The 72,089-nt window shown below is 38.5% G+C and overlaps 1 protein-coding gene, 1 long non-coding RNA gene and 1 other non-coding gene across 4 annotated transcripts; 2 read left to right on the top strand and 1 right to left on the bottom strand.

Annotated features, from left to right (window-relative positions):
• Positions 1–33,721: 33,721 nt before the first annotated feature.
• LOC145092702 (uncharacterized) lies at positions 33,722–36,967 on the top strand. 2 transcript variants are annotated; one of them, XM_079030679.1, is made up of 6 exons: positions 33,722–34,446; positions 34,993–35,204; positions 35,340–35,634; positions 35,728–35,813; positions 36,254–36,345; positions 36,460–36,967. In XM_079030679.1, the coding sequence occupies exons 1-6, from the start codon at positions 34,141–34,143 to the stop codon at positions 36,687–36,689; spliced, it is 1,221 nt and encodes a 406-aa protein (XP_078886805.1). In that variant the 5' UTR covers positions 33,722–34,140; the 3' UTR covers positions 36,690–36,967. The 2 variants fall into 2 exon arrangements, with proteins under 2 accessions (XP_078886805.1, XP_078886804.1); XM_079030678.1 differs by having other exon boundaries at positions 34,990–35,204.
• LOC145092703 (uncharacterized) lies at positions 36,806–37,982 on the bottom strand. Its single transcript, XR_013702617.1, has 2 exons — positions 37,539–37,982; positions 36,806–37,374 (listed from the first exon to the last, which is right to left on the bottom strand). It is a non-coding gene; the product is annotated as an uncharacterized LOC145092703 (long non-coding RNA).
• A 5,407-nt stretch (positions 37,983–43,389) lies between these two features.
• TRNAV-AAC (transfer RNA valine (anticodon AAC)) lies at positions 43,390–43,463 on the top strand. The gene has a single exon. It is a non-coding gene; the product is annotated as a tRNA-Val (tRNA).
• Positions 43,464–72,089: the final 28,626 nt, after the last annotated feature.

The raw sequence follows: 72,089 nt of genomic DNA, 5'->3' as shown, positions 1-72,089 counted from the left end.
TAATGAGGTTTTCAAAATACAATGATCTAATTGTTTGTGTCTCTTTTTGTGTGTGTGACTTTGTCGTTTGTCTCCATGGTTATGTATGTATGTTGCATAAAACAGAAAGTACATTGTTATATCTCTTTTTGCCACATATTTTCTATCTCTCTTTCCAACAGTCAATTTTCACAAAAATAAATATTGTTCAAACTCTCGGTACATGATTGCATGGACTTAAAACTCGTGTTTATTAACATTCCTTAATATTTTGTTATGACAGAAGTATACAATCAACAAAGTAATTGAAATAAAACGAACTAAATTCAGATATATTTAATATACAAGAATCAATTTTCAGAAAACATACTTGTTTGATGATTACACGGAAATAAAATCACGAAATTATAGAGATTCAGGCCTGCCTTGCAGTGTCTTAAAACAGAAATTTCCCTAGTAGTGATCTGTCAAGAGGATACAACAATCAACCAAAATCTTCTCTTGATTCTGACGAAATTCACTATGTACCCTTCATTTTATGTAGAATACGAATTTATATGAGGAATATTTGTATGGTTTTTCTGAACCTGAAATTTGTTCTTTGATGATCTATTTATAGGTATAGATTGACTTTTTTCCCTTCAAAAACTGCTAACCGAAAATAACTGTCAAAACAGTTAAAACGAATTTAACAGATTTTTTTAATAGATAATAAAAGTCAAAATCAGAATTAATATAAAATAATGTAACTAGTCAATGACACCCCAATCTTTTGACTATTTTAACTAAGCCCAATCACCAAATCCAACACAATCCCTCTAGTCCAAGTATTTGATCTAATTACTAAACAACTAGTAGGAGGCTTTTTAACAGAGTATAAGGTTCCTCTTTCTTCCAATATGGGACAAGTCCCATAGAGAGAGGTTTCCATTTAACAAAGTTCCAACAGATTTTTCTTTTCTCATCCAATAGTTTTAATAAAAACAAGATATATGCAATGAAAAAAATCCCAAATGCAGCCTATTACATTACTCCGAAAGACCGAAACCATGTGTAAGCATCACATTAATAATAATAATAATAATAATAATAATAATAATATTTTGTAACAGATATTGTTTGAAACTAGGAATTATTCAAACAAGGTTGTTGAATCCATACATTTTGACTTGACAAAACCACTACAATAAAAGAAACTTTCTATCAGAACCACCTTATCTTCCTAATAAATGTTTAAAATGATTTTTTAATCCTGGGATTTCATATTCTATTATGAACAGAATACATAATTAAAGCCATGTGTTTATTCATTATTGTTATGATCAAGTTATTTACCATTTTGATTTCAATTAATAAATTCTCATATTTGTTAGTATTAAAATATTTATTTTGGCATTTAAACAATTAAAAAAACTAAAATCTCTCTCTCTCTCTCTCTCTCTCTCTCTCTCTCTCTCTCTCTCTCTCTCTCTCTCTCTCTCTCTCTCTCTCTCTCTCTCTCAAAACACCCACCCACCCCTGTACTCTCCATCACACCCACTCTTTTGACTTTGCCATTCTTCTTCTTCATCCTTATGCATCTGCAACTAAGATTGAAGAAAAACTTTGCTGCAATTTGATCCCGTTTCGATTTCCCCCAAGTCCATATAGACTCATCGATGGTCCTCCATTCAGATACTTGTGGGTGACCCGATTTTGCTTCCTTCCCTCTGACCTTTCTCCTTCTATCTTCCAAATCCAAATGGGGTTTTGACTATCACTACCTTTATTGCCCCCCAAAAAAAATACATCGACTATTAGGGCTCCTGTATCATCTTCCCCATTCGTCTGTTAGACGTCGTAGGTAAGGAACTAACTAAACAATCGATCCTCTTGATTGATTGAACAAGAGAACAATAATAACGAGGTAGAGAATCAGACTTACAGGGGTCGTAAGGGGTGACGAGGCTGGTTGGAGATGTGATTGACGGAAGCAGCAACTAAAGACGACGGTGGTTCACAGCAATGACGACGTGGTGGCAAGGGCTGCTCCAACTACTTTTGTTGCTTCGTTTCCGACGAGCTCAACGAGAGGGAGGGAAGGAAGAGGATGGTGGTGGAAACCAACGAAATAAGGTGGTGGGGACTGTTGGTCGGTAATCCAAGGAAGAAGGGGTGGAGTTGGGTGGTTCCCGGTGACACAACCCCAAGAACGACAGGGAGGCTGTGGTGGTGGTGTTTATGGGTGCTTGGGTGATGTTTGATTAATCTAAGTAGTGGGGTGGAAATACTTTTTTTCTTTTTCTTTATTTTTTAATTATAATAATTATAAAAAATACAAAAAAAAATAATAAAAGGATATAATCGTCATTTTAAGTTTTTTTGGACCAAAAACACAGAAAAACCTTAATTTTGGACCTTCCATGCAAGTCAGAAATTTTTTGGACCCTATCCAAAGATTTTTGAAAACCACAAGGACCAAATTTACAGTTTTGTCGAAAATATAAAAAAGCTAGTTCTTGACGGATTCCGTTTGAGTTCCGTTAAAGAAGCAAGGACTTTTCTCCACATCACAACCGAACACGTCCCACGGAACACGTGCTGGCCACCTCCTTCTGATCCTCTGCGCCCCCACATGTGTCCAATTAATATATCATAAAAGATCAGATAGAAGGATAACCCAAAATGTTCTGTTTTATTTTTCATGACTAATTTACCCTTTTATTTTACTCTTTATATCTTATTTCACATACTAACAAAACTTAGCATCAATATTATATCTTATGATTCTAATCATATGGTCGAATTATATTATCTTAATCCATTTTAATTTAATCAACTTCACAAATTATTAATAATAATTTAGAAGGATAAACATAAAAACATTATTTCTTTTGTCTTAAATAAACCAAAATGATTTATTAACATTGTTAGAAAATTTAAATAAAATTGAAAGAACACGAATGTAATTGATATTAGTGTGAGAGTATAAATAATAACTTGTAGCTTTTTATTTCAGTATCTCTCTAACCGTAGTTGACATGGAGCTTGTCATCGAGCTAATTACTTAAGATTAAAGTATAGTAAAGTTATTTTTTATTTTATTTATTTATTTATTTATTTATTTATTTATTGAATTTATTCGTCTCAAACATTTAGCGTCAGTGGAATTTGTTTGATTTTTAGTTGGATATTTCATAAAATTCCAAACTTTTATTTCAGATAGAATAAAGTAAATAATATTTTTATTTTGAATTTATTTTTTTTCAAATTATCTGGATTAATTGAAATCAACAATTCACGTTTTCTCATTTTATTTTATTGGAAAATATAAGTATTTAAAATTGATACACAATTAATCAAACAAACTATTTGATTAAAATGAAAATCACTCAAAACCTTTGTGTTACAATTGTGAATTTTTAATCCTGAAACTCGATTAATATATGTAAATATAGATCTAATGACCGACTTGTATTAGATTGTAATTAGGAAACTAAGAACCGACTTATAAAATAGTTTCCTAAACTAGATTGTCTAAATTAGATTGCTTGATCCTCAAACTTAGGATTCCAACAATCACTCCCGAATCTCTAAGTCATTCTAGAGACGTCTTCAATCATGATCAAGCTTCGCATTTCTTTGAACTTGGTTCGAGCTAATTGTTTGGTAAAAATGTCTACCCTTTGTTCTTCACCGGGAATGTACTCCACCTCCATTTGTTCGTTCTCAACACAATCACCGGGAATGTACTCCACCTCCATTCCGTGAAAAGCAGGATTTTTCGTTAGTTCAATAGTCGACTTGTTATTAACTCTAAGAATCACCTTCTATTGTGCTTTGTTCATGATTTCTCCTAGCAAATCTTGAAGCCATATTGCTTGACATGCAGTCGTCGTGACCGCCATTAACTCCGCCTCACAAGATGATAGAGCAACGGTATCTTGCTTTTGCGAACACCATGTTATCGGAGATGACTTGTAGTAGAAAATATGACCGATTGTGCTTTTCCTGTCGTCTGGGTCAACATTGTGACTACTATCACTATAACCAATGAGTCGGTTTTGTCCCATCCTCTCGTACTTGATTTTGTATCCAGTTTGTCCCCTGTAAGTACCATAGGATATGCTTGATTGTGCCACCATGTGATTCTCTTAGACTTTGCATGTATCGGGTCTTGTTGAAAGAGATATCTAAGGTATCCTACCACCCTTTCAATATTTTGTCGGGTCAATTTCGGGTTCATCTTCAGCCTTTGACAATTTATTTCACGGTTCCATTGGAATGTGGGTCGGATTGCAATCATGTAAACCGACTTCTTTTAGAATTCATTGAGCATATGCTTCTTGATTTATAGTAATCCCCGATTCCTCTTACTTAACTTCAATGCCAAAGTAATAAGTCGATATTCGAAGACCCGACATCTCAAAGTTCTTGGACATCTCTAGTATGAACCTCTTGATCATGCTTAAATTTGTACCTATGACAAATAAATCATCAACATAAATTGCTAAAATTAGCAAGTTAGACCCTTCACTTTTCCGGTACACCGATGGTTCTTTCATGCATTTTTGAAATTTCATACTCTACAAAATCATGTCAAGCATTGTGTCCCATGCTCAAGGTGCTTGTCTTAGGCCATACAGTGCTTTTGTAAGTCGATATACTTTATGCTCGTTGCATTTCTTTATATAACCTACCGATTGCGATACGTAAACGGTTTCCTTCAATTCTCTATGTAAGAACGATGTTTTAACATCTAAGTGTTGAAGCTCCCACCCATGAGTAGTAGCTAAGGCTATAAGAAATCGGATGGTTTCGATTCGAGCTACTAGAGCAAATACTTCTTGAAAATCAATATATGGTTGTTGCACGTAACCTTTAGCAGCTAGTATTTCCTTGTATTTATTAATGGTGTCGTCTGCATTTTTCTTCAATTTGAACACCCACTTTAGTCCAATTGGCTTCACTGAGTTCACCCCCATAGGTTTGTTCACGATACTCCAAGTATTATTCTTGTTTATTGAATTAATTTATGCATTCATGGCTTTAATCCACTCTGTTCTTCGCTTCTTCAACCGATACCGGCTCGTCATTGGTTGTTAGAAGAAGTTCTTCGAGATTATCAAGATCAAGATCATAATCTTGAAAATTGTCTTGGAGGTACTCTTGTTCTCGAGGACCTTTGGTTTACAGCTCCTTGTTGAACGTTATTATTGACCGGACTTGGTTGTTCATTATGTTGTACTTCCACTCCATCTCCAATCTCATGATTCGATTCAATCGGTTCCATTGGGCCATTGTTTACCTCGTTTCCTTGATTGTTGTTGGTCTCACCTTCTGGGTAGTCCTATGGTATTATGAATAAGCCTGGTTCTTCATTGTTGGTTCCTGCTTCTTTAATCCAATCCCACCCTTTGGTTAGATCAAAAAAAATCTCGACTCACAATTATTTTTTGTGTCATCGGGTTAAATAACCGATAACCTTTCGTAACCGGTTCGGAACCAACATGCACTAATGGTCTTGATCTTGCATTCAACTTCTTTAGATTAACCGGTTCAACATGTGTATGTGCTAGACACCCAAATATACGAACATTTTCTAAATTCGGTTTTCTTTTATACAACTTTTCGTATAATGGTGTATCACCAAGGACTCTTGTGCAAACATGATTGATTAGATTTGTAGAGTGATTTACCGCTTCTCCCCATAAGTAGTTTGGAAAACGCATTACCTTCATTATATTTTTTGTTATGTCCATAAGTGTTCGGTTTCTTTGTTCCACAATTTTGTTTTGTTGCGGAGAGTATGGGGCGGTAAGGTGGCGTTTGACTCCATTTTGATCACAAAAAGAATTAAACTCGAGAGAAGTAAACTCACCTCCTCGATCACTTCTAAACACCTTCAAAGGCTTTCCAATTTCATTCTCCACTAAAGCTTTGAATTTTTTGAAGCGTGTAAATGCCTCACTCTTTTCTTTCATGAGATAAATTTGTTAGATTAGTGTCTAAGTCCATAACTATATTTGATATGTACTTGACCAGTTATAGCATGGTCCTTTTGGGTTGCCTTCACCAAAGCAACTTGACTGGATGAATTATGGAGGAAGAGGTTATTACGGTTTATTAATATATTATATGAATAATATATTAAAAGAGAAATCATATTTGTTTAATTAACATTGGTTAATAATTAATTAGGAATTAATTTTGTGATCAAAAGATATTAATTAAATCTAGGGGACTGATATTGTAAATTTGTAATTATTGGATAGTTGCAAAGTAGGCTGAGGAAACCTTAATGATAAGGTGGACAAATTCCTATGGATAAGGCCTTAAGAATTCATCCAATGTAGGGATTCCAGAAGATTCTTATGGGCTACTCAGAGCCTAAGCAACCAGATAAGTGTTTGACTGAAACCCTAACTCCTCACCTATATAAAGGGACCCTTGGCCACCTAAAATTGGCTACAGAATAACTCTAAGAGTTCTAGGAGTCGTTTTTAGCATTCCCTCTCTCTATATATATTATTCTCCAACTTGCTTTGGTGGTTGTGATCTATTAGAGGCACAACATTTGAGGTGCTAAGATTCTCAAAAGCTCAAGATCTTTAAATCAACAATCAAGGTAATCATTTAAACTTGTTTTATTTGTTATTTTCAGATTTTATATGCTAGATCTAGGGTTTATAGCTTTGGATGATTGACATGTACAATTAGAGAAACCTAGATCCAAAGCTTTAGGGTTTGCATGTACACCATAGGATTGATGTAATGCTCAAAACCCATCAAAATCCACATAAATCATGAAAAATCATCAATTAGTGTGAAGACATATCGATTTTGACCCATGGTTGCCGGCGGGATCGGACCGCATAAATCACCGCTAACGACTTCCAATGGTCATTTTGCTTTGTATGTCATTATTGTCGGGAATGACTTTCTTGTTTGCTTGCCTACCAAGCAAGATTCACAAAACTGATTCTCATGATCAAATTGGGGGTAACCCTTTAAGTAGACCCTTCTTGGACATTTTTTTCATTGACTCGAAATTGATGTGTCCAGGTCTTGCATGTCATCGCCACATATCTTCACTTAGTCTCAAATGAAGGCAAATAGGTACTCCAATTTGTAATTTTATTTTATAAAGGCGGTTTGGAGTTCTTTTTACTTTCATTAATAAGCAATTATCGGCATCGTGCAAAATCAAATAGTTGTCTTTCATTCGAATATCACACCCGGCTTTGGTTGCTTGTCCGAGACTAATAACATTGTTCTTGAGATCCAATATGTAGTAAATCTATGTCATCATCCTTTGTTGACCCCTCTTGCCTTGGAAAATTATATCACCTTTTCCCTTTATTTTTACACATGAATTATCTCCGAAATTGACCCTCCCGGTTATGCCTTCATCAAGTTCAGAGAAAAATGACCGGTTTCCTTTCATATGATTGCTCGCCCCGTTATCCAAATACCACGCATTGTTATCTTGTGAATTGTATCGAGACACTATCACCTTTCTTTATTTAAAAATATGGTGTCGTGTAAAATACGGTCTCTTCGGTATCGTCATATTTGGCAAAATTACTTTCTTGTAATTTTTTAGTCGGTCCAGACATTGAGACGTGAAGTGGCCTGGTTTATCGCACCGGGTAACAAATAATTTTGGACCCGTCTTTTTTGGTTTACGGTTCGGATTTGAATTGGAATTGGGCTTCCCACCTTGGGCTTGTTTGGAATTATTGGATTTTTCAAATTACGCTTGTTTTGACTTGGAACCACTTGGGCCTGACCCGTTTGATGACCCGCTCCACCCAGTTCCCTGGTTAAACCCACTCGAACCACCATTCCCCTTCTGGTTCCCTTTTCCTTTTCCCTCTCGCTGATATCCTGATGATCCACCACCACCAGACGACGTCGATTTCATGAGCATCACTCTTGCCTGAGCCCCTCCGTCGTCGTCCTCCTCCTTAATCCTTTCCTTGTACGCCTTGAGTCGTCCTACTACATCTCTAAAGCCAATGAATTTTAGATCCAAGACCTGTTCTAATGATGCTACAATATGGATGAATTTCGATCAGGGTAAGGTTTTTAGAAATTTCTTAACCAACTTGGATTCATTAATGGTTTCTCTGAGGGCTGCTGATTTCGAGGCGATACCGGACAACTTTCCAGCATAGGAGTCAATTGATTCAAACTCTAGCATCTTCAGCCGATCGAATTTGGCGTTTAGAGTTTGCAGCCGGGCCTCTATCAAACGATTAGCACCAACGTATCTCGCCTTAATCGCTTCCTAGAGTGCCTTGGCATATTCCACATCTCTGATTTGCATGATTAGATTCTCCAGGATTGCTTGATACAACAATCCTATTGGAATGTAATCTTTCTCTTCATTCTTTTCTGTTCCCGGATCAAAAACTGTCCAGGCCTTATGGATTCTGATAACTATCTTCATTCGTAGAGCCAAAATGGTATAGTTGGTTGATGATAGCATAGGACAGACAACTGTGGTGGATCTAACTTCCTTCACATTCACCGGAGCAGGTACTCCTCCTCCTTTTCCATCCGACATGTTGACCTGGCTCGTCAACAGGTAACAAAAATGATCTCACAACCTTTGGTTCCTTTGCTTTGATACCAATTCAAGATAAAATTGAGACACAATTAATCAAACAAACTCTTTGATTAAAAGGAAAATCACTCAAAACCTTTGTGTCACAATTGTGAATTCTTAATCCTGAAATTCGATTAAGATATTATATATAGATCTAATGACCGACTTGTATTAGATTGTAATTAGGAATCTAAGAACCAAAGTGTAAAATAGTTTCCTAAAACCATATTGCCTAAATTGGATTGCTTGATCCTCAAACTTAGGATTCCAACAATCATTATTTAAACTATATGCAAACCAATATATTACATTTTTTAAGGATAAACGAAGCATTGCATGTGTTTCTTCTCCAGCAATCATGATAGATCTGACAGTACATCAATTAAATAATCAAATATGAGTACTAATGCTAACAGATAATCAGAAAAACAAAAAAGACGATTAAAATATAATATTATGTGAATAATAAACAGAGAAAATTACAAAAATAATCAATTTCCTTTATTATTTTGTAGAAAATAGCCAAAAGAAATTCAATATTAAAAAAAATAATCATCAAAATCGTAGATGGATTAAGCTCATATGTGATTTCGCCCATTGATATGCAAATGTACAAGTCGGTAAAGCATGGACACGCATTATGAGTTGTACGTTCGCAGATGGTTTTTTTAGTTTTTTTGATATTTTCTGGTATAAATACCCTCACGCCTCACTAAAATCACAGATAAACTTTGTTCATCTACAATTTCCTCAGAAGTTCATCTGGATTCAACTTCAATTGCTGCATTCCGGTTTGAATTTTCTTTATACTCCTAGGTTTTTCTTAAAATGATTCGTTTTAAAGACTAAAAGTTTTTTGTACATTTTGTATTTTATTTTTGTTTTTGTTAAATTTGTTCATATTTTTCCACTATTCACAAATTTAAAAATTCCAAAAATATGTTTATTTTATTTCTTTTTCAAAAAACATCAAAAAACCAAAAATACGTTTATTGCTTTTGAGCGTATTTTAATTTTATTTTATTTCTTAGTTATTTTGTGCTAAGTTTATTTTATTTTTATTTTTATCTCAAAATTTTCATTTGTCTTAAAATTCGAATTCAAAAGAAGAAGATACTCAAAGACACTGTGTCGAAATTTTCTATACTTAAAGTGAATTTGAAATGAATTGACGAAATTACACTTCATACTACTTTCACAAGTAAATGAAGGCATGAAACCATACAAATTGTCAGTTAGGCAGTTTCTCTCTAAGAACTGTCGTATTCACAGATTTAAAGGCATGAAACTATACAAACTGTAAGTTAGGCAGTATCTAGGGATGAGCAGTTTGTCCCAAATCCCGATCTCGTACCGGTACCATACCGGAACCAGTACCGAACCATACCGAATTTGAAAATATGGGACGATACTCGGTACTCCAAATACATGAAATTCAGGATTCGGTACCACCGGTACCGATACTAGTACCAAAAACCGGTACCATTCTCGGTACCGGTATCGATGATGTTAATTCGGTTCGGTACTCGGGATTGGCTTTCGGGAAATCGGGAATTGTATGGGTCGGTACCGGTTCTGCCCCATGCTCATCCCTAGCAGTATCTTTCTATGAACTGTCATATCTAAGGAATTGAAAATCTGAAACTGTACAGATTGTCAAATTGGTCTTGTAAATTATCTTTACCTAAGAACTGTCATGGCACCAGGGCGATTCACCTAACCGGAAAATAGATATCGATGAACATCCCACCCAGGGTCTTGACATTCTTTGTGTCATGCAAAACTACGGAGACTCAAATGTATTCTCGGATACGTTCTTCACAGGTAAGGAATTAACGGTTATTGGCACTAGAGCAATGCACCTCACAACACATGATTATCAATGAACGTCCTGCCAAAGGGCTTGACCTTGTGTCATGCTAAATTGTGGAAATATATCTTCGGATATTTTTGTCATAATATGGTTTTGTGAGTTATTCCTAATTAACTCTCACTGGCACTAGAATGGTACACTTAGCTGAGATTCAGAAACCATTGAACGTCTCGCTAAGGGCCAAGTTAACTTGTTAACTTGAAAACCCGTATTAATATCTTTGATCGAGGATATGCATGGGCTAACATAGCCATGAGTAGTTTTCCGATACTCAGCAAATTACAATGCGTTCCTCCATGTTCACACAGATACTGCGAATAATCTCCATCTGAGCCAAGGTTGGGTCCTTGAACAACTGTGGTGAAAAGAGTCTTTATGACTCTGTGATCCACAAGGACTTTTTTTTTAGTCATGGTTACTTTTAAGATGCATCTATGATCGAAGAACAATATTCATTCGAAGGAACAAGAAGTGAAGATTATCTTTCAATACACAATATTTTAACCCCAGGAGCAAGGTGAAGATGTTTTTGAAGTTATGTGACGGATTACATTTAAGCCTCCTCAATCAATTTACTGCTATCTATGAAATTGTTGTAGTGATCTAGAAGAATCGGCCTCTCTGTTATTATCTCTGAAGTTTCTCAAAGCTGAAAGAGTTTATTTACAAGAACCTATACAAGAAGCCACTATTCCCAATGTGTGTTCAAAGACAATTGTTAAAAGGAAGTCTAACTATTCAAGATAAAGTCATCCATGCAGAAATTCATATGTTCATCTTGAAGTTGTGAAGAAATCGAAGATAAAAGCTGAAGGTCAAGAACAAAGAGAATATTGAAAAGAAAAAAAAACTATAAACCAAGGGGAGATTGTTAGGGCATGATTTATGTGTTATACTTTACTTTTGATGACTTTTAGTGTTCTCGATCTAGGACCGAAAACACCATGTTCTCGGTGGTGTTTGGACCGAAATCACATGGTGAATTCGGTAGGCTTAATAAGGATTTCGGTTGGGTTTTGGGTTGGGCCTTCGTAATTAGGTATGTATGTATGTATGTATGTATGTATGTATGTATGTATGTATGTATATATATATATATATATATATATATATATTGTTGTTGTTTCAGCAATGAAAAGGGTTGGTCATTCTAAGAAGCTGAGATCGAGTTTTAGAGAGAAAGAGAGAACCGAGAACAATTCAGAATCTTATGTACTAGAATATTATCAATATAGTGTGCATTGAAAATTGATAAATGTGTTCTTAATTCATAATAACTGTCTTTTGGGTTAATCATTAGATTGGGATTCCGCGCCAATTCTAGTGATTTCGATTGATACTATATATTGGGTTTTATAATTCTAATGGTTCAATGATTTTTGTATTTATAATGGATGAATGACTTTTCCTGCTTTGTTTTTTGAGCTCACAGGCAGCAAATAAGTGTTTCTTTTTGAATTTCAGAAGAGGTAGCCCGCATACAAGATCACCAATTAAAAGCTTGTTGATATCCTTGAAATTCAGATGAGAAACCCTTTTGTGCCATAACCAACTATCATCCGAAGAAGCTTTCGTAAGCAAGCAGATAGAATGTTTTCCTTGGATCGAATTCAAATTCAGAGGATACATATCACATTTCCTTCTAGACTTCAGAAGAACAACTTTAGATTTCATTTCAATGATTTTTGAACCTTCTACATCAAAATACACTTTCCGACTTGTACATACAACAAATTAAGAAACACTTACTAGATTATGTTGTAAGCCCTCAACATAAGCTACCTTCCAAATTGTGAATTTGCCATTTGTGATCATGTCATATCCTTTTATCTCTCCGGTGGCCTTGTTTCCATACTTCACTTTTTCGCCATCCTTTAAAGTATGAAACTCTCGCAACCCTTCTTTCCTTCATGTCATGTGACGAGAACAACCACAATCGATGTACCATTCTGAATCACACTGTTTGTCACGCATAATCTGCGATAGTTAGAGAGTTTTAGGAACCCTGACCAACTTGGGTCCTTGTGAGGATTTCTTTTAAACAGGGAAATTTTTTGTTTTTTTAACCCAAAAGGATTTTCTTTTCAAAGCACAGTTCATCCATTTTTCCATTTTAAAAACTTCAACTTTGTTATCACAAAGATTAACTTCATCAACATTAACTTTTTGTTGAATGTATTCTTTGAATTTCAGATCCATTCTTTTTCCTCCTTTTACAATTTTGCTTCGTACTCTTTGGGAGTAATTTCTGGTTCCAAAGTAATTTTGTTTTTACCCTTAAAATCTGTTGATTTGGCAATTGGTTTCGAAATCCATGACTTTTGTGAACAACTTTGATTGGAAGAACAACTTGACTTTTTGTGTCGGAATATGAGATGAATCATTATTTTGATTAGAAAATCTTGATGTATTGACAGAATTCTGATTAGAATTCATTTTCTTCCAAAAACGCTTTCTTTCACTCAAATTCTTTTTATATCTAGCATTCAATTGTCTTTTCTTTGAAATTAATTCCTCAGCAGACTTATGAATGTTAGCTTTTGGTTTTTCCTTTCTGATTGGTGTATCATTCTTTTCGGATGAAGTTTTGCTATAAACATCTTTTATACCACTTGGTCATGCCTTATCATAACAAAAGTCCACACGATTCGATGGTTCTGAAACATATTTCCCTTTTGTTTACAAAGAGGTCATTTCTGAAAGACCTTTTGTTTCATCTGTGTTGTCTATAGGCTTTGACCATAAGAATTCATCACTCATTCACATTATCATCAGCAACCAAGGACGTTAATTCGGAAATATCATTTTTGTTTAGTCCTTTCTTAACAAAAGCTTGATTCGGAACATTTTGAACTTTAGGAAAAACAATTGTTTTTTCTTTCAAAACTTTTGAAATTTTATTTTCAACAATTCGAACAAATTCAATTAAGTTTTCAAAAATTAAATTTTTCTTTGGTTCATAAAAATTTGCACAAAATCAAAACAATCAATTTCATCCTCTACAAATATTTCACTCATTGCTTTCATCGAATTCATAAATATTCTCAAAATCTAGAGTATTTTTCGAATTCAATTTCTTGCATAATAATTCATATTTCTTCATGGCACTTAATTTGATTTGTTGTTTATCTTTTTCAATTAAAACTTCTTTCAACATGTTATTATGTTCTTTGGACGGGATATATTCTTCTATTTTCTCAAGTCTAACCCTATTAGAATCTGAAACATCATCTGAAGAAACAATTGATTCAAATTTATAGCATTCAACATCAATTTCATCTTCTTTCAATTCAAGAATAGGTAAAATCATTTTATGCAAACCCTTAACAATTTCACAATCCAAATGAAGCTGGGTAATATAAAAATATAAACGTTTTGCAATCAAACAAAAAATGTTTCTCTGTTTCAAAAGTGCTAAATTGTCTCTCTTAAGGAAAATAATATCATCCCGTGATCTAGTAAGCTCAACTTCCAATACTTCTATTTTTATTCTTCTTTCTTCATTCTTAAAAGTTACCCTATTAAGTTTATCATTTAGATTAGAATTACTTATATGAGTTCTTTTTAAGCTATCAGTAAAATCAGAAATTGTATAACATAAATCATCTAATTCAGAATCATAATGGGATGAAGGAATATTAAGATATTTAAGAATTGAATATACATTATCAATCACCTTCTCGCACTCGCTGACCTGCTTCATAACAGTCCTTGCAGCAAAACAACTCTCTTATGCTTTTCCACCATCAGTTGCATATCCTCTCGATTCTGAACTGCAACCCTCACTACTAGAAAAACAGCCTTTTACCACGCTCATTGCACGTCGTAAAAGGCTCAGACGACGCGCAAATGCGCGTCAAGGAAGGCCCTGTCATAAAGAGAGACGACGCTCAATTACGACGCGCAATTACGACGCGCAATGCGTATCAAGGAAGACCCTGTCATAAAGGAAGACGACACACATTCGCGTGTCGTAACCTTACGACGCACGTGTTAATGACACGCAATGCGTATCAAGAAAGCCCCTGTCAAGAAAGGCCATGTCATAAATGAAGATGACACACATTTTTGCGTATCGTAAATTTAAATATTTAAAAAAAAATATATTTATATATTTATTAATTTTTAAATTAAATTTGCATTTAATGTGTCATAATAGAAATAAAATACCATATACAAAAAAATACAATCCATTGAATAAACTTTAATGTCATACAATTCTAATTCTTACAATATATAAATTTGCATTCATCTAATCTACTCTATGTTTCATACTAACAATTGAAATGAAGAATACAACACTTGCATTTTCAGCATCTTATCTCTTTTGGCTTGAGCTTTCTTTTCCACTTCTAACTCAAGAGCTATTCGCTTTCATCAACCCTATAAACACAACACAAAATCACTTGTCATTTTCATTCGCTTTCCAATTTCCATTGTGTGTTTTCCTATTTCCTTAGTTTGTGTACAATGGAGTAAGCAAGTGTGTATTGAAGCACCTTCCATGTAATAGTACCCCCTTGACCAATACTAGTATCAGAACATAAAGCACCTTTCTGCACAAAAAACAACAATAAGTCAACAAAGAGTCAACATGTTAGTTGCAGCCTTGTTTCTTCTTCTTCTTCTGAACTCATCTCTTGCAACCATTGCTCTAAGCCTACTCTGAATAGATACAACAACTCCTTGTCAAAACATGTACAACCGGTTTCAATCAAGACACTTAATCAATCAAAAACTTCAACAATTAATTTATTTCCTTATTAAAGTTAGTTCTTTTACAACTATATGTTTGAAGATATAAAGAAAAAAATGTCAAAGGAGAATAAGGAAATACTGAATGGTAGAACCTCATTACTGTTATGCACACAATTATTCAAACCAGACTGCCTAATTCTAACAACTTCTCCAACTGTTCTGTTTTCAATCCTGTCAAGCACAATTTTTTCACAAGTAAGGCAGAAGCATGGAAATAAATAAAAGTGGGCTTCTTGAATTATCCTTCACTATAATAAATAGATAAAAATTGTATAATGAAAGAAATACACACACACACACGAAGGACCCCTAATCACCTGTAGCTTGCTAGGTTGGTCAATCTCACGGTAAACAAAGAAGACTCATACATCAGATGCTCGCAACATTCTCGGTTCATCTTCGCTGCCTAGCTTCAAATATATATCTTGACCAAGTCTATTGGTGAATGTCATAAATGGATGCACACTGAATGCGAGCATAAAAAACAAGTATGTGTAACAAAAAAAAAAGTTAAATACCTCTTTCTTGAACCCTCATTTGTGCCTGCACCCTTTGCATTCTTTGAAGTTATTCCAGACTTTGTTGTTGCTTAAGGAGAAGTGATCTAATCAGTATGTTCACTTGATCAGTCTTTATAAGCTGATTTTCTGAAAAAAGAAATCTTTATAAGTTATTTGAAATTTTTGTCATGTAATTCACATATAGTAAAGATAATTTTGTTAAAGATGACCTCTCGGTGTTGTGTCATGATCAGTGATGATACATTGCTACTTCTTTCATTCAATCCAAACCATTATTAGGGAAACCAGAGATCAAAATCCAGCATTCAACTACACAAAAACTGCTCAAAATGAAGCACGTATGCACAGAAAATGAGAACAAAATTAAATTAAATTAAATTAAATTAAAAAAAGTGAAATACCAATGAAATTGTATGTCACTAATACCTTGTGTGTCTGTAAAATAGGATCATTCACATTTAACCAGCTGTCTCTCCATAAACTGAAATACAATGAACACTTTATTCTCAATGTTAAAAAACTTAAAGATCCTTCATGTTGTGTATGCATGTGTTTGTGTGTGTGTGTGTGAGAGAGAGAGAGAGAGAAAGAAAGAGAAAGAGAAGACCAAAATACCTTGGATAAAGAACATAACCATGCCCATTCCTCTTTCACATACCTTGTAATCATCTTTCTTTTCTTTTTCTACATTTGTTTGTTTGTTTGTACTTTGTACATAAATTTGACTTCAAGGTGGTCAATAAGATGTGTGGGTGGGGTTTCCACACAGCAGTGCAGTAGGAACTCAAAACATACCCTCGGGAAATAAAAACATCTACAGCAAAAACATCCTTCCTTCCTTCTGTGTGCAGATTTAGATTGACCACCACATACTTTGTTTTGATATTGTTAGCAGCAGCTAGTATCGTCTACTCAGATTGTCCCTGGTGTAGAAAGGATGTCTTAATGTTGCACGTGTTGTTACCCTCTCTAATGGATCATATCTTAATAGCCCTTGAAACAGATGAATCAAATCCCTTGCTAAATGCTATACATGCTGCATTATCAAATTCTGCATCATCTACATCACACACACAACTAACTTAGAATCCCATTATTCACCAAAAAACAGATGAGAAAGGATCTATATGAATTATTATATAATGATAACCTCTTTTTGTCGACTTGATGCTCTTTCATCTTCAAGATCTTTTATTTGTGCTTGAAGTTTCCTGAGATTTCATGCCATCAAATATACCATTACCCAATTAAATCCAAAAGAAAAAAAGGATCCTTGATTTTATTCATCAAATCATGAATAAAATCATGGCTAAGAAAGAAAAGTACAGATGCTTGGCTTTTGACAGGTGTCAGTGAGGCAATTGAAGGACCCGATGGAACGGACAAGTGTTACCTAGGTCATCGAAGAACTTGGCTGGGAAATAATGAGTGGGCCAAAATTAGATCTGTGGACACACGCAAATTGAATCAGCCAAGGGATTGGCCCATGAATGTTAAAGAGAAATCAGGCCCATGTGAAGTTAAATCTACGAAAACAAAAGTAACCCAGTCAGCATCAATATCGCCCAATCGTATCAGTGCCTCACCCTTACCGCCGTGCAATTCTTCATCTTCCTCATTCTATCGAGAAAGCTTGTCTACAGATACTTCATTAAAGATGAGCAAGGAAAATATTCACACTAGCATTGACATTATTGGACATGTCGACTCCAGCAAGTCTACAACCACCTACAAGTTGGGAGGTATCAAGAAGGGAGCCTTCAACTTAATCAATAAGGATGGCTACAGTTGCATCACAACAAAGGAACTTGGAACAATTATGAAATTGCTTGGGCAAAATAGAACTGAAGTTGAACTTCAGGATATGATCAACGAATTAGAAGTAGAAGGTAATGGAACCATCGATTTCCCAGAATTTCTAAACCTGTTAACAAGGAAGATGAACACTCAAAGGGGTGCAATATTCACAGAGATAAAGAATAATGTTAACAAGATAGCTAAATGGACCACTCCAACAATTGTGACTAGTGCTAACATGATGAGAATGGGTTATACAACCAGGGTTCATCCTTGTGATCATTTTGATTTGGTGATATTAGCAATTGTTGGAAACAAGCAGAAGGGAATTGATGGTCAGATTGGAACAAAATTTGATGATCATTTTACCCCGCATGAAAAGTTTCTCCTGTTACCATTGAATCTTAAAATAGCAAAACTCAAAGAAAAGCTCACAACCAGCCGAGAAATACAAGCATCACTGGTGGAGATAGAAGATAGAAATGCTTCATTTAATGAGTTACCAGAATGGATTGGTGCCTTTGAGGTAAGTTTTGTTTTGAATAAACTCATTGGTGTAAGCTACAAGTTCGAAGATACCAGATCAGGGGATGAATTAACAGAAAAATATAGAGAATTCGTGTTGCATTTTGAGATCCCGGGAACACCATTCAAGATTTATGGCAAGGCAAAGGGCAAGACAAAGAGGTCACCAAGGAGCGTTTGGATGCTATACACAATTTCTATCCACCTTGAGGACAAGGTGGTTCTTTTGGGGTGGCGTATTGTTATGCATCAACTTTTGCAATATATGATAGATAAGGGCAATATGGGAAATTCAACAAATAAAAGGACATTAGGGACAGTTTAGGTATTTTATATTATTTAGTTTGTAATGTCAGATAGTATAAGTAGAGGGTAGTTTTCCATATTTGTTCTCTATTTTTGTAATCTTCCATACCATCACAAATTGGATTGTAATTTTTTCAATTTATAAAGATGCCAGAGGCTAGGATTGAGGCAAGGCAGAACTACAATGGTTATGGTTGTGTGTTGGTGCAGAGATTGGGAGTTTTAAAAGTGGGAATTGTGTCCATCCTATTAAATAAAACACCTAAGAAAGTGTTTGACATGACTTGTAATCATACCTTGTAATCAGGCACTTTCACATACTCCGGAGACACGAGAAGTATGTTTTGTGTACCTGAATGATACAAGAATCAATCAGATTAGTCAATATATATAATGATATATTACAAACAATTAGATGTAATTTGTTCATAAATTGTACTCACCTTCTCCCATTTTCCCATGAATCTTATCTGCAAGTCATGCAATCAAACAAAGAAAGAAAAAGAATTAGTCTGTACAAGTTTAGCTGTTTAGGGGTAATAACTTATAAATATCAGATTATGTCAAATAAAGTTTTTATAAACTCGAGATGTGGGATTTGGAAATGATTATCGGATTATTTCAAATAAAGTTTTATTGTATAGGTTTAGCTGTTTAGGGGTTATAACTTATAAATATCCAAGAAATGAATATTTGATTCTAATTATTCACCAAATCATTTTCAAATGCCATCTCCTGATTAAATAAAATAAAAAGCATAAATAGATAGTAAATAATAATATAAGCAATATGATGTTGGTAAATTTAAAGAAGAAAAGGGGAGCAAAGGCAAGAGGTGTATTACATGAAGCTTGGTGTGAAAAGCTTCATAATAACAGAGTCTTCAAATACAGGGCCATTTTGGATAGCATACATGAATCTTTGCATATTCTTCACCACCACACAATAGCTATGATAAGTACTTCCTACTTTGACCTTGATTCAAATGAAAGTTATTAAAGATCAAGATCAATCTTTATCTTGGTAAGAATGATAAAATAGTGAGTCTTATATAATTACTCAAGCGTTATAATACATATGTACAGGGTCAACTGAGATGTAACTAAATTAGCTAAAATACCTTCCCAAATAGAATGATATTGCCAGCATTAGAGCCAAAAAAAACTCCTCATATGCATCGAGCATGTAGAAAGGAAGAGATCCATCAAGTTCCACCACAAATGGTGGTTTTTCATCAGAATATACACCAGGAACGATCTCAGCATTCAAATAAGAGCTTATGTTCGTCTTCAATCCCAATGTTGCACTGAGAGTTGGATCCTTTTCCACTTTAATTTTAACATTTAAAGTCCAACCGTCGGCCTCCTTCATCACTGGCTCAACTTTCAGTTCACTATTGTCCTTAGATGTTTCAACTTCACTTGCCACCACCGGTGGCTCCTCCACAACACCCAAATCTGTTTCATTTTTAGGAAATTCTAGCACTTCCTCCCTTATTCTATTACGTCGTGTTTATGCAAACTATTTGATGATGGAGTATTCACAGCCACCACACTTGGAAATCTGAAAAGACCAAAACTTGTAGTAAGATGAAATTGAATACAGATCGAGCTCAGATTGGTACGTATCTCTTCAAAATATGCTTCCCCGTTACGCTAATCCCACCGCTATTCCACCAATAGCTCCGGCAACAGCCGACTGTTGTCGTGGTGGTCGTCGTTTATGATGCGATTTGAAGATAACGGTTGGTAAGACATGTCGTAGTTAGGGCTACAATTAGGGTTTCGATCTTTCAAGAATCTGATTCCAAGAGAGAGAGATGTTTGATGATACTGAAGATGAAGATGAGGGATCTAGGGCTTTTTCTTGCTAAGTAGAAGAGGCGGGGGATTAACTTTTTGGGATTCAATAGGCGGGCGTAATTTTCGTCGATTTCATTTCCCGCCTAAAACGCGTGTTTCACTTAAAAAATATAAAGTGACACATTTACATGACGCACATTTTATGAAAGGCGCCCTCCGCATTTCTTTTTTTTTTCTTTTCTGAAACTAATTTTAGGGCGCGCACAAATGCGTGCCCTCTATCCTTTAGATTTTGCAAAACTGACATTATCTTTTAGGGCACTTACAAATGCGCATTGTCTATTAGCGAGTGTCATTGTTTGCGCGTCATTAAAGGTCTATTTTCTTGTAGTGCCTGAACCATCAAACACTTTCCCGCATAGCCTTCTTTCTCTTACTTCACCACAAAACACCCGTTATAGGTAGGTTTCCTTAACTCATCATCCTCCAAATTTGTGGACCATACTTCAACTCTACCCTCATCGGTTTCCTCTTACACAATCAACGCAGGTTTCGCATTTGATGTATTTTTCTTTTAGAGCTCGTCTATTTTCTAAATGTAATAAACTTCTCCTTCTTTTCATTCTGCTTATGAAGAAATCATTCCTTTGCGAAATTATTTTGCCATGACAATAATTACATTCATAACCATAATCACCCAATAACTTCTTTTCTTTCTTTTCCTCATCATTCTGAGAGTTCTTGAAACTCTCCTCTCTTGGCTTTTCGGAAATTGAGTTTCCCTGCTTGTATTTGTTTCTAAAGTGAGAGAAATTCTTCTTATAGAATTTATTTGGGTTAGATACCATTAACACTCTGTCTTCTTTTGTGAGCTCATCATTCGAAATGTCAGATTCAGAATCATCAGCAACAAACTTCTTACCTTTAGCAACCAATGTCAAAGATCCAACACTAGAAACAAGCTCTGTTTCCTTAGTAACCCCATCTTCGTGAGACTTCAGAATACCTAATAGTTTTGCCAACGAATAGCTTTTTAATTGTTCGTGTGCTTTAACAGTGCAAAACTATAGCCTTCAGATTGTATTTAAGCATTTTCCTTAATAGGTGATTGAAGTGATTGGCTGTCTTTTCCAAGTTCTCATCTGGCTTTTGCACAAAAGATCCAAATTCCCACAAAAGTGTCATTTACACCGAATGTTGCAAGTCATCATCACTTGGATAGAATTCCTTAACTCTATCCAAATACCTTTTTCTGTATCACATGCACTAACAAGACGGAACATGTTAGGAGGAAGAGCAAATCAAATAATTCTCATTGCTTTTAGAGTGCACATCAACTTGATCTTCTTATCATTTGCTGGATTGTCTGTAATGATTTCATCATAATCCTTCTTTGTTTTGACTTCTTTCTTCGTTAATGAATACTTATATGTTTCAGTTGTCATTGCATGCCATATTGTAGAACCGTGTTCTTCAATTCCCAGTATGTAATTTTCAAAGTGAAGCGCCCATACCTCATAATCTTCTATAAAAAGGATAGGAATCCTTGATGTTGAACCGATGCTACTTGGAAGATTGAATGAAAGAGAGTGAAGATCGTCGTTAGCCATAATAATAAGATTTAAAGAAATCAAAAATATAGAATCAGATGTGTAAACTATAGTCGAGTTCAAGAGTAAACTAGAGATCTAGATCTAGAATCAACAATCAATTGAGAAGATTGTGACAACAATAATAGATCTAAGAAAATTGTAAAAACCTAATGCAAAACCCTTTACCCGACAGAAGAATATCGAATTAATTAAACTATCTCCTACTCTAATACTAATTGTAAAGACAATGAAGATCGATAGATTCTATATTTGTAATATGAATTAAAGATGAAAAATAATGAAGATCAAAAGTGTGCAGAATGATTATTATTCACAACAATAGAATAGTTATCAAGGAGGAACTATTCTGTACTTGCCTCTAAAAAGTGTAACCCTAAAAGATTACATGCACGCTATATATAGACAAAATTACATAGCGGTTTCGAACATGGATAGGCTTGTTTCGGAACAATTGACACAACATATTATTAACCCTAACATATTGAAATAGGCCGAAGGGGATTGCAAGTACCCATATATACTTGATAATATTCGGTTGAAATAGACCGAAGGGGTTTGTAAGCACCCGGATATGCTTGACAGTATCCGGTTGAAATAGACCGAAGGAGTTTGCAAGCACCCGGATATACTCGATAATATCCGGTTGAAATAGACCAAAGGGGATTGCAAGCACCCATATATGCTTGGATGTATGTTTGTAATGTATGTGGTATTTTGGGGAACTCACTAAGCTTTGTGCTTACGACTTTCAATTTATGTTTCAGGTACTTCTAGTTTGAAGGGGAAGAGCCCGAGATGATTGCAGTGCACACACCACATTGCTCTGCATTTTATATTACTCTAATACAAATGGATGTTATTGATACACTTTAATTCGCTATGGCTTTGATGATGTTGTCTTGGATAATGGTTTTATTAATTTAAAAATCGAAATTTTTAGTATTAAATTTTAGGACGTTATAGGTATTCACCTATTCACTATGTGGATCCTGAATATTACAAGTACGTTGGTGATGATGATGTTGGTACATATCTTAATGATGTAGGTGGTTGTTATGTTGACATGCCCCAACAAAAAGTTAAAGTTATGAATAGTGGTGGAGTAGATAATAGTAAAAAGAAAAAAGTTATGATTCAGGAATATGAAAATCTATGTGGTTATGGGGATTTTGTTGATCCTGCTGATGTAGATTTAGATATAACTGACTTAGAAATCAATTATGATGGAGATGAGTTGGGTGATAAACATAAAGTTAAGTTTTCTGATAACCTTTTTTATAGTATAACTCCTCTACCATCATGTCCAGTTGATGTTAATGAAAATATATCACACAGATGGTAAACCTCAATCAAAAGATTGAATGTCTCTATATGTTTAATAACAAAGACATTCTAAAACGGGCGATTGGGAAACAATTTCTTCAAGAAAGTTTTCAGACGAAGACAAGTAGATCGACCAAATCAAGGTATGAGATTGTGTGTGTATTGGGAAAATTGTTCTTGGTTACTAAGAGCAAAATGAATTAAAAATTTTGGCGGACTTTTCCAAGTGAATAAATTTGTTGATGTACACACATGTTCTTCAACAATGTTGCAACCTAATCATCAACAAGCAAATAAACATGTTTTGGGTGAATATCTTACTGATGTTTTGGTTGAAGATTATGTTAGAGTAAATCATGGACAAGATATTATTAACTATATGAAAGCTCAATTGAAAATTAGTATCTCATACCATCAGGTTTGGCATGCAAAGCAATATGCACTGTTGTTGTTAAGGGGTACCAAAGAGGATTCTTTTACCAAACTTCCAGCTTATTTCCACAATTTGGTCAAACATAATCACGACACGTGACACATATTTAAACAGATTATGATGATTGGTTTGAGTTCTTGTATGTCTCACTTGGTTGCTCGGTTAGTATTACTATTTTTACTATTATTATTTTTATTTTGATGTACTTAACTATAATCAGTATATTTGAATAGATATACAATATATTGTAGGTACGCACTTTTGTCAATTATTATAAGCCGACCCTTGTAGTAGATGGATCCTACCTAAAGGGCGAGTTCAAAGGTACCATGTTACTTGCAGTTAATAAGGATGGATAAAACCAAATATTACCGGTTGCATATGGTATATGCAAAAATGAGTGTACAGATACTTGGACATGGATTTTTCAAAAACTACGTGATTGCGTAGGCAATATGGAGTATCTAACGTTTATATTGGATAGGTCTCCATCTATAGTGACATCTGTTGCCAACATTTTTCCTCACGCTCATCATGGAATATGTGGTGTCCATTTGTATTTCAACATAGTAGCTAAATAGAGGAAGAGTAAGACAGTTAAAGGAATTTTTTTGGGAGGCTTCTAGAGCCTATATAACTTATGGCTTTAATGTTGTCATGGACCTTACGAAAAAGACAAAAGAACCAGTATGAGAATACTTACAATGTATAAATCCGGAAACTTGGTCTAGGGCACATTTTTGAGGCAACCGTTACAATCTTATGTTGTCCAACAGCGCGGAGTCTATAAATGCATTATATAGACATGTATGTAAGGTGCTAATGCTGATGTTGATCGACTTTTTTGTGAAACAATGCAATAGTGGCGGTTTCAAAGACGTAACTTTGCAGGTAGTAATTTGTAATATTAATGTTTGTGTGAAATGTTATTGATCTTAACTGTGTAATTTTCTCTGTTTTTTTAGCGGAAACAACACACTCACCCCTTGGACCGATGATATTGTAAAACAAAATAAAAATACTTTTAGTAATTTGGATGTTCGCATGATCTAAAGTAAGAAATGTGAGGTCAAAAGGGGGAGACAAAATGTCATTGTTGATTTCCAACAAATGACATGTATATGTAGGCATTGGCAACTTGACGGAATACCTTGTGGTCATGTCATAAGAGTGCTAACAGTCAACAATTACCAATACTGCTTGATGTATGCATTGAAAGCTTACCATACCAAAACATATGAGGAATCAGTGAACCCTTTGCCAAAGCCATCCGAATGGGAGATCCCTAATGGTTTGATGACTATTAGGTTGCCTATAATGGATAAATGTCAACCAGGCATGCCAAGAAACACAGAACGCATTCCATCCCAAGGCAGAGGTCTAATAAGAAAATAGTGTTCTGCATGCAGTCAAGCAAAACACACAAGAAACAATTGTTCTGGAAGGGCGTCCGACAGTGGAGCAAGTCGTATAAGAATTCCTACCACGGAGACGACATTTAATATCGGGGCTTGTGTAAGTTGTTCACAGAGCTATAATGCCAATTATGATTTAAAACTACCTTAAATTGAAGAGTTGTTAATTTATTATGTATTGTAATGTTTTTATTAATTTTCTAAGATGTCGTTATTATGCTTTTATGTTGTAATATAGTTTAAACATCATAAGAGCAAATGAAGTTTTTATACATGATTTTTAAAAATACTTGGAATTTAACGGTAAACAAACATATTAATCTAAAAAAATTACATATAGCAAACCCAAAATATGATAATCTTACAACGTTTTTTTAACTAATTATTAACCTCAGTGAACTGCAATAGGTACTTCTCTTTCTCGATTGTTATATACTCATCTAATTCTCATTTTATCTTCGAAACGGTCCTTTTGCACCCTAAGATGTATCATCTTTGTGTCCTTATCATCAATCCATTTTTAGTCATTTTGATAGTCTTCTTAGTCTTTTTAATCCATTCTTCATGCTCTTTGATTTTCTTTTATTAATCTCTATCCATCCTTGAGCTTGTTTGCATTCAGATGCAATAACTTTACGACATTCAGTGAGAACCCAGGACGACTCTTTATCCTGTTTTTGTTGTTCTTCAACCCTTTTCAATTCTTGAAAAGTTTCATCCAACATATATGGGCCTTCCGAAGAGGGTGCAACAAAGGGGTCGAATGGATCACAGTAGTAACAATCTACTTCGTCGCATGAGCAAATTTCAAGCTTTGAGGATGAACTCATAATAAAGTTGAGATTATTTATAATCTTTTTAATAAGAAAACGATCGTATATGTCATATTTATACAACCTAGTAATATGCAAATCATACTCCAAAGGCAAACCATTTTGTAGTCACGGTTGGAATTCATAGATAACTATTTGACATGACAAGTCACTATAGTACTTTGTAAATCATAGTCCAAAAGACAACCATTTCGTAGTCAAAATTGGAAATGACTACACACAGATGATTGTTTGACATGTTAAGTCACTGTAGTGCACAAAGATTCAACTAGATTGGTCAAGTCCTTTTTAACTATCTTTTTAACAAAAATAGATGTTTAATCTATACGAAACAAACACCCATGTTCAGAAATTTCGTCCAATGTAGCAACTTCTTCGAATGCAGTAGTTGCTTATAATTCTCCATGGCCATAGATGACAAGCGAGGTGTTAGTCGTAACACGATGTTGGATTAGCGTTTAGGAGGGTGTGACGCCACTAACTCCCCCGCATTGCCTGGTAGGTGATGAATGGACCCGCATAACATCTTTTTTCAACCATGAGATGGGAGACGAAAAACACCGGCTACAATCAGATATTGTCAGTAAATGGATGGATGTAAAGGGAGAAGTCATATAGTTCAATCTATGGTATAATTATGTTAAAAATACCAAAACTTATTATGAAAACACCGAAGATCTTTTGGATACTGTTAAAGATTTTTACATTTTGGAGCATGAAGGCAGTGACTTCGCATATGAGGACGTGTGGAATCTTGTTAAAAATAATCGGTATTTCATGTAGATGATTCTTTTATTATGCAAATTTCATATTTGTATTGTTTTATGTGTAATACTTCAAGGAATTGTTATTTGTAAGGTTTTATGACCAATGTTTCATGAAATAAATTAGAAAATAACCCAACTTTTTTCATAATAACCTAAAATAGACGAAGTACATCTAACACAGACGAAATACATATAAGTAATCTAATACAAACCTAATAGAAAGAAATGAATATTAAACAAATGGGACATATTTCAAAATATTCCAAGGGGCTTCATACTGAAATTCCAACCCCGTTACTTATTGATTTGTATTCTTTTTTAGCAACTTCCAAGATGACCTCCCCAGTAGCATTTAAACGGGCGTCGACAATTTTGGTATAAAGATTGTTGAATAATAAAATTTATTTTTTCATTTCATACCATTTTGCTATGATATCTAGGTTGTCACGATGGTTTTCTACAGTTGTTTGAGTTTCAGCGTTGAAGATATAGGTTAAACGAGTCCAAAACATTGGATCATTCAACTTGTTGGTCTCGTACACATAAATATATGTACGACTTAGAACCAAGTACTCCTCAGAGGTGCATGGTTTTGAAGTCATTTTGAGCGAAATAAAGAGAGTAAAGTAATATATGAAGAACTGATATATCTTTTAGTGAAATGATTTTTTCACTGAAAGTAAATTTATAGTAGGCTTCATGACAACAATAAACGACATGTTTTTAATGTCCGTCCAAAGCACATAAGTGTCTACACAAAATCATAGTCAAAATTTATAATTTGTCTGCAATTCATATTCCAACTTAAATAAAGAAGGCATTGTACTTATTGACAACACAAGACATGATTGTTTAACTTGACAAGTCATTCACCGACTGACAACACATGACACGACTGTTTGACTTGACAACATAACTATGAATAAAATGGGGACACTATAAATAATTGTTCCTCTTGATATTAATTCTATCACCTTACAATTTTAGCTTTCAAATATGGACCCACATGTACCACTCAGATGGAGTATCCAAGAGGAGGTCACTTTGGTTCATGCTTGGATTGTAACTATAGATGAGGATTTTCCACTAGGTCCACCACAAGTTCACAATGGATCATTTTGGTCTCGTGTCTGTCATTTGTTTCACCATCAAATGGGTCTACTCAATATCAAAGAAAAAGAGATGTCAAAGCCAAGTTGGTGGATTTGAAACAAAGGGTGAAGCATTTTTAACACATTTATAACAAGCTGGATGAAGATATTGTTACATCCCGATGTTAAGGTACTTTGAATTTCAACCTTCTAATTTTATTATATTGCTTTTTGGTCCCTAAGTTCAAGAAAATGTGTATTGAAGCCCTAGTGGCATTTTCATAATTTTGGCAGGGAGGAGTATGCTATGTGTACTAGTGTGTACGCTGAGCATACTAGGGCACACCCTAGTACGTTGTGCGTACATCTATGTACACGGGGCTACTTGCTAAAAGAGGAAGCCCTAATTTTTAGGGTTTGGTTGGTATTTAAGCATCCTTATGGCCTCATTTCCCTTCACCTTAATAGCTTTCATCCTCTCTTTATTTGATTATAACCCTAAAACCACCTTGTGAAGCCATTTCAAGCATTAAAGTGTCCGTTTGTGTGCTTAGGAGAAGAAGGAAGGAACCAAGCTCATCTTGGATGGAAGAAGCATCTTGGATATGGAAGTTTTGCACCATTCTCCATCATTTCAAGGTATAAAGTTCATACCTTGATGGCTAGTTTACTAGATCTTATTTATGGGTGTTTTTGTGTCCCCTTTTTTTTTTCTCAAAAGTCTCATCTTTAGCATAGCATGTTTTGGACGTTTTGAGTTTTCCTTTCAGACCCTAGGAGGGGTCCTTAGCCATAAAATTGAAGTCCCATTGGTTAGAATTATTCCATGCATCTTGTAGAAGGTCATAATGGATTAAGACCTTGAGTTAAGCTCTTATTAGGCGTGTAAAGTCATAAAGTTGGAAACTTCATGACTCTAGAGTGTGTTTGGTTCATGGATCTAAAGTTAGGACGTAAGAGCTTAAGCCATTAAGCTCTTAATGAGGTTTTGACATTTGCAAGGTACGCCCTGCGTACGAGGTCAACCACCCCGATGGTGGTCATCTGCGAGGGTTGGAGTACGCCCATCGTACCTATGGAGTATGACCTGCGTACTCGCACTGGGTCAGCTCGATTAGGTTGAGTCAGCTGGGCTGACTCAGTTAACTTAGTGGGTTTGACCAGTTGACTTTGACCAAGTTTGACCTTGAGGGTATTTTGGTTATTTTGGGATTTTTACGGAAATAGTCATTTGGTAGGAATAGGTGCCGGTTAGAGGGTTGAGATTCAGAGTCAGGACCTTATCAACTTTTGAGAAATGAAGGATGCATTATCATGTCAGCGAAGAGGGTTCGCTCCAGGAAAAAGGGAAAGTCGGGTTTATGATACTTTGAACCCTCAGGATTTTGTCAAGTTGGCAAGTTGGCATGAAGGATGGACCTTTTGAAAAGGTCTGATTGGGATTCACATCACCTTTCACGATTTGCACTTGCTAAAGTGCGTCTTGGATCAGGAGGTGGTAGTATCATTAGATGGCATTTAGATCTGTGAGCACCTGGATTTTGTGGAGAGGCTTGTGGCCATTATGGAGAGAAGGGTGAAGGTTCTACGGGGCAAGGAGGTACCTTTGGTGAGGGTACAGTGGGAGCACCATAGAGGGTCCACGTGGGAGTGGGAGTCGGAGGCATAGTGCGGGAGCACGATCCGAGGATGTTTACCGCAACAGACTTCGAGCTTGAAGTCTAGTTCAAGTGGGGGAGAATTGTAACGCCCCAATTCTTGAATACCAATTTATGGTCATAAATTCTAATGAATTCAAGATCTACTTGACGAGTTGGTTGCCTGGCTCGTCGAGTAACAGCGGGTTTGGACCACGTATTTAAGTGACCAACTCGCCGAGTCGGAAGAGTGACTCGACGAGTTGGAGTTGGAGGGTGAAAACCTAATTTCCGGGGTTTGGCATCCTATTTAAGGGATCATTAGCCTCCCTTAGTCCCTTTGCAGCCTCTTGGGAGACTAGAAACCCTAATTCGTGTGAGTGTGCTCCATTTGTGTGTTTTAAAGCTTTGGAAGGTGTATCCTTGTAAGAAGAACTTGAAGAGCAATTGACTAGGAGCAAAGGACTTGTAGGGATCTGATATCTACCTCATATGACATCTATTGGAAGGTATCAAGTTGTTACCTTGACCTCATTTCATTCTAGATCTCATTGGTTAAAGTTTTGGGCTTTTCTGGCATATATTGAAGCTATTGTGGGTATGAGCTCAGATCTGAAGTTGTAACTTTAGATCTGAACTCTCCTTTCTAAATCCATAAAGTTATCAGCTTTGGCAAGTATGAACCCCTCCTTAAGTGTAAAACCCCATTTCAAGCTTGCTTTTGGCATTTTGAGTCATTAGAGTCTTTCATACACGTAAAGTTTGCAACTTTACATGATAAGCATGCCTTGGGAAGTTGGATTTGTAGTATGGAGCTTTAGCATGGATTAAAAAGCATCTGTATGGATGAAGGACTGAAGGGACTCGACGAGTCGCATGGTAGACTCGGCGAGTCACATGAAGATGGTCATGGACTCGACGAGTTGGAAGAACAACTCGACAAGTCCGATGAAGATTACCTTGGGCTCGGTGAGTGGCATGGTGACTCGGTGAGTTGGCAAGTTATGCAAGGAACTCGACGAGGAGCTGAGGGTACTCGATGAGTTGAGGTCAACATGGACTGTTGACCTTGATAGTTGACTTTGACTTTGATCAAGGGTTGACCGTTTTGACTTTTGGGGATAATTGGTAAGTGGGTATTTATGAATTGGATCATTGATGGTTATAGGTGTTAGAGTTTGGGGCAGTGTTTTGGGAGCATGATTTTGTGGTTCAGTCCGGCATTGCAATGTGAGTTATCCTCACTATATCAATAGGGTCTAAGTCACCAAGGTCGGCCCTTTCTTGGATTGTATACTTGTATTTGTTTGATATGCTTATTGATCTGCTAGATCGTTTTGGCTAATATATATATGCATGCTAGTGTTACATGATATCTATGTGCACATGATTGTCCTAGTTATAGGATGATGCTATGTTAGTGACCGGTTAGGTCTATATCCCAGTTATTGGGATGTTGCAATGATTAGTGATTTGTTAGATCGGTTTGACTGTTACATGATATGAGCTAGAGTATGATACTTATGTGCACATGTTTGTTTGGTTGGGGGTTGGGTTGAGACGATCCTGTTTTGTGATGTAGGCCAACATACCCGGTGAGCAGTCCGAATAGGCTGTAGGCCCTGCGAGGCGGTCCAGTCATGCCGAAGGCTCGGGAGCAGTCCAGATAGGCTGTAGGCCCTGCGAGGCGGTCCAGTTAGGTTGAAGGCTCATTATGCATGTTGTTCTGTATTTTGTTGATATGGTATGATTATGATTATGGTTATATGGGGTTGGTATTTTGGGGGTAACTCACTAAGCTTTCGGGATTACAGTTTCAGTTTATTGTTTCAGGTTCAACGGATGGCCGCGGGTAGGCGAAGGCGTGACCGTACACTTCCTCGATTGACGATTATGATTTTTGGGAACTCTGATGTATAAACTATTTTGAAAACAAATTGTAATAATTGAATGGTTTCAAATGATTTAAAAAGTTTTAAATTGGCTGAAATTTCATGGGTGTTACATGGGTTTTCGGTCGTAAGCTAGTTTTCGGCCGTGAACTGGTTTTCGGCCGAAATCAGGTGTTCAGATCTGCTAGTGATTTCGGATTTTGAAGATATGAAGGCTGTTCTTGGTGTTCTTGAGAAAAAACTTGAAGATTTGAAAGTTCCTTATTGAAGATGAGGGTGTTCTTGGATGATCATTGGGAGAGTTTTCGGGTGGAAAGAGTGAAAAAAGGGCAAAGTTTTCGGATGAAAACCTTTATATCGGCTGAGTTTTCGTCCGAAATGTGGGTTCTCGACCGAGAACTGTTTTCGGCAAGAGGGTTTTCGGCCGAAAACGAGGACTGAACGAGTTTTCTACTGATTTTCAAGGGAAAACTTGATTTTCGAGTGTTTTTGGTTCCGACACTTATATAAATCTTATTTATATATTTTAAATTATTTTCTAACCCTCTCAAGCTTAATGGAATAAACAAAATTCAAAATTTTATTTAACGGGATTGACTTTTGTTGACTAAAAAGTATCGAGTTGTCACAATAGGTATATATATCATTTTGATATAATGTGGGTGAAAATTTGTTATACCTGTTAAACTCTTGTAAATTAGAGACGAGTGGCATGCGTTCATTAGTAACTAGTTGTTGCGAGTATTTCTCCAAAAATCCTTGCTCTAGCGTATACAACATGGTGACTCTCACCACGTCCTCATTGCTTAATTGATGAAGTGAGTTATTGAACACGTTCGTAAGGTCATCCATACTCACGGGATGTGAAAGTGGCACAAATGGAAACATACGTTCTCTGAATGCTGCAAAACCAGAACTGGGATGGAAATAAGCTGCAGGCCGGTGACTAAGCAGAATGCTTTCCTGTCAAAGCAAACCAGATAGTCGCCAACTGGAAATAGAAGCTCTTATAGGTCAATTGGATCAAAAATATTAACTTCCTTACACATTAGATAATGACATAGTAAATGGTGTCACTCGACACCCGTCGATATGTGCACGTAATCACCAAAACATGATTGTCAAAACATCGCTACACAATCTAGTTGGTTTTGTAAGAGCGCCATGATTTCCCGCCCAAGTTCAGGTTTGCAGGTTGTAGTAACAATCGTTGCGTATGTTCTATCGTGCTGCAGTCAAAAGAATTGTTAATTAGGGATTTTTGTATGTATGTTCTGGAGTGAAATTATGGTTTTTGATTGTATTCCAGAATTTGGGGTTTTTTATTGTATTCTGGAATTAGGATTTTTGTATGTATGTTCCGGAATCCGAAAATTGGGTATAATATTCTGAACCATAACTTCCGGACCAAAATTCCGAACCCAATTCATTGTATTTTGGACAATATTTTCTTATTCTAGATACGTTCCGGACTAACAAAAAATAGGGTTTTTGATTACGATGTATCATGTAGTTTAGATGTATAACTCTATATAATCCTATAATTACCTTAACAAGATTAATGTTCACAGAAAACCCTATAATTGTGTAGACTAGACATTTTTTAACGTATAATAAAAAATAAATGCATTTCATTAGAAACAAATTTAAAACTTACAAATAAAAATTGTATTTCTTCACCAATATCGGAATACATTTTTAATTGTAGAGCTGTCCGGAATGGGATATCAAGTTTAATCTAAAACAAAGGATGTCGAATCACGTAGTTTTTGAAAAATCCATGTCCAAGTATCTGTACACTCATTTTTGCATATACCATATGCAACCGGTAATATTTGGTTTTATTCATCCTTATTAACTGCAAGTAACATGGTACCTTTGAACTCGTCCTTTAGGTAAGATCCATCTACTACAAGGGTCGGCTTATAATAATTGACAAAAGTGCATACCTACAATATATTGTATATCTATTCAAATATACTGATTATAGTTAAGTACATCAAAATAAAAATAATAATAGTAAAAATAGTAATACTAACCGAGCAACCAAGTGAGACATACAAGAACTCAAACCAATCATCATAATCTGTTTAAATATGTGTCACGTGTCGTGATTATGTTTGACCAAATTGTGGAAATAAGCTGGAAGTTTGGTAAAAGAATCCTCTTTGGTACCCCTTAACAATACCAGTGCATATTGCTTTGCTGGAAATTTGAAATAGGTTAAATGGTATTTATAGATTACCGGGTTGAAATTACTATTTATTTAACCGATTTTGAAATCGGGTCCGGAACATCCCATTCCGGACCAAATGGTCATTTTGCCAAAAAAAAAAAGATTATTTAATAAAAAAACTAAAAATAGTCCCTATATTTTATGTATGTCATATATTCAAAATAGTTATAGTCATTTTAATAAATAACTAAATGATTTAGTTAATTACATTTGTTAATTATATCATCCATTTCTGTGATTATTATCCTTAACAAAAATCATATAAAAAAACAAACAAACAAAGAAAGTGAAATGGATGTGATTATGTGAAGGTAGGGGTATCGATTTTTATAATTCACTCTTTTGGGTGTTAATAGCCTGTCCCCCATCCATTTCCCTCACACACTGCTTTTCGTCTCTCTCATCAAACCTTCATTCAAGACTAGTTCCAATCCTGTTCACCTTTCGATCGTCACAACAACAACACAAATCGTTGCTTTATTGTTTGATTTCGTTTGATTTTGTCAAATTGCAGGGTTTTTCTGAATCCATCGACTCCTTAATCGGCTGATTTTCATCTTGTTTTTAACTATTCGTTTACAAAAAAATCAAATACCCGACGCGGTTTTGTGTTAGATTTATCTCTTACAGAAAAAATGAATCAAAATCAATCTCATTGACTTATAAATTTGTCGACAAATCGTTGCTTTCGTGATTCGGTTTTATTGGAGAGATCGAAGGATTTGTAACATAGGGTTTTAGTGAAGATGTTGGGCGCTGGATTGCAGTTTGGACGGAGTCGTGGCGGAGAGGATAGGTTTTACAATCCGGCGAAAGCGAGAAGGAATCGTCAGAATCAAGAGAACATCCGTAGAGCTCAAAGTGACGTTAGTCCGACCCAATCTACGACATCATCTGGCAGGGAGGAGCCGGAGAATCGACTCATACAGCCATCGAAGCTGGTACCGTTGGAATCCTCAGTGGCGGCGGTGCCGGCATCTTCACCGTTGTGTAATCTTGAACGGTTTTTAGACTCTGTTACGCCTTCTGTTCCTGCTCAACATCCCTCTAAGGTCTGTACCGATGTTAATCTTTTTCATTGAAATGAGTTCAATTGATTCAAACTAGTCTTTTCAGTTTACACATGTATTGCTAATTCATTATATCATGAAGTAAAGTAACTTTTAGGAGCATTTGGTTTATTCAATTGACTATGGGATGGTCAACTAATCAGTTTTTTTATATATAATCTAGTAGTATACTTTACTTTACATTTTTAATTGAGGCTTTCTCTTTTGTCATTGGTACTACTTCTCTGAAATTCATATTTGAAAACAAATGAAGTCAGCTTGAATTCAATATTCTGTGAGCCCTGAGGGTGGCCTTTCAGTCTTTATGAGGTCTCCATGAACAGAGTTTGCCTTTGATGTTATATTTCTATTGTTCAATCAAGGATATCATATATTGACATCAAAATATATGTATTTCTGCTAAAGTACCTTCCAAAAAGAATTAGAATACAATAAAATGGTTAATGTTCAGTAATCATGTATAAACAGGGATATTGTAGTTGTTTATTTGATCCAAATGATGATTTTACTTGAACTTTATGGCAGCAGAGAACTATGAGAGGATGGAGGACAAGTGATGTGGAATATCAACCATACTTTGTTCTTGGTGATTTGTGGGAATCTTTTAAGGAGTGGAGTGCTTATGGTGCTGGAGTTCCTTTGATATTGAATGAAGCTGATAGTGTGATCCAGTATTATGTGCCTTATCTATCTGGAATTCAAATTTACACAGACCCTTTGAAGTCTTCAATAAAATCCAGGTACTAGAACAGTAATTATCTTCCATTCTTAAATCTTCCTCTTTCTTTATTAGGGTTATGTCAGGCTCCATTCCAACTTGTAGCATCTATTATGCTTCTTTTATGAAATCTAAATAATCTTGTTGTTGTTTGCAGGCAACCAACTGAGGATAGTGATGATAACTCATTTAGGGATTCAAGTAGTGATGGGAGCAGTGATTATGAACATGAAAGGGGTTCTTTACATTATCTAAGGGAGAAGAGTAATAATCATCACCCAAAGAATGACATTCTTCATCGAATGGATCATTTGTCAATGAATGATCAACACAATGTACTTCAAGAAGGCTTTTCTAGTGATGATAGTGATTCTGCCACCACTCAAAGCAGCTTGTTATTTCAGTACATGGAACAGAATCAACCTTGGGGCAGAGAACCTTTGACTGATAAGGTTAGTTTTCCTCCTGTTACAAATAAAAGCAAGAAAGTGTCTTTTATTCTTTTTATTTTCTTCATAATTAGTTTTATTTTCTTGTTGCAACAGATACTTGATCTTGCTCGATGCTTCCCTGAATTAAAAAGTCTAAGAAGTTGTGACTTGCTGCCCTCTAGTTGGCTGTCTGTTGCTTGGTATGATTGCTAATACCTTTTCAGTAGAGCTTGGAAAGGAATGGAATTGTTCATTCCATAGGAATGAAAAATCCTGTTTGTTGACCATTTCCAAAGGAATGTGATTCCTTTCATTTTGTTAGTGTTTATCCCTTCGTCATCCATCTTAAAAATTGCAATATAACCCATTTTTATTTAAGTACTTAAGTACTTTTTAATCACACAGTTTATTAAAGGTTGTATAATTCTAATTAAACTACTATTTTTATTGTAAACTATCGAGAAAATGTTGTTTTAATTGTAACTTATTTGGGGTTTAATGATCACAGATTGATTCCATTCCTTTGTGATTCTATTCGATTCCATCCAATCAAACAGATTCTTAATCTGGTCTTTGCTACTTGCTCTTTCTCACATAATATGCTACTACTAAATGGCCCTTTTTTGATGCTTTTTATCAGGTACCCAATATACAGAATTCCCATGGGGCCCACCTTGAAAGATCTTGATGCTTGTTTTCTAACTTTTCATTCCCTTCACACTCCTACTACAGGTCATTCATATATATCATATAAATATCCCTGGATTTTTTAGGCTGAAGAACAATCTTTTTTAATATATATTAATTTACAAGTTGCATTATTATTGTTTTTGTTGTTTGTTTCAGGCAATGAATGTGAGCATCCACCTGTTGTAAGCCATTCCAATGGGACAGATTCCATTCCGATTCCGGTGGTTTCATTACCGGCATTCGGTCTTGCTTCATACAAATTCAAGGCACCACTGTGGGTCCCCAATGAATTGCCATTGATGACCTCTTTGTTACAAGCTGCTGACACCTGGTTGACTTCACTTCAGGTCAACCATCCAGATTATCTTTTCTTTTCACGTAGATGATATGATATCATCATAATTGATTTTAAACCTTTGTAACAAACCCAAATCATTTCCATATCTCGTGTATGTTGGTCTTTGAGGTGGGACCCGTAATATTTAGTTGACATATTGTATGAAAAAAGATTAAAAAAAAAGAGAAATAACAAAAAAGGAAAAGAAAGAAAGAAAGAGGTAGAGTAGGAGGTGTGTGGTGAGGTATGTTTTGTTATAGAGAAGTAACCAGTAAATTGTTATCTTTTGCATGCTTATTTATCCTAAACGACAAGTTGAGAGATAAACTATATATAATTTTTATTTACATTTTGGTTATATCATCATCACATGTTATTTTGGGTGGGAAATGCGAAATGATAAAGAAATGGAAATACCCAGTTGATTCTTTTTTGGTTTTGTCTTCAACATAGAAGACATACAAAGTATACAACCACTTGTTTTACGCACACAATTACAGAATAATTACTGAGATGAAACACGACTATGGACAGAAAGAAAACCCTAACAATACAATTTGCTAATTTCTGGAGTGGAAACAAGATGTAAACAAGTGTTTATAATTGAAACTTTTGATAATATCAAATAGATATTAAAGGCTGGAAGAAATTTGCCCTGCTCTCCTCGTTCATTCTACAATTTATAACAGTACAATCTAATTGGAACATATCTCTCCACTTTAACCTTGATCTTCCTGTATTCATATCATAATATAATTATAATCAAAATGTCCTTTTTTAATATCTTTGCCATGTAAACAGAAAACCAAAAAAAAAAAAAAAAAAAAAAACTAGGATTGATTTATAGTTGAAATACTTCAATAAGAGGCTCCCAACATCAAAATAGAAGAATAATTACCTGTATACTTCCCGTGAACAGCTAGGATTTAAGGTTTTTCCCTTTGATTCCGTCACGATAGAACCGAACATCAAAGGGAGAGCGCTACGGTGATTTAACCCCAAAAGTATAGAAGGTTCTTATGGCAAAATAACTGAAAATAACACCATCGATTAAAAAAAAAAAACGATAGACAAAAGCGGTGAATGGGTTCGAAGTAGATGGAGAGAGTTTCTTATTCCGTTGACTAATTCGACACAGTATCCAATCCATAGGCTTGCTTTTGCCCTCTCTTGATAGGACATCGACGCTCCTAAATCACTGAATTTAAACTCAATCGGATGAAAGGAAGCGAGAGATTAAACATGACAACATGTTGTGTTGTGTCTGGTTCGTGTCATGTCAAGACATCAAACCTGTTGAAAAGACTTGAGTTTAACCATACTCGTTTAATTATTGTAACATGCCGTGCAACTCATTTATTTTTGTGTCGGATTTTGAGTTATGCTTTAGACCTTGTAAATAGGTTGTGTCATGTCAGGTTGAAACATTTTACAAGTTGGAAAAATAGGAGATGTGTCGGGTTTTGGGTTAAGCTTTAGACTTTGTAACATGTTGTGTCATATCGGGTTGAAACATCTTACAAGTTGTAAAGTAGGAGGCGAGGAGACGAAAAGGAAAAAAAATAAAACACTAGAGTCAAGAGGTGAAATGACAAAATTTATAGTAAATTGAGAGGGCAAAATAGAAAGAGTAAAAGTTTGGGATGCAAAAGGGCTAGGCCATTTGGATTAAGTCACTTTGAAAATTGAAACACTTTCATATTTTTTGTTTTCCTCAATGTGATTTAGCTTTAGTCCTTCCCAAATTTTCATTATAATTATAAGGGTAAAATACAAAAAAGCATAACTATATATCTATCAACATTCAGAAAAGCCCTTATATTTTCTTTATATGCAAAAAAAAAACCCATACATTTTTAGTGACCTTTCAAAAATTTCAAAATATCCATTTTTTAAAGTTAGTGAGTTGTTTTCTAAGATGACATTTACCTTGTTGGTTTTTAGGTTGATATGGAAAAAAAACATTGTCATTTATTTTTGCTTGAGTAATGGTCGTTAAGTAAATTATATATTTCTCACGTTTTATTTTAGAAAATAGGTAGTGTCCCTTATTTATGTTTTCATGGTAACCTAAAAAAGAAAAAGATAAATGTCATGTCACAAAACATTCAATAATTTCTTTTAAAAATTGGATATTTTGGTTAATGTGAAAGTTAACTGAAAATGTAAGAGTTTTTTTTTTTTTTTTCTTTTTTTTTTTTCTTTTTTTTTTTTTTTTTTTTTTTTTTTTTTTTTTTTTTTTGTTTGAAGGGATAATGACTTGATAGGGTAACGAACTTTTAACTTTGTTCACATTTAGTCACTGAATTTCTTTTTCCGTGTTTGATTTACCAATGAATTATTTGAAATTGTTCACATTTTACACTGATGACCGGTTATAAGTGTAAAATGTGAACAATTTTAAAAAAAAAGGGGTAAATCAAGCACAAAAAAAGTTTAATGATTAAATGTGAATAAATTTGAAAGTTTGTTACCCTTTCAATCCATTATCCCGTAAATGGTTCTAAATGTTATTAAGAATGAGCACAAGTTGAATATGAAAGTCACAAAAGTGAGGATGTTGTAGTAATCGTGTGATATACCTTTATTGTGTAAAATACTAGAAACAACACTTAGAAATACAACATAAACGACTTTAATCACATAGAAATTGAAGAAGAAAAAATTATGGTGGTTTCAAACATATACTTAGGACATAGGCAACAGTTTTCATTCCATAGGGTGGAGACGGTCATTGTAGATCATGCGAGGAAGAGAGAATATATGATAAAGAAGCTTGAAGATAATGCAATGTTAAATTTAAATGATGTTTTTCTCTTTACAATGAAACAAGTTTTAATTAAAGAGTGTGGATGCATAAGATCTAGGTCTTGGAGTAGTACATGAGTAGTCTAAGTGGTAATCGCCTTTACATTGTTTGTGCATTTTGCCTAGTTTTTTACGTTCAACTTATTTTATTGATACTTTTCTTCCTAGTTATTACTTGTATATACCTTTTTTTATTTGTATGTTAGTTCTAACACTCGTGTCAGGTATGAGTTAAACTCTAATTTCAAATCTTCATTTTGGGTGGTCACGACGTGATGGAACTTCACCACGGTGTGGTAGTACTTTTCATGATCGTAGGATTTTAATAACAAACCACGGTATGACCATGGGTGTCACGACATGGCAACTGTTTTCAAGAAAACCTTAATCCTTGGGCTTTGGGTCCTATTTAAAGGACATTATAGCTAGAGTTTCGTGATCATTCAACCTCCATCACCCTCCTAAGCTCAGAAACACTAACCTTAGCCTGCTTTGCATATTGTGAGCTCATTTTTGGTACTTTTGTGATCATTTAATGAGAAGGAAGCCTTTTGGTATGGTGGTTCACCTTCATAAGGATAAAATATGAACAATTTCAAATAACTCAGGGGTAAATCAAGCACGAAAAAAATATATTACTAAATGTGAGCAAAATTGAAATTTTGGTTACCCTCTCAAGTCATTATCCATTTTCTGAATGCTGGTAGATAAAATGATTGTGTTTTTCTGCATTTTGCCATAATTATAATTATTGAGTTTAGTCTACTACAAGTCTACAATATATAATATATTTATAAAATAAAAAATTATATATAATTAAGCGGGTCATATTCGAGTCATCTTCGAGTTGAAGACTTAAGCCAACTCGTTTATTTTTTGTATCTATAATTGTAATTTAAATTTTTAACAATTATTCTATCGCATTTTACCTTTTATTTATTTATATCATAATTTTTAAATAAAAATTTCTTATAATAGTTGTAGATTAGCATATGTAACGACCGAAAAATACAACCAATTTTAAATTTTTCAAAAACAACTCGATTCCATTAAATCATTACAAAAAGGTTTTCAATACAAAACATTTAGCGTATTCCTAGAATCACATTACTACAAAATCATGAGGAGCGGTACGATCACGCCTTCGCCTTGCCACGGTCTCCTGAAGAACCTGAAAAACATAAAACCACAACTGTAAGCCCGAAAGCTTAGTGAGATATCCCCAAAATACCAACCACTTATACCATACACGCATAACATGCCACAACATATCTGATCACAGAACAACCATGTACTTTGGGTCTACTGTGTGACTGGTCCGCCGCACCGGCCTACAGTCCACCTGGTCCACCCTCTGAGTCTAGTCATAAACCTCGAGTCTACAGTGTGATTGGTCCGCCCGCACCGGGCCTTCAATCCACCTGGTCCACTCTCCGAATCTAACCACATACATCGAGTCTGCAGTGTGATTGGTCCGCCCGCACCGGGCCTTCAATCCACCTGGTCCACTCTCTGAGTCTACAGTATGACTGGTCCGCCCGCACCGGGCCTTCAGTCGGCCTGGTCCACTCTCCGAGCCTCGGCACGTCTGGTCCGCCCTCTTGGGGCCTACAGCCTATCCGGACCGCTCGCTGGGCCTTCGGAACAACCGGTCTGCCCTGGGTATCTTGGCCTACAGCACAAAGCAGGACCCGCCTCAACCCAACTCCAGTCCAAACAACCATGTGCACATATACATACAATCATATAGCAATTCACAGTCAACAAGCAGATCAAACAGATCACATAACATATCATCATCCTAACCAGGATACCGACCTAACAGGTCACTAGCATAGCATCTCCCTATTTCTCAAGATACCGATCTCAATCAGGTCTCTAACATATACCATTCTAGCGCTCAGGATGCAAACATATCAAAGCAGTAACATAACAACAACTACCCGGATCTCAATCCGATAAGGGCCGGCCTTGGTGCCTTAGACCCTGTTGATATAGTGAGGATAACTCACCTCGAAACAGCCGGCTGAAAGGATAAGATCCCGCTGCTCCAAACTCCGACACGAACTCCTCCACTGAACACCAAAACACTCAACTCAATAAATACCCTTAATTACCAAAATACCCCCGGAAGACAATTGGTCAACCCTTGGACAAGGTCAAAGTCAACCCCTGACTGACTCTACTCGCCGAGTCAACCCGATGACTCGCCGAGTCCCCAAGCTCAGGACTTCCCTCAATCCGCGACCTAACTCGCCGAGTCACCCCGAGACTCGCCGAGTCCAACAACTCTGAGTCCACTCGCACACAACTCACCGAGTCATCCCTTGACTCACCGATTCTCGACTCGACCAGAAAATATTGAGACTCTTCGACAAGACTCGCCGAGTCCAAGAACAGACTCGCCGAGTCTAAGGCTATCTTCAACCTACTCGCCGAGTTGTTCATACAACTCGCCGAGTTCCAGGCCATCTTCATCCAACTCGTCGAGTTCCAACTCATCTTCAAACAACTTGTCGAGTCCACCCATGTGACTCGCCGAGTACCACCGGTCTGAATCCATACAGAAGCACTCCAGGCCATGCAATTGATCCAAAACATAGATCTAGCCTCCTACAACCCATCCATCACGTAAAGTGGCAAACTTTACGTGAATCCAAAGAGATCTTGGCCTTTAACACTTTAGGGCTAGGGTTTGGGACATGATAGATTCACTACACACTCAAACACAGGGACTTTCAGGCATTCCAACCCTTCTCCATTCCAGATTTGAGGTAGCAACCTCAGATCTAACCTCTAAACTCCAAAACACCAAAAGATAAGCTCCCCACAAACCCCATAATGATGAATCCATAAGAATAACAACCCAAGGACGAGATATTACCTCAAAAGAACGCCCCAACTGCAATGGAACTCGAATCCAAGCAAAGCCCCTTGCTCCAAGCCTCCTACCCTTCAAGATTTCCTCAACAATTGCTTCTCCAAGCTTCCCAATGCAATATGATCACTCACACACGAAGGCTAAGGGTTTCTGGACTTGAGGATGAGTAAAGAGGTTGGGGGAATGAATGTTATGTTCTTTATATAGGGCTCAACCCCGAGAATTAGGGTTTTCTCCACTCAGCGCCTACTCGCTGAGTCCACCTTACTGACTCGCCGAGTCGGCCACTTAACACGCGACCAAGTCGCGACTCTACTCGCCGAGTCCACCCATGGACTCGCCGAGTTCCCTTCCAATTTTACTCTTTTAGCCCTTCAACTATACTCTTTGCTATTCCGGGATGTTACAGCATAACTTTTATCTTTTGTTATGTTTGTTTACTCTATTATCAATCTCCGATAGTGTTTAGACGGTAGGTTGTCGTTTCGATCACACTAAATTTTAATATCTACTTAGAACAATTAGTAAGATTATGATATTAGTCATCACAGTAGCGCCTAATTTATTATTATTATTATTATTATTATTATTATTATTATTATTATTATTATTATTATTATTAACGTCAAAATACGCAGTTACAACTATTTTTTACTATACACAACTACAATAAATAAAAAATACAATTTTATTTATCATCGTTTTTTTCAAACATACTCATTAAAAATCAAGCCTCCTTTATCACCTATAACAATCTGAATTTGAGATAGGAGGGGATTAGGGATCCTAAAGAACCAAATTTAAAGGTCATTATGCTTCATGCAATAAAAATCATATCCCAAATCAACGACGAAACTTAATTCAAGAATACTTTCGAAAAAAAGAAAGAAAAATCTGGATCAAGTTATAAGCGGAGCGGAGGTTATGATTTATAAACAATTGATGCTCAACGTTCTCTTGCATGCTAGAAATTTCCTCAAAAGTTTTACAAACAAGATTATCCCGTAAAACTCCAAATCCGTATAATTTATATCCCGAGTCATTTAAAATTGAAACAAAAGGTTTCGTGGTGTAGTTGGTTATCACGTCAGTCTAACACACTGAAGGTCTCCGGTTCGAACCCGGGCGAAGCCATAACTTTTTTGTTTATTTAATTTTTTTTTATTAATTCAGTTTTGTTACTGACTTACTTTACATATGAAAGTTTTGTTTATCAACTGTTGTTACTGTTACATATAGAATAAGAATGTACAATTTGAAAGTAAAAGTGAAGTTTCAGTAATTGAGCTCCACAAAAGGACTGGTTTGAGGGTTTAGTCCAAGTTCTTCAAGTGTGGAAGATAGTTGATGGTGACCATAAAGAACTCGTTTTATCAAGTCTTCGTCCATTTTCTGAATGCTGGTAGATAAAATGATTGTGTTTGTCTGTATTTTGCCATAATTATAATTATTGAGTTTAGTCTACTACAAGTCTACAATATATAATATATTTATAAAATAAAAAATTATACATAATTAAACGGGTCATATTCGAGTCATCTTCGAATTGAAGACTTAAGCCAACTCGTGTATTTTTTGTATCTATAATTGTAATTTAATTTTTTTAACAATTATTCTATCGCGTTTTACCTTTTATTTATTTACATCATAATTTTTAAATAAAAATTTCTTATAATAGTTGTAGATAAGCATAACTTTTATCTTTTGTTATGTTTGTTTACTCTATTACCAATCTCTGAGAGGGTTTAGACGTTAGGTTGTCGTTTCGACCACACCAAATTTTAATATCTACGTAAACAATTAGTAAGATTATGATATTAGTCATCACAATAGTGCCTAATTTATTATTATTATTATTATTATTATTATTATTATTATTATTATTATTATTATTATTAACGTCAAAATGAGCGGTTACAACTATTTTTTACCAAACACAACTACAATAAATAAAAAATACAATTTTATTTATCATCGTTTTTTTCAAACATACTCATTTAAATTTACAGTTTTACTTTACCTAATTTTTAATCCCTACAGTTTTCATTTACCATCATTTTAAATTACAATTTTCATTTACCTTCGTTTACTACAATAAACATATTCGTTGTTGCTTAAAAAATGAATGATTACACCATACATTAAGGTTGTCAATCACGATTTTGATTATAGAATCGTACGATCTTAAGTATGAAATCGAGTTGATCGTATACAGATCATATCAACAATAGGATCGCAAATAAGATCGAAGGACCATAGAATCTGACAACCTTGCCATACACGTTAGCGAAGAATAATGTAATACTCATTGTTTAGCTAAATTTCCATTTTCGACCCAAGTGGAATTTATGTGCAAAATCGGTCCCATATCTACCTTATGAGGGTCACATGTTTTTATGCGTACGTTGGGCGTACATGGCTGGTGAAACAACCCAAAAATACGGTCCAAAAATTTCATTTTAAATCATTAATAAAGACCATAAGTATCATTAATCATATAAAAGTCATAAATCGTGTATCTCAAAAATATCATAACATCTGTCAATATATCAAAATCAAATGTCAAAACATTAGAGCGAATCCTCCTAGGCTAAAAGCTGTGGTGTGTGCAATGCAGTCATCCCGAGCTCTTCCATTTACTAGCGGAAGTATCTGAAACCAAAACTGAAAACAGTAAGTACGAAGCTTAATGAGTCTCCCCAAACCACCACATACCGCACACATAATCACATAATAACATATAACATAATTTGGGCCCCGCCCTGCTACATCGGGCACTGCCCAACATCGGCCTTGTCCGGCATCGTGCCCCGCCCGGCAGCAGACCGCATCCAACATTGGGCCCCACCCGACATCGATCAAAGCTCGATATACATATAAGAATAACTACTAATACACATAACATGAGAATAATCGCCTAATCCTAGACACATAAACATTCCTCGGCCCCCGCCAACATCGGACCGAAATCCGGAAGCATATAAGCATTCCTCGGGAACCGCCCCGACATCAGACTGTAGTCCGGAAACATACAAATACAAACAGATGCAAGAATCACAAAGACATCAAGCATACTTATATTCTTCGGGTACCGCCCCGACATCAGATCGAAACCCGAAAAACATATAAACCTACATCGGGCCCAGCCCGACATTGGACCTTAATCCGGAACATACTAACATACATAAACGGGCCGACCTTAGTGCCTTCGACCCGTTCCTACTGATAATCACAATAACATTCTAGTCGAAGTCCCCGACTATCATTATCAGAATAACACTTAGTCAAAATCTGATAATCCTCCTTAGGGTAAAATGACCAGTTTAACCCTGGTCAAAGTCAACATTCTGGTCAAAGTTAGCGTTCTGGGTTGACTCAACTCGCTGAGTTCTATAAATCAAAAACCCTGAAATCGCGATCCAACTTGTCGAGTCATCCCCCTGACTCGCTGAGTTCCCTGGCTACTCATAGTCGCGATTAAGCGAGTCAACTCGTCGAGTAATCCTCAGACTCGTCGAGTTCTACCATATTCAGAATCGGGACAACTCACCTCAACTCATCAAGTTCCTCTATGGACTCGACGAGTTCCTCTGTCTGCTTGGGCCATCTTAATGGATTAAGCCCCTACACTTCAAATCTAAGCTTCTTGTTTCTCATACACACTGAAAACGTCATTTTGAGGGTAAAGTTTCCAACTTTACTCGTTAATACCCTCATTTGACGGGCTTGGCTCAAACCCTAACTCTCTAGAACTTAGATCTTGGTCCACAAGTCATCCATACTCCAAACTAAAGCATACAAATAGAGATCTAGGCCTCAAACATCATTTGAACACGTAAAGCTTCTGCCTTTTCCTCCATGCATGGCCTTTTGGGGCTTAAAAGGCCAAGATGACATCTTAGAGCTTGCATGGGGGCTCCAATGGCATAAAGTTTGCACCTTTATGCCATAACAACCCTTAATGATTCCATATCTCATGGTTCACTCACTTGGGACGTCCATATCCCAAGGATCAAGCTTCTTGGACCAAAAACCCGATAAAGAGAAAATAAGGAGATCTAAGAAACTATTAGGCAAGTTAGAGACTTGATTACCAGAAAATGATGAGGATGGAAGGAAGTCTTTGGATCTACTATCTGCTCCTTGAATCCTCTAGCTTCTTTTTCTCCCACATGCAGGAACCAGACGTTACAATTCTCCCCCACTTGTCTTAGACTTCATCCTCGAAGTCTACTGCGTCAGGAAAAAACTCAGGGTAGTGCTCCCTCATATCCTGTAACAGCCCGGAATTTCAAATGTTGATATAATTATGATTTTGGGGGTGTTTTAAGAGGGGACTCGGCGAGTTGGAGCCTAGACTCGCCGAGTAGGATCGCAGACCGGGTCGCGGGTTCGCGACTGGACTCGACGAGTCCAGATATGGACTCGGCGAGTCTGCGCTGTTTGGCGAAAACCCTAACCGTTCAGGTTTGGGACGTATAAGAGGCACTTATTGGCCATCATTGTTCATTTTAGCCTTCTGAGAAGAACCCTAAATCGATTGGGTGCATCTGGAGCAAAGTTTAAGGGCCATTGTTGATCTTGGAAGGTTTGTGGTGCAAGGAAGAGAAGGGCTTGGCTAAAGGAACAGCAAGGGAGTCACGTTCTGAGGATTTGGGGACACAGAGGGCACATTATTCAGGTAAGAATTCGAATTATGCTCTTCTATGTTGATGTGTCATGGAATTAGGGTTTATGGAACCCCTTTGTGATTAGATTAAGTGTTACCCTAGTCCCCCAAACGACTATAACCCTGTATTAGGACCTTAGAGGTCCAGAAGGTCCCATGCTTGTGTATTTCGGGACAATACTTATCTCAGGAAGCAGTTTGATCGACTGCATGGCATGGACTCGACGAGTCCTATGAACAGACTCGGCGAGTAGCTTGAAGAATAACTGGGACTCGTCGAGTTGTTCTTCAGACTCGGCGAGTTGAGTCGGGGTGGCCCCGCGATTCTTCCAGGAGGAACTCGTCGAGCAAAAAGGGGATACTCGACGTGTAGAAAAGGAATCTTAAGGAATCGGTGAGTCAAGGGCGAGTGGACTCAGAGTCGTTGAACTCGGCGAGTCTTGGGGTGACTCGGCGAGTTAGGTCGCGGGTTAAGTGAAGTTCTGAGTATGGGGACTCGGCGAGTCATAGGGTTGACTCGGCGAGTAGGGTCAGTCAGGGGTTGACTTTGACCTTGTCTTTGACCAAGGATTGACCAGTGGTTCCAGGGGTATTTTGGTAATTGTTGTTATTGTTTGAGTTCAGTGCATTGGTGACTATCCAGAGGTGGAAATCGTATCAGTGATCGGAGCAGCTTGAGCTATCTGTTCAGTCGGCAGTTTCGAGGTGAGTTATCCTCACTATATCGCTAGGGTTTATGGCATCAATGCCAACCCTTTTATCGGATGGAAATCCGGGTAGTTGTCAGTTGTTATATGTTATGGGCCGGAAGGCAATACATGTTATGGGCCGGAAGGCATTACTATGTGGACCGGAAGGTCATGGCCTGGAAAGGCGTATGTATGCATTTAGTATGTTGACTGATTCATAGGGTAATGTTATGATAGTGACCGGCTAGACCGGTATCTTATTAGAGTAATGCTATGATATGTGATCTGTTGATCGACTGTTGTCTATGAACTGTTATATGATTGTTTGTTATTTTATGTATGCATTATATGCTTATGGGCCGGAAGGCGATATGTTATGGGCCGGAAGGCAATATGTTATGGGCCGGAAGGCGATTATGTTGTGTGATGGACCGAAAGGTCGGCGTGGGTAGGACCGGAAGGTTTACCCAGCAGGGACGGAAGTCCCCTGAGACACAGGGACCGGAAGGTCAGGGCCTGGAAAGGCGTATATGTGGTTGGTATTCTGGGGGTATCTCACTAAGCTTTCGGGCTTACAGTTGTGGTTTTATGTTTCAGGTTCTCAAGAGTCTGTGGCAAGGCAAAGGCGTGATCGTACCGTTCCACGTGTTGGTGTTTTATGATATGAACCTGGGAAATTACTCTGTTTAATAATGTATAGAAAACCTTTTTGCAACAATGTTAATAAAATGGGTGATTTTGAAAAGTTTTAATTGTTTTGAAATTTTGGATGTTACAAGTTGGTATCAGAGCGTTGGTTTGAGTGAATTGGGGAAACATTCGTGTGACTCCAGTCTCAAATCGAGGAGGATTTTAAAAAGAAAAATTAATATGAGAAATTAAAATGGTTTTCAAATTTAGTAAAAGGAGGACGCGGAGGTACGATCAGCCGGAGCCAGTAAGTAACCCCAAGATACCATACATGATATTTGTTTATTTGAGCTTGATAGAACAGCATGCTAGAGTTAGGCTAGGGATCTTCAGGAATTCATGATAATGTTGCCTGATATGTGATGCCTGTAGCCTAGGGTCCCTTATGGGATGTTCTCAGTGTTCCTCTAGTGGTGAGGGTTGATAGTTGTTATGCATGTTCCCTAGGGTATTGTGGTAGTACTTCATACAAATATGGGTAAGTGTGGAAGGTAGTATGGGCCCGTACTACTGAAAGCACAGGACCCATACGCGTATCAGGGAAACCATGGTCTCTAGGGTAGGGTTGCGAGAGTTGGATCCCAGGATTTTGGGAAGTGTCTGGGATTGGTAAGGTGTCTTCATTATGGAGATCTCGAGGCATGATGATAGCGGATCCGGACCAGGATCGGGAGATGGAGAGCAAGTTCCGGGTGGATCAGTGCCGTCGAAGGTTATCGATCGGGCGAGCACGAGCGAGCGGGATGCGAGGATTCATGAGATCCTGCGTGATGGGGTTGCTGCATTGTTCCGGGCTGAGTTGCCGGAGTTGTTCGGGTCGATCAAGACCGCCATGATTGAGTATTTCGATGAGCGATATGCGGCCCTCGTAGAGACGGTTGCCGCGGCGGCTACAACGGCTGTAGCAACGGCAAGGGGAGGAGCTAGTCGGGGTTTTCAGTATCGGGACTTCTATTATAAGAAGCCTCCCACATTCGATAGGGTTCAGGACCCGATTGTTGCTATGAGATGGTTATCAGACGTGGAAGGGTATTTCTCCACGAGTTTATGCCCTGCTGACCAGAGGGTGAGGTGTGCTCTGAACCGGTTGAGGCTCGGGGCGAAGGATTGGTGGAGATTGACCACGAGGTCATTTTCCGATGCGTAGAGGGTTGCGGTTTCATGAGATCAATTCAGAGAGATGTTCAGTACTCGCTATGTTCCGCGGGATGAAAAGGAGAGATTGGCTCGGAAGTTCCTTGAGCTGAAGTAGGGTTTGGAGCCGGTGACTGAGATCACCAGGATGTTTATTGAGAAGGCGATGTTTTGCCCTGAGTTCGCTTCGGAGCAGGCTCAGGTGTCCTGATATCTGAGTATGCTCAAGAGGGATATCAGACAGTTCGTGTCTGCGCAGAGGTGTGAGACCTTGTTGGAGTTGCAGGAGGCCGCCATGTGGCGTGAGTTAGAGGTTGATTTGCAGTTGCGTGAGCTGAGGCAGGCCCCGATGCAGTCGCAGTCGGCGCCGAAACGGTCCAGGATCGTAGATGTTAGAATGGGGGATCGGAGCGGCCACACTTGTGGGAAGTGTGGGAGGGGTTACACCGGAGCTTGCTGGTCCGGTGGTGCATGCCGCAAGTGCGGAAAGGAGGGGCACTGTGCACGGGATTGTCGGCAGTCAGTGCCAATTCGGGATTTGAGGATTTGTTATCAGTGTCGGCAGGTTGGATATTTGAGGGTCAACTGTCCACAGCTTTCTGCAGGACCGGTGCAGGCTCTAGCACCGGCCACCTTGAGGAGTTCAGGAGGAGGACAGGATGGAGCGGAGCCCCAAGGGCTCAGGGTCTTGCTTATCGGCTTGCGGCAGAAGGAGACGGAGCAGTGCCGGAGGCAGCTGCGGGTATGATGCTTTCTTGATGTCTTGATTGCCTTGCGTTGATTGTGGCGTGTTGTTTGTGCTGGTATCTTGTGTGGATTTCGATGTGGTATTCGTTGTTTCGCGGGTTTGGCATGGTTATGGATTGGTGCTTCAGGTTTTCGCTTTGGCAATCGTTGTTCCCTGATGGGTTGGTATGGTTATAGTTTGGTGTTTTGGTGCCGGTAGCCTCGTGCGGTTTTCGAGGTGGTATTCATCCTTTGGCAGGTTGTGGGTTTGGTTACGGGTTATTGTTGGGAATTCCGTTGGTTATCGTTCGTGAGGGTTGTTAGTGGAGGTGCGGCACTGGGGTGAATGTCGGGTAGCATCTGCAGTCGTAGAGTGGGTGATTGAAAGACCGGATTCTTTTGAGTGGGTTGATCAGGGAGGAGATGTGTTTTGCTGAGGGTTGCTTATGCTTGTGGGAAGCAGTTAGTGTGTAAATGTTCTCTTTGTGCAGGATTGTTTTGAGAGGTCGTTGATGACGATCGGTGGCAGTTAGTCAGTGCTTTAGTGGGGGAGAATTGGAGAATTCTCCGGGAGATCGATGAGTATGTGAGGGTGCTTAGCTGTTGGGATTCAGCAGTGTTTGTCAGCTCAGAGTATAGGCCGACGAGAGCGAGTGTCGGGTATGCGGGGCGGGATACAGACCTAGGGCATTTGATTGTGGAGGCCTGAGAGAAGGCCGGGATCAAGCTTGAGTAAGTAACCGGGGTTATGTGATCAGAGCATTTGTATGTTTGAGGTACGTGATGGGTTGTACTGCATTAATCCCACGGGATTATGTTGTGCATGTTTCTAGAGCTGGAACCGGAAGGTTCCCAGAGTTAGAACCTGAGGGTTCGCAGAGTTTGGGTGTACGGACCCACAGAGATATATCCTCGAGTGGCTAGTATGTGTTATGAGAGTCGGTCCAGTCATGCTGGAGACTTTGTGGTATTGATGGATCAGTTTCAGATTTCGGATTGTGTATGTTGCAATGTGAATGCATTGGAAGGTCTGGCCCCGGGTTAGTGATCTTGTTTAGCTGAGGCAGTGATTTTGATGAGTGGAGAGAGTGCATGGGATTGAGAGCCCCTGAAATGAGAACCAAAGTATGTGAATAGCGGTTACACAAAAAGGGTGGTGTCGCTTGGGGCAAGCACCGTGGCGCCGGTTGGAGTGGCATTATGGCCAAGAGGGTCCCTTGGAAGGAAAAGGGAAAGGTGTGTAACTCTGAAGGGGAGTGCAAGTTCACAAGAATGAAAGCTGCAGAGCAGAGTTATGGTTAGAGTATTTCGAGTATGGCTTTGAGCATCGTGTTCGCGGCAGCGAAGTAGGAACCCATCCGGGTTGGAAATGTCTGTTGAGGCTCAGAAGGAATGCAGGGGGAGAGAGAATCTTAAATTCTCCGTGTGATTCTGATCAGAGTGTAGGATGGATGTAATGGTTCATCTTGGGAGATGTTCGAGGATATCATCAGTGTATCGGGTCTTCCAACCTACGGGTGTTGGGACTAGTTCAGTAGGTGTATGTGATGGCAAGAGGAGAACTTGTGAGAGTTGCTCTGAGAGTGAGAATGGATCTCTCAGTCGGTCCGGGATGGACAAAGTGGGCTTTGGATCGGGGATCCGGTGGTTCATGGTTTCCTAACCCTTATGGGTCGAGTGATTGTTAAGATTTAGAGCAGAGTTACATCTTGGGTAATTGTCGGTTACAGAGAGCGATGGACAGTACAGAGATCGGGTTTCAGTCGACAGAGCAGATTCAGCAGATGAGACAGAGGTTATTGACCGCCCAGAGCCGATAGGAAAAGTTATGCAGACAGCCACCGATCCGAGCTTGAGTTTCAGGTCGGTGACTTCGTACTCCCGAAGGCCTCTCTTTGGAGAGGAGTGATTCGATTCAAGAAGAGGGGCAAGTTGGGCCCCCGGTACATTGGGCCATTTCGGGTGATTGCAAGGATAGGCCGGGTAGCCTATCGATTGGAGTTGCCAGCGGAGTGGGGACAGATCCACGACACCTTTCATGTGTCGCAATTGAGGAAGTGCTAAGCTGATGAGTCGGCAGAGGCCCCATTAGAAGACATTCAGGTGGATGCGGGCCTGAATTATGCTGAGAGACCAGTGGTCATCAGAAATCGGAAGATCGAGGCTATGAGGTATAAGGAGATACCTCTAGTGTTAGTTCGGTGGCAGCACCGGGGGGGGGGGGATCGGAAATGACCGGTGAGCTGGAACGTGAGATGCGGGAGCAGCATCCGGAGCTATTTTCAGAGTGAGACTTCGAGGGCGAAGTCTAGTGCTAGTGGGGGAGAGTTGTAACAACCCGGAATTTCAAATGTTGATATAATTATGATTTTGGGGGTGTTTTAAGAGGGGACTCGGCGAGTTGGAGCCTAGACTCGCCGAGTAGGATCGCAGACCGGGTCGCGGGTTCGCGACTGGACTCGACGAGTCCAGATATGGACTCGGCGAGTCTGCGCTGTTTGGCGAAAACCCTAACCGTTCAGGTTTGGGATGTATAAGAGGCACTTATTGGCCGTCATTGTTCATTTTAGCCTTCTGAGAAGAACCCTAAATCGATTGGGTGCATCTGGAGCAAAGTTTAAGGGCCATTGTTGATCTTGGAAGGTTTGTGGTGCAAGGAAGAGAAGGGCTTGGCTAAAGGAACAGCAAGGGAGTCACGTTCTGAGGATTTGGGGACACAGAGGGCACATTATTCAGGTAAGAATTCGAATTATGCTCTGCTATGTTGATGTGTCATGGAATTAGGGTTTATGGAACCCCTTTGTGATTAGATTAAGTGTTACCCTAGTCCCCCAAACGACTATAACCCTGTATTAGGACCTTAGAGGTCCAGAAGGTCCCATGCTTGTGTATTTCAGGACAATACTTATCTCAGGAAGCAGTTTGATCGACTGCATGGCATGGACTCGACGAGTCCGATGAACAGACTCGGCGAGTAGCTTGAAGAATAACTGGGACTCGTTGAGTTGTTCTTCAGACTCGGCGAGTTGAGTCGGGGTGGCCCCGCGATTCTTCCAGGAGGAACTCGTCGAGCAAAAAGGGGATACTCGACGTGTAGAAAAGGAATCTTAAGGAATCGGTGAGTTAAGGGCGAGTGGACTCAGAGTCGTTGAACTCGGCGAGTCTTGGGGTGACTCGGCGAGTTAGGTCGCGGGTTAAGTGAAGTTCTGAGTATGGGGACTCGGCGAGTCATAGGGTTGACTCGGCGAGTAGGGTCAGTCAGGGGTTGACTTTGACCTTGTCTTTGACCAAGGATTGACCAGTGGTTCCAGGGGTATTTTGGTAATTGTTGTTATTGTTTGAGTTCAGTGCATTGGTGACTATCCAGAGGTGGAAATCGTATCAGTGATCGGAGCAGCTTGAGCTATCTGTTCAGTCGGCAGTTTCGAGGTGAGTTATCCTCACTATATCGCTAGGGTTTATGGCATCAATGCCAACCCTTTTATCGGATGGAAATCCGGGTAGTTGTCAGTTGTTATATGTTATGGGCCGGAAGGCAATACATGTTATGGGCCGGAAGGCATTACTATGTGGACCGGAAGGTCATGGCCTGGAAAGGCGTATGTATGCATTTAGTATGTTGACTGATTCATAGGGTAATGTTATGATAGTGACCGGCTAGACCGGTATCTTATTAGAGTAATGCTATGATATGTGATCTGTTGATCGACTATTGTCTATGAACTGTTATATGATTGTTTGTTATTTTATGTATGCATTATATGCTTATGGGCCGGAAGGCGATATGTTATGGGCCGGAAGGCAATATGTTATGGGCCGGAAGGCGATTATGTTGTGTGATGGACCGAAAGGTCGGCGTGGGTAGGACCGGAAGGTTTACCCAGCAGGGACGGAAGTCCCCTGAGACACAGGGACCGGAAGGTCAGGGCCTGGAAAGGCGTATATGTGGTTGGTATTCTGGGGGTATCTCACTAAGCTTTCGGGCTTACAGTTGTGGTTTTATGTTTCAGGTTCTCAAGAGTCTGTGGCAAGGCAAAGGCGTGATCGTACCGTTCCACGTGTTGGTGTTTTATGATATGAACCTGGGAAATTACTCTGTTTAATAATGTATAGAAAACCTTTTTGCAACAATGTTAATAAAATGGGTGATTTTGAAAAGTTTTAATTGTTTTGAAATTTTGGATGTTACATATCCTCCTCGGGCTCCCAAGTCCACTTTGAACCCTTGCGGTGCTGCCACTGCACCTTCACTAGCTCCACCCTTTTGTTCCTCAACTCCTTCGTCTTTTTGTCGAGAATTGCTACCGGTTTCTCGATGTAATTCAGGTTGTCATCAATCTGAATATCCTCTAGAGGAACAAACGTTGAGTCATCCACTAAGCACTTCCACAGCTGAGAAACATGGAAAGTACTGTGGATCTGGCTGAGCTCTGCTGGAAGATCCAAACGGTAAGCAACCCAACCTACCTGAGCCAACACCCTGAATGGACCAATGTATCTGGGGCCTATCTTGCCCTGCTTCCTGAAACGGATGACACATTTCCAAGGTGACACCTTCAAGAGAAGCATGTCGCCCACCTGAAACTCCAAGTCTGAATAGCGCTTGTCGGCATAGCTTTTCTGCCGACTCTAAGCATTCTAGAGCCTGCTCCGAACCTGCTGGATCCTCTCAGTGGTCTTGAGTACTACCTCAATACTCCCTATGACCCTCTGATCGACCTCGCCCTAACAGATTGGGGTCCTACACTTCCTCCCGTAGAGCATCTCGAAGGGAGGTCGGTCCATGCTGGCTTGGTAAGAGGTAACTGTTGTTATACGGAAATTCTGCTAATGGAAGATACATATCCAAAATGCCACCGAAATCCAAAACACATGCGCGCAACATGTCCTCGAGAGTATGAATCCTCCTCTCGCTTTGTCCATCCATCTGAGGGTGGAAAGCAGTGCTGAAGTGGAGACAAGTACCCATCTCTTTGTGAAAACGCTCCCAAAATCGGGAAGTGAAACGAACATCTCGGTCTAACACCATCGAGACAAGCACTCCATGTCGTGCCACTATCTCACGCACATAGATCTCGGCCAGCTTCTCAGCCGATATAGTCTCCTGGATTGGGATGAAATTAGTACTCTTGGTCAACCGATGTACTCTCCTGTCATCAACCTGAATATCCTCTAGAGGCACATCCACTGAGTCATCCACTAAGCACTACCACAGTTGAGAAACATGGAAAATACTATTGATTTGGCTGAGCTTTGCTGGAAGATCCAAACGGTAAGCAACCTGACCTACCCGAGCCAAAACCCTGAACGAACCGATGTACCTGGGCCCCAGCTTGCCCCGCTTCCTGAACCGGATGACACCTTTCCAAGGTGACACCTTCAAGAGAACCATGTCCCCTACCTGAAACTCTAAGTCTGATCGGCACTTGTCAGCATAGCTTTTCTGCCGAACCTGAGCAGTCTGGAACCTGCTCCAGACCTGCTAGATCTTCTCCGTGGTCTTGAGTACAACGTCAGTACTCCCCATGACTCTCTGATTGACCTCGCCCCAACAGATTGGGGTCCTACACTTCCTCCCGTAGAGCATCCCGAAGGGAGGTCGGTCTATACCGACGTGATAACTATTTTTATACGGAAATTCCACTAAGGAAGATACGTATCCCAACTACCGCCGAAATCCAATACACATGCGCGCAACATATTCCCGAGAGTCTGGATCGTCCTCTCACTTTGCCCATCAGTATGAGGGTGAAAAGTTGTGCTGAAGTGAAGACGAGTACCCATCTCGTCATGAAACCACTTCCAAAACCTGGAAGTGAAACGAACATCTTGGTCTGACACAACCGAAATCAACACTCCATGACGTGCCATCACCTTGCATACATAGATCTTGGCTAGCTTCTCAGCCGATATACTATCTTAGATTGGGATGAAATGAGCACTCTTGGTCAACCGATCCATAATGACCCAAATCGAATCCACTCCACGTGCGGTCCTGGGAAGCTTGGTGATGAAATCCATAGTGATGTCTATTTCCACACAGGAATGTCTAAAAGCTGCATCTTGTCGTGTGGTTGCTGGTGCTCGACCTTGACCTTCCTGCCGGTCAAGCATCTCTACACATACCATGCTACGTTCCGCTTCATGCAGGGCCGCCGGTAATCAGGGCGAAGATCCCGATACATCTTTGTCGTCCCGGGATGGATGGAGAACCTCAACTTATGGGCCTCATCCATCATAATCTGTCGTACTCCTCCCCAGTACGGAACCCATACCCTCCCATGCAGGGTCAACAACCCACGATTGTTATAATCAAATGAGGCCACCTAGCCTATGATCCACTCACACTTCCAGCGCTCCTCTTTCATACCCTTGGTCTGCGCCTCTCAGATCTGCTCTAGCAATGGAGTAATCACTGTCATCCTTAGACATATGTCTCGAATCAGAGCCGCCACTGCCTTGCAGCTAAGAGCATCAGCCACTACATTGGCCTTGACCAGGTGATAAAGGATCTCACAATCATAATCATTCACCACATCTAGCCACCGACGCTGCCTCATGTTCAAATTCGACTGACCCATGAGGTACCAAAAACTCTTGTGGTCTGTGTAAATAGTACAACGGAACCCATAGAGGTAATGTCGCCAAATCTTGAGGGCGAAAACCATCGCTCGCAGCTCTAAATCATGCGTCAGATAGTTCGCCTCGTGAGGTTTCAACTGCCTCGAAGCGTAAGCTATCACGTGACCCCGCAGCATCAATACCACGCCCATTCCTGTGATCGAAGCATCACAGTAAACCACGAAGTCATCGAATCACTCTGGCAAATTCAAAATCGGTGCCTCGCATAACTGCTGTCTGAGAGTATCGAAGGTTTCCTGCAGCTCAGCCCCCCAACAGAATGTCACCGATTTCTTGGTCAGTCGGGTTAAAGGAACAACAATCTTGGAGAAATACTTAATGAGTCTCTGATAATAACCCTCCAGACCAAGAAAACTCTGAATCTCAGTTGGAGACCTTGGAACCTCCCACTGCATCATGGCCTCTATCTTGGCCGGATCGACTAGAATACCCTTATGGTTGACAAGGTGCCCTAAAAACTGCACCTCGCGCAACCAGAACTCACACTTGGAGAACTTTACGAAAAGTCTCTCCCTCCTCAATTTCTCTAGCACCTCCCTCAGGTGCTCCTCATGCTGCTCTTGAGTCTTGGAGTAAACCAAGATGTCATCAATGAATACTATCACAGATCGGTCCAGCATCGGTCTGCATACGCGGTTCATGAGGTCCATGAACGCAGTTAGAGCATTGGTGAGCCCAAACGGCATCACCACAAACTCATAGTGACCATAGCGAGTCCTAAAAGCTGTCTTCTGCACATCCTCATCTCTAAATCGCATTTGGTAATAACCCGATCGCAGATCAATCTTGGAGAACCAAGATGCACCTTGTAGCTGGTCAAACAAATCATCAATCCTCGAGAGGGGATAATGGTTCTTCACCGTTACCTTATTCAGCTCTCGGTAGTCTATGCACATCCGATGTGACCCGTCCTTCTGTTGGATTAGGTGTCTAAGTCCATAACTATAATTGGTATGTACTTGACCCGATGGTAGCATGGTCATTAGACTCAGTCCTTTACAAAGGGACTGAGTAGGGTTAAGCACTTGCAGCACGCTAGAAGCATTGGGCGGAAGGACAATATTAGTTTTAGTGATTATATAGCTTTTAGAAACTTGTAATAGATAAATTATAATTAACATTTGATGATTAAATAAAGGAGTTTTATTTATAAGTAAAGTTATTATCTTATGTAAATTATTTACTATTGTTTCACTTTGCATGTTTTGACTTCCTAAATAATAATATTATTTAAACTATCCACAGTCGATCATACGTTGGAAGTAAGTAAGAAAGAAGACTGTCATGAATTGGCTTATAGACTGTCTAAAGCGTTTACATATAGCAAAAGTTTGTTGCAATGTTCATGAGTGCTTCTGAAATATGATTTGAGTATTGGATTAAACCTGTGCTCACATGAATCACTTCATGGAATTTAATCACGAGTGATTGTGAGACGATAATATCATATAGTCTTTAAACATATATATATATATATATATATATATATATATATATATATATATATATATATATATATATATATATATATATATATGAGTTGTTGTTTACGATTCGGTTGTGCATTGATAATGCGTAAAAACATTAGTAACTTGATGTTATAAAACGTATTTTTGTGTACGATTTGATGAGTAAATAGTACAAGCATATAAGACAAAGTTTATCTGTTCCTTTTATCCTACGAAGTTAAAAGCGATATCTTGGGCCCATCGCTGATTTTGTTTTGACTTATGTGCGAGCCCGGTCAGGACTGAATTGATGTGTTCAATTAAGTTCTATGCTAGAAAAATTAGAGATCGAAAAACAAACCGCTGGACAACAAGTATGACTATGTTCCATCTATTTGTCCACATGGTATCTTGAAAACGGAGGACTATACGATCCCTTATCTAAAGGACGTGTCAGAGTTCGACAGCGGCTTTTGAAAGCTACGATTGCTAATCGGATTTTGAAGTCGTACTTGCATTTATAGTTATTAGACTTATCCGAGTGGGAGACTGTTGGATCAGGTGTCTAAGCCCATAACTATAATTGGTATGTACTTGACCCGATGGTAGCATGGTCATTTTGGGTTGCCTTCACCAAAGCAACTTGACTGGATGAATAATAAAGAAAGAGAATAAATTTGATTTATTAATATATTATGAGAATAATATATTAAAATAGAAATCATATTATTTAATTAATATTGGTCAAGAATTAATTTAGAATTAATTTTGTGGTTAAAAGAGGTTAATTGAATTAAGCGGACTGATATTGTAATTATATGATAATTGCAAAATGGGATGAGGATCTCTTGGATAAGAGGTGGACGAAATCTTATGGAAGCCCATAAGGATTTTGTCCAAGGCTAGGTATTCTGTAAGATTCCTATGGGTTGATTAAGGCCTGAGCAACCGGATTAGGTATTTGATTGAAACCCTAATTCCTCACCTATACAAAGACCCCCTTGGCATCTGATTTTCGGTTACGCTGAACCCTAAGGATCCCTAGAGCCGAAATTAGCCTTCCTCCTCTCTCTCTCTAATATTCTCCAATTGCTTTTGGTGTTTGTGATCTATTATAGGCATCACCTTTGAGGTGCTAAGTTCTCAAAGGTTCAAGGTTATCAAGCTACAATTGAAAGGTATGGTTCTAACTTGTTTTAGTCATAGTTTTTGATTTCTATATGATAGATTAGGGTTTACAAGCTTTGGATGATTATTGCATGTACAATTAGAAAAACCTAGATCCAAAGCTTTAGGGTTTGCATGTGCACCATAGGATTGTTGTTTTGCTCAAAACTCACAAACAGGATCGGGGCTCCTCATGGAGAACTACTCGGCCTGATAAATCCCTTGTTTAGCAGCTCTTGCAGCTACGTAGACAACTCTTGCATCTTGGGAGGAGCCAACCGATATGGTGCCTTGGCTATCGCAGTCACACCAAGGACTAAGTCAATCTTGAACTCAACCTGCCTCTCCGGAGGTATCCTAGGCAAATCCTTTAGGAATACATCCAGGTACTCTCACAAGATTGGTACATCATCCACTGTCACCTTACTCTGATCCCGAGTATCCATAACATAGGCGACATACCCTACGCAGCCCTGCTGAAGGTAGCGCCTCACATTCGCTGCCGAACATAAAGTCAGTCCACACTGTGGCCTCTCGCCCTGAATCACTAACCCTCCCCCACTAGGAGTCCGAACTCTCACTAGTTGCTGCTCGCAGTCGATCACTGCCTCATTGGGGCTCAAACAGTCCATACCCACTATAACCTTATTCCCTCATAGGGGAATGGGGACCAAATCCACGGGAAACTGCTCATCGAGCAACTATAGTGTACATCTAGGATGCTCCCTTGCAACCCGAACGATCCTATCATCCGCTATCTCTACATCCAGTGGACAGTATAGCTCCCTCAGAGCTCCAAAAAATCGCTTGCTAACTGCGAGCAACACAAAAGATCGGGTAGCCCCCGAATTGAACAATACCAGAGCTGATATACCGTTCACTAAAAACGATCCTATAACAAAACAAGCAAACATAAGCGATAATCAATACAAATAAAGAAATAAGGAGAGAATACATACCCGTCACAACATCAGGAGCTTCACGTGCCTCCTCTGTAATAAGCTGAAAAGCCTTGCTCCTCGCTGTAGGCGCCTCAGCCCGACCCTGACGACCATCTGTAATCCTCAACGTAGCAAGAGCAGGCGCCTCCACCTGTCCTACCGCTGCTAAACCCGGATACTAGGCCCTTTTGTGACCCCTCTGATTGCACTGAAAGCAAATCAGATCTGAAACTGTTATGGTGGTGGCGGTAGCAGTACAATCCCTGCTCATATGACCAGTTCGGCCGCACTTGAAGCAGCCCGAACTCCCCGCCCTGCACGTCCCCTCGTGCATCTTGCCGCACTTGCCACACCGAATGCGACCCTATTGGCTCCTCAATCTGTGATCTAATACCTTAGGCTTCTTGCCCGAACTACCTATCTGAACCTCATCTGGTTTCCTCTTCCTCTTCTTCTCCATCTCCAAATCCAGCTCCCTCTCCCGAGCCCTGGAAATCATATCCTTCAGCATCTTGCAGCTAGATTGGCTCACAAACTGGCGGATATCACTCCGCAACATCTCATGATATCGGGCATTTTTCATCTCCTTGTCCGCCACGTACTGCGGAACAAGAAGGGCCCTCTCCCTGAACCTAGCGGTGATCTCGGTCACCGTCTCAGTCATCTGCTGGAGATCCTGGAACTCCCTAGCAAGCTGTTGCACCTCAATCACAGGTGCAAACTCGGATCTGAACGTGGCCGAAAAGTTACTCCAATTCATAGCATCAAGATCTGCATCATCACTAATGGCATGTCCGACCTGTGACAACCCGATATTTCAACTCTTTGTAATGACGTAAAAGGTCAAGTATTGTAACCACTTTTGAGTTAATAAAATTACCTTTCATAATAAAATGTCCAAATAGTTCTATTTAAATTCCTTCTATGTTTAAATGTATTTAAACCATGATCGTACGTAAAAAGAACGCCCAAATCCGACTTCGTATATTGAAGTTATGATTTTTCCAAGTTCAGCTTAGCAACAGACAGCTAAAAACTCGAATCGGAGATCGAGCGACTTTTGGCCGGAATGACCTAAACGAGAATCGAAGGTCTCGACAATGGTATTTCAGCGGTAAAAAGTCTGGCAAAAACCGACGTCAGATAAAGAAGTTATGAATTTTTGAAGAAATTCCTTAAACACGATGAGTTATAAAATAAATAATAAAAATAATTTCGGAATTTGCCAACGGAGTCTAAACGAAAGTTGTAGAGCGTAGTCTCACCTACGCGTGGATATAAAGACCGTCGAAAACGGAGTTCGTATGAAGAAGATATGAATTTTTGAAGTTTATTAAATAAAATTATATTTATTTAATTCAAAAATCAAGCATTATCCGAAGAGGAGTCAGCGTCCTCATCCGAGGTACGCGCTGCGTACCCCTGTACGCCCTGCGTACCCGAGGGCCTTGGCCTCTGATCGTCCACGTCGCCCTATGCGAGGCTGCCGACCCGTCCGACCGACCCGCCGTCCCATCCGACCCGACAGACTGATCCGTCCCATCCGAAGCCGAGGCAGTCGAGGCTTCGGTCATGCATGACGTACGCGTACGCACTGCGTACGAGCGTACGCCCCGCGTACGAGGCTTCTCAGACCCCCCTATAAATAGCATGCGAAGGCTTCCAAAAAACTTGCTCACTTCTCTCCTTTCTCTTACGATATTGCCTCGTTTTCCGTGCCCGTTCAAACCCGAAGCTCTGGTCTTTTTGCTCAAGTCCCGAGGGTCGATTTTACTCCTGAGATTCCCGAGAATCCCGAGAAAAATCCGTTTCCCGAGTCGAAACTCTGCCCGGTTTTCCATCTCGCTATCTTCAAACTTTCAAGTGAGTTCATACCCCTTAATTTACCTTTTAAATGTTCTATAAATTCTTTTATATGCTTTCAAGGGGGGGGATTACAAGTAAAACACACGAGTATTATCGGGTGTTACATAAAGAACTCTTTTATATGCTGTTATATATCCAAATCACATGCGATTTACAAACTTTATAAGGAACTTTCATATATATAACATATGTTAAAATAACATTCTATCTTTTGAAATATAAATTGTCGTAATGCATGTATAAACTAAACTTTTCTTAGATTATATGTATACTTGTCTATCTTGGACTCTACACCAAAAATCTATGCTTTCATAACAAATGATTCCTTTTTCTAGGTATTTCTAAACAAACGAGACACACTTTTAGAAAACTATAATAGGTATAGTTTTACGAATAAATTTATAACTCTTATGTACTAGAAACATGAATTTCAAGAAGTCACTTTGGTATACAAGAACAAACGTAACATTTTAACAAGTAGATCTGTTTTTATGCCATGGTTTTGTGAGACACTAACTTCATGTACGTTCGAGTACAAATTTCAAGTCCTGTATTATATACCAGAATCCCTTGGAGGGGGAGCATGGTGTTTGTGTATAGATCTATACGGGCTTGACAACCCGCGCCCTGACTGTTAGCTGCAGTCCACCGTTTGGGGTGAAAAATGTCATAACATTCCAACGCCTTAAGAACGTTGTGTATAGGCATTTCGAGTCAATAGTATGGTTATAAAACTCACATGGGGTATTAAAAATGCATTGATTTAAAAGGTTTTCAAACACATTGGTTATTTTACACTTACATACATTTTTAGAAACAAACATTGGTCTTGAGTGAAGGCCACTTTTATACTAGTAGAAAATATAGGATTTTCTAAACACAAACAAACAAAGACAAAACATTTCATTTCATACAAACATTGTCACTTAAATACTTATGAAACTCACCAGCTTAAATGCTGATCTACTCTTTCAAAATTTCTTGTATGTCCCAGGAAATCAGTAATTTCAGGTATTCATTTTGCTTTTGACGAAGGGATGCTGCGGCGCCAGTTTATTCTCGTATTTTGACATCATATTGTAATTGGTTTTGAACATGTAACTTTTGACAAATGTAAACTTTCAATTATATATATGATGGTTGTATTGCTTTCTTTACTATGTATTCATTTGTTACGTTACCACATGAAGTCATCCGCCCCCGGACGTTTCCGCTGTTCAGGTTTGGGGGTGTGACACGACCTCATCCCATCAGTCACGTGCCCTGTCCTTTAGAAGAGAAAAGGCAAGTCAGCCCTTGTCCCCCTTGGGACATCGGCTCGTACCGAAGGCATTGGCGACATTAGCCAACCACCTGCTGCTAGCAATGGGGTCCTGAGCCCCGTGATAATCGGGAGCTCCACAAGCTCTGAACTCCCTGAATGTCAGCGTGCGAGACCCCATCATGGACGCCACCTCAGTGTGGAATGTACTCAGTCTCACATCTAAAAGCACTAGGATACCCTCCTTGATCATACCGAATATCACAGGAGTTTGGTCTAAAATACTGTGCGTGACCTCAGACGAAATGAACTCTCTCATTTGCTCGTTGAGCTGCCCGACTCTAGAGCCCGATACTGATCCCTCACCGGCACCTGAACTGCCTACTGGCCTAGTGCGTAACGTCACCATACTGAAAATACACCATAACAAACTATTGGATTAGTGTCTAAGTCCATAACTATATTTGGTATGTACTTGACCCGGTTGTAGCATGGTCCTTTTGGGTTTCCTTCACCAAAGCAACTTGAATGGATGATTAATGGAGAAAGTGGTTATTATGGTTTATTAATATATTATAAGAATAATATATTAAAAGAGAAATCATATTAGTTAATTAATATTAATCAAGAATTAATTAAGAAGTTAATTTTGTGATTAAAAGAGATTAATTGAACTTGGGGGACTGGAATTGCAATTATAAGATAATTAGATTTTGGGCTGTGGATCTTATGGATTAAGGGAGTGGAACCTTGAAACAGTCCAAACCTCATTCCAGAATGTTCCATTGGACTGCTTAAGCCATCCAATTAGGGTTTTGACTGAAACCCTAGCAGCTCAGCTATTTAAGGACCCCTAGGGCATCCAAAACCGGATACCAGAAGAACCCTAGAGTCCTTAGAGCCGATTTTGTGCATCCATACTCTCTCTCCAAGATTATCCTTCTTGCCTTGGTGTTTGTAAGCCATTAGAGGTGTTACATTTGTGATACTAGGCTCTCAAGCTTGAAGATTCTTGCAACAATCAAAAGGTAGACATCTAAACCTGTTTTATATGTTAATTTGATTTTGATATGCTAGATCTAGGGTTTATAAGTTTTGGATAACTTGCATGTACAATAGAGAAACCTAGATCCAAAGCTTTAGGGTTTTGCATGTGCACCATAGGATTGTTGTTTTGCTTAAAACCAATCAGTGGTATCAGATCCTTGCTTGGTTTCTATTGTATTTGATGCGTTGTCTATTTATTTATTGCTTGAAAATCGATAAATCTGCCTTCTGCCTGATAGACTCGTTGAGTCCCTAGATGAACTCGACGAGTCAGATGAACTCAACGAGTCCAAATGGTGACTCGGCTTGTCGGAGTGTCAGACAGAGAGATTTTCGGGATTTTGGCTTATTTTGACTTAGGATAATTACCAAAGCTGTTTTTGATTGATAAAATCCGATTTTTATTAATATGAAGTGATTAACTTTGTCAAAATAAAAGATATTTATCAATTAATTAAATAATTATTTCCTTATATGATAAACCTTAATTTTTTGAATTATCTTGCATGGAATTGGATTAGGTCAAAATTAGATAATCACCAATTAATTGTTTAATTATATTATTTGAATTTTGATCTAGATAGTTTTGAAATATTTCAAACTTGCCCTCAAGTTTTGGGATCAAAGTTTTTTGATTAAAAGTTTAATTTTGAAATATTTAAATTCTAAACCCTAGTACTTTACAAGTTTAAAATTCAACCCTTATACTTTTATAATATTATAAGAATAATAATTATATATGTATAAGAAAAATGCTAGTCATACCATTAGTAGGCCTCATTCACGAAGCCGATCTATAAGGGGGGTATAAGGCTGCTGCCTATAAAATGGCAGTTTAATGGGTGTCCACTCTCACCCATATATCTCCTTGATCGACCACTTATTTGGGCAATGAGGGGTCCATCCATTAGATCTGCTACCGCTTCCTTGATTGGTGGAGGGTCGTTAGCCGAATGGGTAGGATAGGGCAACAAATTCCTCATTAAAAGTATAATGATTAATAAAGTAACTAAATGTTTTTCTAAAATTCCCAATATTAGTTACTTTAGGAAAAATGTGAAAATGATGTTATTCCATGAAATTACACTTTGTACCCTTGCCAAGACATTAGTGGAGCGTGTGTGGTTAACCGGCACACTAATTTGGGTCTAGCGAAGGTGGAAAAGGGTGACTCGATGTTTGTCATAGATCAAAGGAGCGTGTGTGGCTAACCGGCACATTGATTAGGTAACTATAACATTGGGGGCACCAAGTACATTTTCATGGCTATTCACACCTTGTTTGTGATCCTCGGTATCCTAGTCACAAACTTGAAGGGCATATCGAGATTTAAACATGCCATTGAAAAGTTCAATGAATCTCAAAAGATCTAGGAGTTTTCAATACATTTAAAACTTAATTTCCTTTTCGTTTTTCATGGTGGAAATTAGTGAATCATCATTTACTTACCTTCAAATTATTTGATGTTTAGATTACGACATCCCTCTTCTAAATTGCAAATAATGTTGTTGGATCCCTAATTTCTCATTTGGGTGTTTAATTGGGGATTCTTATCTAATCAAACTTTGTCTCTTTTCCTTTTCAGATGTCTAACTCGAACAACAACGCTTCACGCTCAACCTCTTCCGGCTCGTTCTCACTCATGAACTTGTGTGGGAGGGTGATTTTCGATGGGACCAATTTCAATGATTGGATCCGCAATATTTGAATGGTTACCCGTTACGAGGACAAGGAGTATGTCCTCGCAAGGAGCTGAAGGAGGTAAATGTCAACACTGCTACTCCCAAGGTGATCGCTGCCTTTGAGGCCCACGAGCGAGATGCTACGAAAGTGCATTGAATCATGCTCGCGACTATGACTGCAGAACTCCAAAAGTCCTAAGAGGACAACTATTCCTATGAGATGCATCATGATTTACTAGACAGGTACCACCAAAGTGCCATACATGAGAGGTACGAGATCATTACTTCGATGATCACAAACAAGATGAGGGACGGAGATTCTGTCACTGCTCATCTCCAGAAAATGCAAAGATATGTTGACCGCCTGCTGAAGTTAAATGTTAACTTCGATGTGGAGCTGGCGATTGATATCATTCTTCACTCCTTGCCACCTTGTTTCAACCAGTTTCGCATGACCTACCACATGAACAAGGAGGTGGTCTGCTTGGGCAAGCTTCAAGGCTTGTTGAGGACTGCTGAGAGCAACCTCAAGGACAAATATGTTGCATCAACTCCCGCTACTGCTGCCCCCATCTTGGCTATTGGTCAGGGGAAGGGTAAGAAGAGGAAGGATCCTTCAAAGAGCCACCATAAGGGAAGGTCCCATGATGGTACCTCTTCTAGTGGAACCAAGGTTGGTCTCGCTGCACCCTCCTCCAACCCGAAGGATACAAAGTGCTACTACTGCCATGAGAAGGGGCATTGGAAACGAAGTTGCCCGAAATATCTGTAAGATATCAAGGATGGGAAGATCAAGCCGTCCTTCGTAGATATTTATACTATTCAATCTAATAACTCATCTCATGATATTTCTTGGGCTCTTGATATAGGATGTGGTTTTCACATTTGTTCTGATTTGTAGGGCCTAAGAAGAAATAGGGATGTGAAGCATGGGTAGATAAACTTGATAATGGGGAACATAAGAGCGTCTTCTGTCACCAAGATTGTATTTTACTCTTTAGTGCTTAGTAGTGGGTTAGGACTAGAGTTGAATAATTGTTTCTATTCACCAGAAAGGGCAAGAAACATCATTTATTTTCATGGTTTATATAAGCAAGGATTTAGATTTTTGTGTGATAATGAAAAAGGTTCTATTAATGCTTTTCTTAATGGTGTTTTCTATTTTGAAGCATTGCCTTGTAATGGAATATATGAAACTATGATGGTTGTAGACAACTTAGGAAATGATGTATTGCATATCGACTCTTCCAATAGTTTGGAAAAGGCATGCGTGTGGCATTGTCGTCTTGGACATGTCAACAAGAAATGCACAACCCAACTCCAAAAGGATGGAGTGTTGGAGTCATTTGACCTTAGGGACGATGACATGTGCGAATCTTGTTTACTTGGAAAGATGAAAAAGTCACCCTTCACTGGTACTTGTGAAAGGGGTGAGGGTTTATTGGATCTCATACACACTGATGTGTTTAAGCCCTTTAGATCTACCACAAGGGATGCAAGCCGCTTCTATGTGACTTTCACCGATCATTATAGCAGATATGGGTATATCTATTTAATCAAGCACAAGTCAGAAACCTTTGAAAAGTTCAAAGAGTTTAAGCAAGAAGTGGAGAATCAGCTTGGCAGGAAAATCAAGATGCTTCAATCCGATCGAGGTGGAGAGTACCTTAGTCTTGAATTCCACGTCTACCTCAAGGAATGCGGAATCGTTTCGCAATTGACGCCATCTAGGACACCACAGTTGAATGGTGTGGCTGAGAGGCGTAATCGAACCTTGCTAGACATGGTTCGTTCCACGATGAGTCAGGCTTTGTTACCTATCTCATTCTGGGGGTATGCCTTAGAGACTGTCGTCCATATCCTTAACCTAGTCCCTGCAAAGAAGGTTGCCAAAACACCTCACGAGATGTGGACAGGGAAAGTTCCCTCGTTGGAACACATCAAGGTTTGGGGTTGCAAGGCTTTCGTAAGACGAGAGACTCACGACAAGCATGAACCTCACAGTGAGCAGTGTATTTTCATTGGCTACCCATGAAAGTCCTTTGGATATCTCTTCTATAGACCGAGTGACAATGTTATCTTTGTTGTGAGGAGAGGAGTTTTCCGAGAGCGAGAAGTCATAAGCCAAGGGGACAGTTGGAGGCAAATTGATCTTGAAGAGCTTCAAGAATCAAGTGATGAAGGAACCTCTAACACTGGCGCTCTACCTGAGAAGGAAACTCCTGTTGAAATGGTTGACGAGTCCTTACCTCTTAGACATTCCAGTAGAGTTAGTGTTCCACCGGAGTTTTATAGTTTTCATATTACTACCGAAGGTGTTACGTTTATTAGAGATAGTACACTAGTAAATTTAGATGAACCTAACAACTACAAGGAAGCCATGGCAGGCCCGGAGTATGTGAAGTAGAAAGAAGCTATGGACAACGAGATTTAGTCCATGTATGACAACCAAGTTTGGGATTTGGTTGACAATGGGTCGGGTCGTAAGACGGTCGGGTGCAAGTGGTTCTTCAAGAAGAAGACCGGAATGGATGGGAAAGTGCACGCTTATATGGTGCGATTGGTTGCGAATGGATTTACTCAAACTTCCAGAGTTGACTATGATGAGACCTTCTCACCAGTAGCGAAGATAAAGTCTATAAGGGTTATGCTGGCCATAGCTGCGTTTCATGATTATGAAATATGGCAGATGGACATCAAAACCGCTTTCCTTAATGGGAAGTTGGCTGAGGATGTTTACATGAGTCAGCCATAAGGTTTTGTCGATGTGAAACATCCTAATAGAGTGTGCAAGCTTGAGAAATCCATTTATGGATTAAAACAAGCATCTCGCAGATGGAATCTTTGTTTCGATTAGAAAGTAAAAGAGTTTGGTTTCCTGCGAAGCGAGGATGAGTCATGTGTATATGTCAAAGCCAGTGGGAGTATAGTTAGCTTCCTCGTATTGTATGTCGATGACATACTACTCATAGGAAACGACTTCCCAACCCTGCAGGAGGTTAAGTCCTAGCTTGGGAAGTGCTTCGCTATGAAGGACCTCAGAGAGGCTGCCTATATTCTGGGAATAAGGATAGTGAGAAACAGGAGTAAAAGGCTAATAGGACTTAGTCAGAATACTTACTTGGAAAAGGTACTAAAACGTTTTAGTTTGGAGAATTCCAAGAAAGGGGAGTTACCAATCCAAAGCAATGCCAAGTTGAGTAAGACTCAAAGCCCGAGTACCAAAGCCAAGATGCAGAGATGAGTCGAGTACCTTATGCTTCTGTCATTGGCTCAATCATGGTCAACATATATAAAGGGAACCTTGGCAGAGCATATTGGACCACATTCAAGAATATTCTTAAGTACCTTCGGATGACCAAAGATTGGTTTCTTGTACTCGGTGGGAGTGATGACTTAAGGGTGTGAGGGTATACTAACGCCAGTTTTCAGACCGACCGGGACAACTACTGCTCTCAGTCGGGTTGGGTCTTTACCCTGAATGGAGGAGCAGTGACTTGGAAAAGTTCCAAGCAGGAGACTGTAGCTGATTCAACGTGCGAATCAGAGTACATAGCAGCGAGCGAAGCATCAAAGGAGATGATATGGTTGAAGAACTTCATCGGAGACCTTGGAGTTGTGCCAACCATAAAGGAGCCTACGGAGATTTTCTATGATAATGAAGGAGCGGTTGCCTTGAACAAGGAACCCGGGGATCATGGCAGATCCTGAAATATCGACATGAAATATCACTTCATTAGACATCGGGTAGAAGAGGGACTCCTCGTGGGAAAGAGGGTATCGTCAGAGGATAACCCATCAGATCCCCTTACGAAGGGACTGAGTAGGGTTAAGCACTTGCAACACGCTAGGAGCATTGGGCTGAAGGACGATATTAGTTTAGATTAGATAGCTTCGAAACATGTAATAGATAAATTGTAATTAACATTTGATGATTAAATAAAGGAGTATTATTTATAAGTAAAGTTACTGTCTTATGTTAATTATTTACCCATTGTTTCACTTTGCATGTTTTGACTTCCTGAATAATTAGATTATTTGAACGGTGCACAGTCGTTCATACTTTGGAAGTTTGTATGAATGAAGACTGTCATGAATTCGCTTGTAGATTGTCTAAAGTGTATTAGACATAGAAAAAGTTTGTTGCAACGTTCATGAATGCTTATGAAATAAGATTTGAGCATTGGATTAAACCCACGCTTGCTGGTATCACTTCATGGAATTTATCACGAGTGATCGCAAGACGATAATATCATATAGTCTTTAAACCTAGATATATGGTTTATTGTTTGCAAGTTGGTTGTGCATTGATAATGCGTAAACGCATTAGTAACTTGATGTTATAAAACGCATTGTTGTGTATGATTTGATGAGTTAATAGTAAATGCATATAAGTCGAAGTTTATGTGTTCTTTTTATCCTAAGAGGCTAAAAGCGATATCAGGGTTCCTCGATGATTTGGTTTGACTTATGTGTCGGGCCTGGTCAGGACTAAATTGATGTGTTCAATTAAGTTCTATGTCAGACAAATCAGAGACCGAGAAACAAACTGCTGGACAATAAGTATGAATATCTTCCATGTAATTTTCCGCACGATATCTTGAACGGAGGACTATACGATCACTTGTCTAAATGGCGATTCAAAGTTCGACAACGACTTTTGAGAGCTACGATTGCTAATCGGATCCTGAAGTTGTACTTGCATTTATAGTTATTAGACTTATCCAAGTGGGAGACTATTGGATTAGTGTCTTAGTCCATAACTATATTTGGTATGTAGTTGACCCGGTTGTAGCATGGTCCTTTTGGGTTGCCTTCACCAAGGCAACTTGAATGGATGATTAATGGAGAAAGAGGTTATTATGGTTTATTAATATATTCAAGGTTGCAAAAAACGCTTGACGTTACCTAGTCGGTGGACTGGGGTCAAGGGATTAATCGGATAGGCGGAGATTAATCGGGTACCATTAATTGCTAATTTGTTGAATTTTAAAAAAATAAATATGACTAATATCATATCAAAGTTCGTAAATACCACAAATATGATAACAAAATAGGTTAATATGATTAATACAACACTAATCAACCTCAAATAATTTCCATTGAGATAAAACTTCTTCAAAATGTTAAAATTTCATCGTTTTATAATGTTTCACTCATTATGTATGTAGGGATTAATCGCTAGGCGCCCTCTAATCGGTCGAGTAGCGCCTAGGGATTAACCGGGACCTAGTCTGGATTTTTACAACAGTGAATATATTATAAGAATAATATATTAAAAGAGAAATCATATTAGTTAATTAATATTAATCAAGAATTTATTAAGAAATTAATTCTGTGATTAAAAGAGATTAATTGAACTTGGGGGACTGGAATTGCAACTATAAGCTAATTGGATTTTAGGCTGTGGATTATATGGATTAAGGGAGTGGACAAAATTAGGGTGGAAGCCCACCTTGAAACCGTCCAAGCCTCATTCCAGAAGGTTCCATTGGACTGTTTAGGGCCTAAGCTATCCAATTAGGGTTTTGACTGAAACCCTAGCAGCTCAGCTATTTAAGGACCCCTAGGGCATCCAAAACCGGCTACCAGAAGAACCCTAGAGTCCTTAGAGCCGATTTTGTAGCACCTGGTTCTTGGTACGTATTCTTTGTAATTAACTCTTTAAAGAGTAAATTACTGAAATCGTCCTTGTGGTTTGATCAAAATTGCGTGTTTCGTCCCTAATATTTTTTTTGCACTCGAACCGTCCCTGTGGTATTCATTTGTTTCGGTTTTGGTCCCTAACAGGATTAAAA

This window comes from Lactuca serriola, chromosome 3, assembly GCF_051521515.1.
Source record: "Lactuca serriola cultivar US96UC23 chromosome 3, Lser_US96UC23_V15, whole genome shotgun sequence".
In the NCBI taxonomy this organism is placed as follows: domain Eukaryota; kingdom Viridiplantae; phylum Streptophyta; class Magnoliopsida; order Asterales; family Asteraceae; genus Lactuca; species Lactuca serriola.
The sequence above is the reverse complement of the archived record's forward strand: the minus strand, read 5'-3'. Positions and strand labels throughout refer to the sequence as shown.

Bases quoted from the DNA above. Each gene is read 5' to 3' on its own strand.
- LOC145092702 (XM_079030678.1), top strand. From the start codon at position 34,141: ATGTTGGGCGCTGGATTGCAGTTTGGACGGAGTCGTGGCGGAGAGGAT. The intron at 34,447-34,989 runs GTCTGTACCGAT...ACTTTATGGCAG, and splicing joins CTGCTCAACATCCCTCTAAG to CAGAGAACTATGAGAGGATG. The intron at 35,205-35,339 runs GTACTAGAACAG...TGTTGTTTGCAG, and splicing joins AAGTCTTCAATAAAATCCAG to GCAACCAACTGAGGATAGTG.